A 64,039-nucleotide genomic window follows, 5' to 3' on the forward strand; every position below is an offset into this window, starting at 1 on the left:
CATGTAAACTTCAGCCTTTTTACAATAATAAGCACCTGTGTTGGCTGAAGATGAATAAACTCGAGACCTTAAAACTTGCATCAAATTTAAAAGTTATAAAATGTAGCACCATATTCAATGTATGTATACCATATTACATAATAAAAAATATCTCTGCACTCGAAGTAACCGCTAATTGGCGATATTTACAAAATACATGTAATAAATAAATATCTAGCTGAAACATATAATCATCCAAATAAACTATATAACAAGGTACCGATTTTGTGAATGAACATGTATTGTTCAATCAGCAGAGTTATATGCCCAAATAAGAAAAGAAAAAACCTGATCTGGACGGCAACCTTTTTTGTCAGAAATTGAGTGTTTTATTTTTTCTCGAAAAATCTCTACCTATAGAAGTAAGCTTTAAAACTCGCAAAGAATCCCCAAACTGGGCACAGGACTTGTGTGATTCCTGCTGAAATGCCAGTGACTGTTCGGATGCCCATACCTACACCCTATCAATAAAATCTAGCAAGTTCATTAAAAAGGATTTAAGTTGCACGTCTTAAATTTCAGTTTAATAGCCACAAAAAGAAGCCGTTTGTATACCGAATGAATTAACGTAAGCTAATTTGAAATGAATAAATAAATAATATCAAAAATTAAAAAAAATTAACGAAATGTGAATAAAGTGACAGAAAGTATATTAATCCGGACGTAAATTTGTTCAATACGTTCATATTGCATTAAATTTGCAATACTTTTATAGTATTTTCTTTGAGCCAGTGAGTTACATTTGGAAACGTTTAAATGAGGCATAGAATTTGAGGACATACGAAAATACAGTATAGAATTTGAGATTAGAATTTGAGAAATATATGAAAATACAATATACATTTCAGAGTTTGAGAAACATGTGAGAGTAACAAAACACTGCAACTCAACGCGGAGCCTTAGCTAAATATTTGACTTTCGAATGTCAAATACCCGCAGCCTTTAAAACCTTAATAGTGTTAATTCCGTCCCGAAAACATTCCATCGAATTGATATACGACTAATAAGCAAGCAAACTCTTTAGTCATAAAGATCTTTGGTAAGGAAAGAAATATTAAACATTATAAGGGACATCACTTTCAGCACTATCGTATCTGCCATTTTGAAGCTTGTTTGTCGAAGGTTTCGCATTTCCAGACCACTTGATCTAAGAGGCGGAGCGATTGGACGTTTGGCGACTGGTCAGTTTGATACTTTCCCATGTTTTTAAAGTTAAATATCAAGTGACCAGCAGAATATCCAGCTACAGGTCTTATAGATAGATAATCAAAAGGAATCAATGTCAACCAGAATCTGTTTATTTCTAAACTTTCAAAGAAAGCATGTTACTCATACAAGAAACAATTGTTATCAATACTGAGAAGCAATACGTTCACTGTGACTCCTTTAAATATAATTTACCATTTAATTTAAAAGAAACAAGCAAATTCGATGAATTGGTATCCCCCGCCGTGGAATGGCATAAAAATATATCCGGTAAAAAGTTAAGGATGTTAATAAGAAGCAAATAATTTCATTAATCAAAATCAATTTAACAGAAAACAAATGTTTAATTAAAGAGTACATAATAAATGTATGATACTTTGATCCTGACTAAAGAATTTATTTTGAATGGGATATGCTTACTGTAATAAGCTTAGCTTTTAAAATTAAATGCAGTTAACTGAAATGTGAGCTTGAAGTTTAACTGGAACGAAATATTGTCTTTGAGTGGTTTGGCACCAGGTGTTGCTGTTTAACATATACATTTGAACTTAAAAGAACAGATGTCCTTAAGAGAACACAATCAAGTAAGATATCTTGAACATGGCTGAGGGCAAGGTTTGTGCAGTCACAACTTGATTAAAATAAATTTCACGTGTTGATTATAAATATTGAAGTGGGGGTGGGGCAGAGGATGCATGATCAGTGGTGGGCATGACTGGGTGGAGGAGCGAGGTGGAGGAATGGTACAACTTGCATATTGATAACTATTCATTGAAGGTTTGAAAAAAATCTAAAATAAGGAATAAAAAAAAAATTGGGGGGGGGGGGGGTGGTGGAGGGGAATTGGGAGGGGGAGGTGGTGTGACCAAGGCAAGTGGGTAACCAGGTGTGGGTGCACAACTTCACATGTTTATAATAAATGTTCATAGAAAAGAATTAAAGAAATTTAATGAAATTCTGCAAAATGGTAAGTTTGTTATGTACAAATATGTGGATTTTTAGACAATTAAAGGGCAATAACTCTGAAGTTACATAAGAAATCTGTACGAAATTGTGTGTACACAGCCACATTATAGTGCTCTAAATTCTGTTTAAGTTTCAAAGTTCAAGGTCAAATATATCAAATGTTATGTTGCAGAAATTGCCATATCTATAGTACCCTCTTTTTTTTTGGGGGGGGGGGGGGGGGGGAAGGCGTGTGATCAAGGTAAGTGGGGGACCAGGTGTGGGTACACAACTTCACATGTTTACAATAAATGTTCATGGAAAAGAATGAAAGAAATTTAATGAAATTCTACCAAATGGTAAGTTTGTTATGTACAAATATGTAGATTTTTATACAATTTAAGGGCAATAACTCTTAATTTACAAAATAAATCCAAACGGAATTGTGTGTAAACAACCACATTACGGTGATCTAAATTCTGTTTAAGTTTCTTAGTTCTAGGTCACATATATATAAAGTTATGATGCAGAAATTGCCATATTTATAGTACCCTATATAGTAAACACTAGAAGTTTCTAATGGCTATAACTCTGGTGTTACTACAATCTGACCGAAACTTGACGGGCCGCAAAAACTCATAGTGGTGAACATGTATATGAAGTTTTATATAAATATTCCCATCTATTTCCTAGATATGGCTCTGAACGGACGGAAGGACGGACGGACAACGCCAAAACTATATCCCTCCGACTTTCGTCGGGGGGGGTAATAAAAACACATTGTTTGATATGTTACAAATATTAAAATTTCAACAGTTCTTATATTGACGTTTGCACGCCTGGTCATAAAATGCATCATTCAAATACCTTTTTTTCTACAGCGCAAAGATATGTGTACTTAATATTACTATACCGTTTCTCCTTGATCATTTATGTCCCATCGCGTTGCCCCCTGGTTTCGTTTTTAAACTTAACTTCAAGTATGGGCACATTGAATTTTTCCGTTGATAAACTAGACTTATATACTATGACTGAACGATGATTTGAATACATTTTTAGTCAAACGCGCCATAGCTTAAATCTTTTGCAATATTACTCCATCGTTTATTGTGTGTGTCAAAAAGAGCGGTACTTATTCACAATTAGTTCGTGTGACTTACATGTTTCTGTCATTACTAAACTGTTTGAAAAAATACTACTTACAATCGCAAACTTGCGTTACCTTTACATGGCCTAACCTTGTACCCAGTCGGTGGTAAATAGTTGATATCTTTATTTATATCAGTGATAAATTACAGCTTTATTTATGTTTTTCAATGAATCATTGAAATATAAGAGTGACATATATGTGGTGTTTTCTAAATGAAAAATATGAAATACATTTTAACTGGTATGATGCTTTAAAATGGGTAAATTTGGTCAAAACATGAAATAAAAAGAATATCTGTTTGTTTTACATATAAAATCAAAACATGTTTCACTCATGGACACCATATCTTACATTTTTACCCGTGGCTCTGCCATTCGTGAACATATTGCACATGGTATTCACTCATGAAAGATGTTTCAATCTTACTCTGAAACAAATAAATATTATCATGACAACTAATTACCGTGTGACTGAACTGTAACAGATTAAACGGGTCTGAAATAGATTGGTATGAGAGTCAGATTCTGAAAATATATTCTGGTCATTTAACTTTCAGACGCGGCATTTGAAACGTTGTTGAGTTAATTGAACAAATTTTGTAACATTCAGAATGACCTAAGAACATATTATAAAACAATTATTGCTTATAATGCACATGAAATAAGTTGGAACAAAAATATATGGACTGTTCATGAGGGACCCTGCATTAGTGGCAAAATTGAGATAGTAATGTGTTCATGAGGGACACGTTTTACCTTGCAAAGCTGAAAAATAAAGGGAATTATTTTCACTATTTCAAGAGTTACAAGAGTCACAGTGTTGAGATTAATTACCGGACTCATTTCGGGACGTGACTTCACGAGTGTCCTGAAAGCAGCATGGCGTCATCGTACGTAGCGTGTATAAATTCTTGTGATTCTTGAAAAATTATATATATCACTAACTTGACATTTGAATGTTTGGAGTTTCAAAATATTTTACTTTATTTTTAGTTTCAACACGGACGCTTTATCATTAAATCGCCATCTTCTCACGGTACCCGGGCGTTTTGGATTTGACTGTTATTACAATACGAATAGCATTTATGTGTAAATGTACAGTTTCAATACACTGGTTTCCAGTTCCTGCACGATCACGAAAAATAGTATTTTAAACTATTTATTATATGATAATTATTCGAGGTTACTAATACTGGTTTTCTCATGGATAAATGTTCATGATGATATCGAAATACTTAATAAATCATATAAAAGAAGGTAGCAGTTTGTCCTCTAAAATATATGAGACTTAAATGTAAAGACTTGAAAGTAGTTTCCCGTAAAATCAAAATTTGTCACATATTAGTAAACCTGTACAATATAATTGAAAATTGACTTTATTTCAAACTTAATTGTATTCGTGCAGATAGTGCCAGATTCAATGTACGCATAAAACAGTCTTACTATTAAAACATGATTGTAGTAGATCACATTACTAATGAATTACAAAACGTGCATCTTGCTCGTATGATGTTGGTAACAAAAACCCATGTATTATATTTGGTAGGAACAATAATATTACAATTTTTTGTTGTCCGTCTTGTACGTACATATTGTGTTACATAGTTTCGAATAATGATATTTTAATTAATATACATGTATTCGTTTCAAAAGCACATCTTCAGGTAGTCACTCATGCTATTTACAAAACGTAAAAGCAGTAGATAGATCACCAAGCAAAATATATCATTGTTCAATATTAGTAATCTACTTTTGTTCAACTTTCCTGACACTAAAAATGTCGATATAATAATTCACCATTCTATCTCTTAATTTGCATCCTTAAGTTTTCGGGACTATCAGGAGCTGCTCCTAATAGCCACCTTTCAGTTTTCCACATTCGATAAGCCTCTTTGGAACGCTTGCTCTTTCCCATCCACTTTCCTAGTTTGGTCAATGAGGTTGCGACAGAAACCCGTATACTACAACGTATGCTCTGTCGGGCGGTTTTAAAACATATTCCCTGCAAAAGCTTCCCCCCGGAAAAAATAAAAATAAAAAAAGGACCCAACCCTGAAAGTACAAAATGTATAGACATGTGTACATTTATGTGTTTTGTTTTCAGTCCAAGTATAATACAGGCCCTGTGAAATAGGTGCCTGAGTTTTTATCAGAGTAATACTATCATAAGTGAAATCTGATTTTTTCCGTCAAGCAAAATTCATTACGTTTCTGTAATTTTTAAAGATTTAAACAATTATTATTTAGCTGATAGTAACGATTCCTGATTCTTTTAAAAACAGTATAGATATAAATTCATGATCAATACTTATTATACTGATAAAAAATCATGATTGTCAAAAGCATGAATGAATATAGTGCAAAGAACATGCTCCAAGTGGCTGAACATAGGCAGTGTCCTTCGTATTAATGGGTCAATTGTGTTTTGATACAATTACGATCCCAATTGACCTTCCGTACAGTTAAACAAAGTATCCAAAATGAAACAAAAATTCAGAACAAATGACGCCATAAACTGGGTCACATTCCAAACCTGTCTTCTACATTGATTTCAACACCATCGTAGAATGATAATATTAACCAAAATCACTACGCATTATCTACCTCTTTTCGCCTTTCACACAAGTTAGTATTAAAAAATAATTCGGCACACGCATCATCTTCGAATGGCATCTGAGAAAGCACACACCGACCTCTTCCCCTTCTGGTTAAGAAGTCTCAAAAATGGCTGCTAGATTATCCAGAAAGTATATAATTTCACTAGCTGTCGCGTCGAATTGAAAGTCAAGTTGTTCCAGATTCCCCTACAAAAGGCTCTCATAGATCCCCAAGGCATGGGCTGTAAAAATGTGTTTAAAACTTATAATATTACGTAGGAAATAATAGATTAGAAGCAAGAATAACCTTTCCTGTGTAAGTTTGCATGAAAAGGCCGAAGGTATGGTCAGTGTTATTCAACTTGGCATATAAATCAACAAAGAAAATGAGCTACAGAGCTTTAATTATTTTTCTTCAATATTAAACAATTGTTCATATTCCCCCCCACTTTATTTTTAACCAAACAGAACTATTCCCATGTAGATCTATTGTTCAACCGTAATATTTGCAATAGAAAAGTGACAACTATTCAGTAATAAATTTGTTATGCTTAGTCTAATAGTGGTATAGGTTGGGCAAGATCAACAATGGCAAATTAATTTACTGTCAGCTTAGCTTTCATTGTTTGAGTTTCAAAATAAAAATTTTTTTGGTCCCATTCTGTTCGGCACATTCATTGCCGCTTCTCCCGTCCAACCTAGAAAAAAAATAATGTAGATTCCTGCCATCCGTAAAATATTTTGTCCGGAGGAATAGCAAAGCATTTTTGTTGTACAAATGAAATCGTGAAATAAAGATTACTCCGGATTGGGATTACTCAATAATTTTCCACTTCCAAAGCAATTCCCACCCTTACACCCCCTTTTTCAATTCCCCCCCCCCCTTTGATTAACATCACCTCAAAATGTACAGTATATTTGCAGGTAAAATCAGGATATTGTTTTCGATTCTAATTCGGAATTTCGACACCTCTATATTTCACCATTAAAGTAGTCTTTTTCAGATCGTACAATAATCATATAAGACGTGAATTTCCAGTATTTTTACCGGTGCTGGAAAAATGAATCTTATACTCCGGAGTGTAAAATGACCTCATGCTGTAAAGGACGTATTACAAAGTTCCTCTTTGTTCCCGATAGAATATTTCCCGATTTAAAAAAAAAAAAAAAACGTAATTTTATCAAAAATTCATAACCTTACGCTGCAATTGATTGACACAAAAACAGAGGAACTAAATTATTGGGGTAGTGGGGGCGGGGGAAAATGTTCATGACGTCTTTCCTGTTTACGACGTTAATTGGTTTCGCCCGCGCGCTTTAATTAAATACAACTGCCTGTAAGAAATAGTTCTAAAAAAGACAGCCGTTCCGAATTGGTTTAATTATTATAATCATTTCTTTAATATGGTTATGGCAAGGGAAAAAAGACTCTGCCACTAGGTTGTAGGTGCAGAATGGATATCCGGCACTGGTGTAACTGTTTACGTCGTAACCTCGCAGAGTCGCCGTTACCCGCTCTAAAACCATTACCCTCGAGGCCCGACCGGAAAATCCCACTTTGCCACTACAACCATTGGAATAATCCTTTATATTAAAGAACAGTATTATCTATTATTGTAACTTTCGATAAATCCTTTTCTAAATAGTCTGCACGATTTTTTCCGTTACAAACCAGTGCAACATGCTCGACTTGTCCGAATAAGGTCAATTTCTTTTCCCACCTCCGCTCGACTTAACTGAGACTAGCCCTCACAGGTAATGAAATGGTGCAACTCGTCCAAGCACGGGACAACATTCTATCACCACCACACCACGACAGTCAAATCATACTTCCTAACAAAATCAGTAAAAAGGTTCAATTGGAAACATTGAATGCATTAACAAGCAATGTTATAGCCGACATGATTTGTTAGAGTAAAGCTCATTGGAAAATTTGAACAGTGCAAGCACACTTTTCAGTTTTTGCAAATAGCCTTCCCTGCGGGGGAAGGAGAATTCTGAACAAAAAGCTTCAGTACCATTTGTATGGTCCACGACAACAACCTAAACTGACAGTGATAACACTTGATGTGCTTACTGAGCAGTTATCTTTTCCATATAACCATTGTCTATTTTGTCCAATTTTCTAAACGGTCTATACTTACATTTTCTAGATCGAACATTGGCCATATTGTATCCAGCTATCCACGTTTCTTTCCTCCTTCGAAATACCGTCTGACTGTCTATTTTGAACTTCTGTCATCTGACGCTTTATTCAGCATTTCTGTTTCCTTGGCCTGCTCAGTCGCCGCGAAGTTGCACTTTTCCCCCCCTGAGAATAAGATGACAGTTACAAATAGGACAACGTCAGAAACAAGAACGAAATAATCACTACAAATAGCAATGTTTTTAAGACTCAGACACCAAACTACAACAGTGTCTTATAGATTGTAGACTGCCATAAATATACAACAAAAATATAACGTAACAGAACAGTGTGTAATAATTCTAAGAAAAGCATATAAAAGAAACCGTTAAAACATGTACATATTCCAGACAATTAACACACAGAATATGGAACTGGATTCGACTCGTAACATCTTCATATATAGTACAGGAATATTTGCAAAGAAGTGAACATTACACAACAAAAACAAAGAAAGTTACTACTAAATAAATAACAATAGCAATCATAAACAAAATCATAAGTGTCAGGTTTAACACCATATGGCATAATAGCAATGATACCTTGTAATGTTCTCTAACGGTGTAATTCCACCCGTCCGAAAAACGCAAATACTCCCTTCATACAGTTGCTTCTCCCCACTTACCGTCGGGGAATTTTTTTTGGGTCATGATGCCTTCCATAAATTGCTTTAGCCACATTGTCTAAGCCGGTCCTTTGTCCCATGCACAGAAATAAGAATAACACATTATGCACTTCTTTTAAATGATTATACAAGGTGGGCAGGTTGATAAACATTAAAACATATGCTGGCCGTACATTGAATGAGTCGTCAATCTAAAACACAAGACATTTCCAATATGCGATCTAATCTTATCTACAAAGAAGAAACATTTAGAACATATAATGCAACCACAAAATAATAAAAGAGTGTCTACTTGATGAATCTATGAAGTTGAGTGTACAGATGTTTTAATACGTATACTTTATCTACCCAGCTAATAAATAAGTTCCTTTATAACAGAAACATGATTAACCCCTGATTGTTTCAAAAAACATTTCATCACGCATTTGTTTTAGACTGTCTTCACTTCCTCAGTCTTTTTTACGTTGCTTTTCGAGCTCCATGAATTTTTTCCTGAGCTTTCTCTTTTTTTGTCCGTTCTTCCTCGAATTATTTGTTTTGTTACAAGCTCCTTTTTGCTTCTCCCACAACCCATGGCAATTTTGCTTTCATTGACCTCCGCTGCATCCTTTCTGATTTTGTTCTGCTGCAGCACAAAGTATCATAAAAAGAGTAAACGAAGAGGGCGCTTTATTAACTAATCTGGTAATAAACATGTATGAATAGAGGTAAATCATTACTTTTGAGCTCCACTATTCGGAGAATAGGGGGGCCTATTCCTACACACTCCCGGCGTCAGGCGTCGGCAATGAGCTTCTTGGTTTAAAGTTTTTCGGCAAAACCTTTGTTTTTCTGTAATATCTTTGTGACTATTGGTTTAATCTTACTGTAACTTCACATAACATTGTCATCAGCATACAACAAAGTAATGTACAAGGATGGGCCCCATTAACCCAAAGTCCAAGTCATCCAGGTGTTATACTTAGGTTATTTTAAACGTTTAAAGTTTTTTCGCAACCTTGTATTGTATCAGGTCATATCTTGTTTACTATTGTATATATCTAAGCGTAACTCACATAAACATTGTCCACATACAAACAAAGTATGGTCAGGGGCCCATTAAAAACCCAAGGTCAAGGGTCACAAAAAGTTGTTAAACTTGGAATTATTTTTATGTTAATTTTTTGAAAGCTTTGTTTTGTAGACATATGTTTGGTTCTTTCAAAGAAAGATAATGACTTGAAAAATAAAAAAAAAAAAAAATCTTTATAATGTGTGTATACAATTCCCTATAACTCTAACTGTTATTTTTGAGAGAATTATGCCTCTTTCATACTTAAAATTTTTTGGCAATCTTTGCTTTCTTGATGTTACCTTTAAGTAACATATATGATAAAGACTTGACACTTGAAAAGTATCTTTTATCCCTCACATCTGCATGAGTGTAACAATCCCCATACTTACTCTGATTTGTATTTTTTGACCAAATTATGCCCCTTTCTTTATTGAATTTTTTACATCCTTCGTTTTCTGACATAAACATTGATACTTAAATAAGGCTTATTACATTGAAACTCATAAAATTTTAACCGATCTGTCATCAGCAAGTGTGGGTAACAATCCTAATACTCACGATGTGTTTTTTATGCCCCTGGTGTATTTTCCTTTTAAAGTAAGAGGTCTCTATTGAGACATATATTCATTTTTAACTGTCAATTCCGCACGAATAAGTGGAAGGCGCGCTGTCCTTACGACAGCTCTTGTTATATGTTCATGTCGGCGAAATGTAAAAGAAAAATATCTCTATCAATGCCTCCTACATAAAAACAAAAGAAAATATTTGATACACTTATAATAAGGACGTGAATTCTGACATTATTTTTCAGGTCAACGTTAGTTTGAATAGCGTTTATAGCTGTAATCTTACGTTAAGCTTCTTCAAACAATCATATTACCAATTTTGAGTGTTAATTGTTATTCGTGCCGTTTTAACATATATGTATTTTCCAGAAAAATATATTTGTAGATATTCCACACCACATACAGTATGTTTATGTTAGAAAAGGCAACAATGTGACAAAGTGGGGAGGAGTAATGTTTTTATGTTAGAAAAGGCAACAGTCACAGGTAATGTTTATGTTTAGAAATGCAACATGTCACAGGTAGTGTTTAGTACGAGTAAATGTTTATGGTTAGAAAAAAGCAATCATGACCCACAGGTAGTGGTTTATGTTTAAGAAATGCAACATGTCAACAGGTAGTTGTACGAGTATGTTTATGTTAGAAATGCAACGTATCACACAGAGTTAATTGTACCGGTACACTTACGTCAGAAATGCAACATGTTTCACAGAGTTAGTCATTTACGAGTACATGCATTTTAGAGGCTGCAACTTGGTTCCCACCGAACTAGCTGTGCGAAGAAACTTTTGTTAGAAAGGCAACTAATCACCACCGAGTTAGCTTGTACGAGTACATTTATGTTTAGAAATGAACTTGTATCACAGAGTTAGCTTATACGAGTATGAGTATGTTTAGAAAATACAACATGTCAAAGCTAGTAGTAAAAGTATGTTTATGTTAGAAATGCAACATGTTTCACTGAGTTAGATGTAAAAAATGCAGCATGTCTCAAACAGTTAACTGTAATAATACATGAATGTTAGAAATGCAACTTATCACATAGAGTTAGTTGAACAAGTACACGTTTGTTAGAAATGCAACATATTTATCTATTTGTTTAGATCTCATCGGCATGACATAGATATGCACAATATATTAATAACACTATGAAACTACATGATATGCAATGCGCCACTCCTAGCACAGTTATAAAAAGAGACATTATGTTATATACAAATACTAACATAAAATCCACTTATCTTAAAATCATAATGTACAAACATCTCTTGAACGAAAATTTGGTCATATTGGTCCCGTTCTCAAATTATTAAAATATGAAGAGAATGCTTGTCCAATAATGGTTAAAAACCCTGCCTCACAGAGTTAACCTTTTAAATACCTGCATGTTAGAAATGCAAAACAAGCATTGTTATGTTAGAAAATGCAACATGATGTCTCACAGATTAGCTGTTAACCAACAAAACATGATAGAAATGCAACATGTCCTCCACAGAGTTAGCTGTACGAGAACATATATGATAGAAATGCAACATGTCTCACAGAGTTAGCTGTACGAGAACATATATGATAGAAATGCAACATGTCTCACAGAGTTAGCGGTAACGCGACATATATGTTAGAAATGGCACAATGTCTCACAAGAGTAGCTGTACGAGAGCGTGGGGATATATTAGATAATGTGCTGGGGGGGGTCATGGGGTTGGCACCTCTACAGAGATAGCTATTATGAGTACAAAAGTATGTTAGAAATGCAAGATGTGCCTCAATGAGTTAGGATGGTAAGCCGACCTATCATACATTATGTAGTTAGAATACAAGATGTCACAGCTAGTTAACGAGTATGTGTTACATGAAACGCAAATGTCCACGTAGAGTTAGAAGTATAAAATGCAACATGGTCTCACAAGAGTTTTACTCTGTTTGAGTAGATTATGATCAGAACATGAACATGTTAACTGGGTATGCATACTAGTAAATGTATGTTAGACATGCAACATGTCACACAATTGAAGTTGTACAAGCATATGTATGTTAGATACAAAATGACATACACAGCTGGTAAGGCAATGCGTGGTAAAAGCAACAAAATTGTTTTGCTGATTATCGGTGACCCTAAACAACATATCACAAAAACATTTATTGTGTCATATGCAAATATATATTTCTGCTGCGTTTTAACAATGACAATTTAGTTTGACTAATTCCTTAGTATTAATGATGCGGTGGATGGTTGGCCTGTACACTTTAATGTGTACGGTTAAAAACAAACCTTTTTACAGATTATAAATTATGTAACGACATCTACCATTTAATTCCATATTTTATATTACGACCTTAAATCATTAAGGGAAATCGGCTGCTTTGAGACACTTTATTTGTAGCTATTTCCGACAGGAATAGCTTTTAAATAATTTGAAAACATAGATTGGAATTAAAACAGTTTGGGCACATAGTTTGGTTTAAGTGTCCAAGCATGTGTTTGGGCCCAAGAACTGTGCCAATGCGTGAGTTTGCTATTTTTCCTTTGGCAACAGTGTAAAAAATATGGAGTGGAGTCCATGGAGGCACCGTGTAAAATTATGGAGTGGATCCGTGGAATGGAGTGGGTGAGTGGAGTCCTGGAGTGATTTTTGGAGTCAATAATGAGTCAATTTTGGAAGTCAAATTGGAGTGGAGTTCTTTTAGAATCAAATTTGAGTCGATTTTTGGAGTGGAGTCCTTTATCGCGGAGTCGTTTGGAGGATCAGTATTTGGAGTTGATTTTGGAGTCAAATTTGGAGTGGAGCATGGTGATTTTCTTTCTTTCGGCCTGTGTCCACTAAATATATGCTACTTGCGCGGTGGGGAAACAGTCTTGATTGATAAAATTGGATCTTTAAGGACAAAATGGTCTCTAATTATTATGTGGCCCTCTCAAAGTAGGACTTTTTTTAAATGTAAGGGATTATGTGAGTCGAGTCCTCATTGATGCTTAATGTTACTGAAGTGTTTGGTCTATATTAATTAGTATTATCATTTTTGTGGGTGAATTTAGGAATGGAATTCTTGAATTTATGGTCGACGAAAAAAAACAAAACACTTGTTATAAACTGTTTTCATCACGGTTTTCCTGTTAATTTTCAAGTAGCATTTTTTTATTCCAACGAAGAAAGAATTCAAAGATATCACAGCCCTCTCTACAGATCTTGTTCGGTCTTTTAGCATGTTTCCATAAGACGTTCTGTAGAACTGAATCAAAAAACCATTAAAATTAAGCCTAGAAATTCCAAACTACTGAAAACAATGAGGTCTTGCAGGCTTAACGTGAAAGGGGAACGTAATAGGCAATAATTTCTACGAATAAACACGTTATAAACATTTGGTTCGATAATCCGCCCATCAATATTCCTTTGTTGATTTATTTTTAAAAGTTACAACAAAAGCCTGCGTATTTTTAAACCAATAAATATAGAGATTGGAACCTAATGATCGGGTCAGTTTGTATAGAAAACGGGATAGGTGATTTGCTCTGTTTTAGGGATCATATTGCTCGATCCGTATGTATGTAACTGAAAAAATATCTGTAACAAAAAATGTCACCTTTCACATGTGTGTAGGTCTAACTAAAATACTACATTTGTAGAAATTTTATTAAAAACAAAACAAAACAAAAAAAAGAAACAAGTTTAACGGGTCACTGTATTTACTTCAAATATACCCAAAATGCACCATTTGCTGTTTCTCATTTTAAAAAATTCTGGGGAGGATATCCCCGCACCCCCAACACCAACCCCTGCATACATGAACAGGTCCTGCTACGCGCCAGCAATCTTTAAACTGAACTGGAGAGTAACATAGATATTTAATAATTTCAGACACATTGATATTTCTTTTCTCCAAAAACGCCATTTCAAGTATTATATATAGGTATCGTTTTTATAATTTTGAATTTTGACCAGCGAAGACCATGGCTGATCATGGTCTGCATTGTTTGCAGAAGGCAGACCTATTACCATGTTTACTATTAACAGTCTAAACCTAAAAATTTTACAAAATGTGCAGAATCTTTAAAAACGCAGATTTTTGTCTTTATTCCATAGATATTGAGCCACATCATATGAAACCTACATAGTTTTACTGCATTGCATTCGAACTAGATCAGCCTGCCTATTCTCATTCATCCTGATGTATTTCGAACTGGTAACCCCGAGAATGGTGGTAGAGCTCTTGTATGCGAAGAAATGGTGCCTGCACGAGGCATGAAGTTGATACAGAATTCATATATTTCATTTAAACAATTTGTCTTACTCCCGGAAATATGGTTTGAAAAGCAAATTAGTATGGAATGAACAGACCGAATCAAGAATAACCAGACTAGTGCAAAGTATTTTTTCTTTTTTTGTTTAATTATAATATGTCTATTATAAACATATGCATAACACACAGTATTCTATCCACCAATAAATTTCATTCGAGTAATATCATGTCTTAATTTATGTGTCTGATTATATTATAGCCGTTGTGTAGTAATAGTTAAATATTTAATTACCTCAGTTTTTTTTTTCTTGTTTCATTTCCCGGATTTTTCATTTTAAAAAACTTAAAAACAATACTTTTCCTCATGTATTTCACATTCAAGTTAGAATGTTTATCAATTCTCCTCTGAGTAATCTTGAGGCAACATTTGACCCAACATCATAAATAACACACATGAAGGAACTAGAGGGTCAAGTCCCTGATAAGAATGAGATTATCATGCTGAGTACTGTACAGTACCTTACACCTGCAGAATTTGTAGAAATTCCTGTCATAAAGTGGAGAGTGACTCTGGTAACTAACTATCCAATTAATGGTAAAACAGAGAAAAATGGAAACTTCAACCTGGTCGCTCAACACGGCAAAATCGAAAATGTGCAGCTCTCGGTTTGATTGAGCCTGTTCATGGACGGTAAGTGGCAAATGCCATGCTACCGTTCCACGCCTCTTAGCCACGGGTTGAGCGAGAATTCAACATTTACAAACCATGCTTATGTACAAAAAGCAATTTAGAGACATCTGCAGATGTATTCAAAAACGTCGGTGAAGTTTATTCTTACAATCTGATAAGGGTCATTTTGAGAAAACATCAGTAACAGTTTATTAGTTATTTCTATCTAGAGGAGTAATGATATTGAGCCCATCAAGATTCAACCGTTTCACTAGTACAATCATGTAAGTGTGAAATACTTATGAGGATAATTATTTGGAGTGACATTATGAAACGTAGGATCATTTTAATGAATTATTAGTTTTAAATTACTATTGAAATAGTTCAATTAACGTTGTTGAGGTTTCAGTTTTTTTGAACGTCCCAAAACTGACTCCAAACATTGCCTCTAAAAAGCGACTCCAAATTGACCTCCCAAAATTTTACTCCAAAAACGAACACCAGACTCCCCACACCACCACTCCACTTCCATGACTCACACTCCATATTTTACACGTGTGTCCAGTTCATGGAGTGGAGTGGTGGAGTGGAGTCCAGGAGTCGATTTTGGAGTCGCTATTGGATCATATTTGAAATGGAGTCCTTTTATTCGAAGTCCAATTAAGAAGTCCATTTTGGAGTCTAATTTGGATCAGTTTTTTGTGTCAAAATTTAATAAAACCTAAAAATTCATTAAAAATTCTACGATTTATATGTCCACCTCCAAATAATTATCCACAAAATATTCACACTTACATGTATGTACTAGTAAACTGTTGAATCATGAATGTGCTCAAATATCATCTCCTCGTAGAAATAACATTTAACCAGTTATACGAGTTTTCTCAAATGACCCCTTATCAGATTGGTAAGAAATAAACTTGCCATTACATTGGATTACGGTAATTGCAACAAATTTACTCTCTAACTTTATGACCAAGATTCAACAAAATTCTGCTGGAGAAGTAACTGTACAGCACCCAGCATGATATCTCATTCTTATCAGGACTTGACCCCTAGTTCCTTCATGGTTTGTTATTTATGATGTTTTTGGCCAGATTTCTCACGATACTCAGAGAGAATGATAAGAACTTTCTAACCTGAAAATGTGAAATAATGAGAAAGTATTGTTAATTGATTTTTAAATGAATTCGAAAAAGAAACCAGAAAAAAACTTAAGGTAATTAAATTATTTACTATCTACTACAAAAACGGCATAATATAATAAGACACATATAAGACATGATAGTACTTGATGAAATTAATAAAGAAATAATAAGTTCAAAACGAGTTTATCGTAAATAACCCGAGTTTTGAGTTCTAAGCGTAGGAAAAATTCACGAAGACCGTAGTACTGGAGTGATATAAATGTTTCCGCAATAAGAACGAAAAACTCGGTTACTACTAAGAAAAATCACAACTTGGGAAACATATTAATTCGATTCTATCTAACCACCGACAATATAATATAAAACAAATGCAAGAAAAATGGTAACTAACTTTTTAAACGACCGTGCAACGCACTCTGATATCGGATTGACGTCATAGCACGTCGAGTGATTATTGCAGAAAACACCCAGATAGATTTTTTCTCTTCATGGTATGTAGGGTTTAATTACTGTCGTGTTAGAAATGAATGATAGAATACTCCTGTGTATGCAAAATGTTTAATAATTTTAAAAAATAATAAATACTAAAAATATAGAACCAATAGTACAACTCAACACACTAAAAAATACATTTGCACTAGTTCTGGTTCTTGTTGATTCGTCTGCTCATTCCACAAAAAAAAATTGCTTTCCAAACAAACCATATTCGAGTAAGACAATTGTTTAAAGAACTATAATGAAATCAGATCAACATTTCATGCCCTGTGCAGGCATTCTCGCATACAAGAGCTCTACCCCCATTCACGGGTACCATGTCCGAACATCAGATGAAATGAGAATAGTGCAGGCTGACCTAGTTCAATGCTATGCAGTATCTGCATGGTGGGGGGGGGGGGGGGGGGCGCGGACTATGTGATAAAGACAAACATTTTGCATTTTTTTTAAGACTTGCCAATTTAAATTTTAAGATCAGACTGTTAATAGTTTTAACAGGTAAAATAGGTCTGCCTCCTGCAAACAATGCCAGACCATGATCACAGCCATGTCTTCGGCTGTCCAAATTCAAAAATTATAAATGATACCTTATAATAAAATAACGAATGTCGTTGGAGAAAATAACAACGTCAGAATTTATAATAAATAACCACGTTACTCTTGAGTCAGCTATAAAGAAATGCAGGCCGAGTAGCCAGGCAGGGTGGTGTTTAGAGTACGGGTATCTCCCAAGAATTTTTTTTTAAAATGAAACAGTAAATTGTGCATTTCTGGTATAATTAAGAAGTAAATACAGTGAACGTAAAACCTTGTTCATTTTATTTATTGTTTTGTTTATAATAAATTTCATACAAATGTATTATTTTAGTAGACCTTACCCGCATGTGATTAAAGAGCATTTTTTATTACAGATATTTTTCAGTACATACAATAGGAATCGAGCAAGAAGCACCCTGAAACAGAGCAAGTCACACATATCCCCCCTTTTCTATACAAACTGACGCGATCATTTGTATATACGGGAGTATGAGGGGGCCCAATCTCTAAAAACATTGGTTTAAAAAATGCAGGCTTTTTGTTTGTAACTTAAAATAATACAAATGACATATGCAGTGTTTATTATTTAAATTATTGCCTATTTACGTTCCTTTGTCCCCCACGTAAAGCCTGCAATAACCCGTCGTTGTTTCAGTAGTTTGGAAAGTTTCTATGCATTATTTAAAGGTTTGATCAGATTATCTTCTACAGACGTTCTTATGAAAACAACGAGAAGCACCCGAACAAGATTTTGTAGAGAGGCTGATATCTTAGAATTCTTTCTTTCGTGAAAATAAATAACGACGTGAAATTATAAAATCCAAAAGTGTGTCTGGACTTGAAACAACGCCTTGGAAGACCATAATATAACCAATACTGACATGACCATTGTCCTTTAAAACACAGAACTCTAAACAGAAATTTATATCGCAGGAAAACGTGGGGATGAAAACAGTTATTACCGTGTTTGTTGTTTTTGTTCTCGAACCATAAAAATCCAAGGAATTCCATTCCCATTCACCACAAAAAATGAGAAATAATAATTAATTAATTATAGACCAAACACTTCAGTAACAAAAAGCATCAAAGGAGAACTCCACTCACAAAAATTCCCCTTTAACATTTTAAAAAAAAATCCTGCTTGAGAGGGCCGCATAAATAGAGGACCATTTGCCTTAAGACCATTTTATCATTAAGACTGTATTTCAGTAAGAGGACAATTACAAATATTTAGGTGACTACAAGGCACCTAGAGATATCACCCCCATGCCTCAATCTAATCCAAAATGGACTTCCAAAAAGACTCTAACGTCTTACTCCAAATTTGACTCTCAAAAAAGACTCCACTCCAAATATGACACCAAAATCGACTGTACTCCTCCCAATACCATATTCCAACATCGACAGGAAGTCCAAATTTTGACAGCCAAAAAAGACTCCACGTCCAGAATTTTGACGGATCCACAATTGACTCAATATTGACTCCAAAATCGACAACCGACTCCCACATTCCACACCACCTAACCCACTCCACCAGACTCCACTCCATATTTTTAACACGATGGCCTATATTCCATTATGTTTTTGGCTAATATTGCTGTCTGTTTTTGGTTTCAGTTTGGGGGGGCGGTGGGGGGGCGTGTGTATATGCCCATTGTCTACACATTCATATGCATACAATGTTGAAAGAAATTTGTTTTCAGGCAAGCTACATTCTTTTAAATTTAATTGGCTACATGGCATATTAAAATATAAGGTTTTTATGGTAAAAACCATTAATCATAACAAATACAGGAGCAACATAATAATAGCTAAAACAAAACGTACCTTATTCACCAGGGCCGTTTATTTATATCTTCAGTGGAATCATCGTTTTCCACAGTATATTTGATGAACGTGACAAACGTATGTCCTTTCCATAAGAACCAAGTGTCATCAAATTGCTGAGTTCTAGCGAATTGCAGATTAACCTCACCTAGCAGAAACACAACAAGTATATGTATTATTAATGACACAATCTGACAGTTCTCTATGAAATGGGCAAACATTTTCCAACGAAAGAGAATTTCTTTAAACTTAGTGTAATGACTGAGAATCAAGTGTTTAAACGGAAATATATATTAAAAATCATATAGGTGCCGGTGCTTGGTCTTGAATTATCTGCCCTTGAAAAAAGAATTGTTTACAGTATTTTCCAGACCTTCAGGGCAGACAATTCATGACCAAGTTCTGGTGTTAACCTATGATTTGCTTTAGTTTCATCTTTCCTTCCGTTTCCCCATTTTTAATTTCTCTGTCAGTAAAACACAGTTAAAGAAGAAATTCTGTCCGTAAGAAAATTTTTGTCCAATGTCAATATAAACACAAACCGGCAAATGTCTTGACTATGAACATGACAAAAAGTGATACCTGCAAAGTCTGGTCTTTTCCCATTGACCGGATATTCTTTAAACTTTATAACTGAAAGCAAATGATGACAAAAAACAGAAATATAATTAAAATAATTGCAACAGTTCCTTGCCTTATAATTTGATTATCTGCCATGAAAAATGGATTTTTTTTTTAATTTTTCTGAATTTTCAAGGCAGATAATTAAAAATCAAGCCATCGGTACCTATAATTTTTAATACATATTTCATTCTCAGTCCAGTACAACACACTTTAAAAGGAAAAATTTGTCAGTCGGAAAATGTTTCCCTGGATACTTATAGGAACCTGTCAGATGTGTCCTTAATCAAAAAAGATCTTTTAGAAGCCTAGAAAACTCAACAAACGGAAAATGACACAGACACGTATAAAATGTGTTCTGAACCCAGGAGAGGTATTGAATGTCTTTAGCACCAGACATTGACAACTATGTTATTCCTGAAATATTTAATGACTTCATTGACACTAAAACTAACCATGACATGTTAAAACAACTAATTTCAAAGTGCGGAGGTGAATTTTGTATTGATTATATAAACAGAAGTCAACTTTTTTGCACATTTAGCACTGATGAACGAGCAACAAACACGAAAATTATATAAATATACCTTTTATGTAAAATGCTTGTACAACCAATCCTTACATTGATAATTCAGTTGAAATTACTGGTGGTTTATATCTTCAGGAACCATAAAACCGATACCACTGACAATTGATTTCAAAAGAGATTTTATGACAAGTAAAATAAACAAGAGCTGTCACAGGAGACAGAGCGACTTCGACATACTTTCGATGGCTGGATAGTGGGAAACTGGCCACATCTAGAGGAAGCTGGAGCTGTCACTGGACTTTTTTAATGACCTCCAATGGTGGATGAAGATATATAACCATGGACAAATAGTTAGAGTGTGTGGTCCAAAAAAATTACGTACTAAGAGAGATAAAGATAAAGAGTATCAAAACACAACATAAGTATTATTCGAAGCAAAAAAAGGGGGGAAAAATTCAAAAAATATTTTTGGTGCAAGAGCAAACACTTTGTGTCATATAATGAGAGTGATGACGTGGGGGGGGGGGGGACAAACAACTACATCATTTTTAATTACTCAAATTTAGTAAAACTGAGATATAGCAAAATGGTGCATCAAAATTAACCTTAAATTCTATGTAAAAGGGGCATAATTCTTGTAAAATTGGTGTCAGAGTTATGCACCTTGTGTCTTACTATTGTGGGTGATAAGAGAACAACTATTATATGTTTGAAATCCAATCCATACAGTTAATTATGAAGATAGAGTTTTAAAGTGCATCAAAACTCAAACCTGAAATTCTAAGAAAAAAGGCGATAATTCATGAAATAATGTACAAGAGTGTATGGCCCTTTGTGTCATATGATGTGGTAGATGACGTAGAACAAGTACTTTCAGTTTGAATCAAATTCATTTAGTAACAAGAGAACACGAGATCATAGAGTGATCTTGGTGCCCACCATTGAGCCATTTTTGAATGTTCCAAGTTTCAAGACTAGCTTAAAATCAAGGTCAAGTTCATTTCGGTACACAAAATGAGCATGTGGTCCATGCATGAGGTCCAAATTTAAAAGCTGTAGCTTGAAAAATGAGAAAGTAGTTTAATAGATCAGTTTAACGATCAAAGTTCAGTTCGTCAACAAAACTGTGCATGTGCTTTCAGATTTAGAAGCTGTAGCATGAGATTGTGAAAGTATATACTAGTAAAAAACAAGGTCAATTTTTTCATTCAGAACACAAAACTATGCCATTTGTCCAATTTTGAAGCCTGTAGCTTGAGAAATGTGAACGTAGGTCACTAAGTCAATCTCAAGGTCAAAATTCATTTCGGTAAACAAAACTATGTATGTGCTTCAAATTTGAATGCTGAAGCTTGCGAATTGTGAAAGTAGTAACCTAGGGAAAAAAACAAGAGGTCAAATTTCAATTCAGAAAACACAAAACTATGCACGTGTCCAAAAATGACAGCCTGTATGCTTGATAATTTTGAAAGTAGGTTTACTAAGGTCAATCTCAAGTTTAAAATTGATTTGTACACAAAACTATGCATGTGGCCCAAATTTGAAGCCTGTAGCTTGAGAAATATGAAAGTAGGTAACTAGATCAATGTCAAGGTCAAGGTCATTTTCGGTACCAAACACTCTGCATGTGGTCCAAATTTGAAGGCTGCAGCTTGGGAAATGTGAAAGTAGATAACTAAGGTCAAAATCAAGGTCAATTTCTTTTCATAAAACACACAAAACAATGCATGTGGTCCAAATGATGTCCTGTATCATTCGAAAATAAAAGTAGTCACTTATGACACTGTCAAGGTCAAAGTTTATTTACGTTCCACAAACCTATGCAAGCGTCCAAACTTAAGGCTGTAGCTACAGAAATGTAAACTTAGGTCACTAGGTCAATCTCAAGGTCAAAATTCATTTCTGTACACAAAACTATGCATGTGGTCAAAATTTATATGCAGTAGTTTGAGAAATGCGAAAGGAGGCCACTTGGTCAAAATCAAGGTCAAATTTCATTTCGGAACACAAAACTATGCATTGGGTCTAAATTCGAAGCCTGTAGCTTGAGAAATTTGAAAGTCGGTCAGTAGGTCAATGTCGGAACACAAAACTATGCATGTGGTTCAAATTTGAAGCCTGTACATTCGAAAATGTGAAAGTTAGGTCACCGAGGTCAATGGGTCAAGGTCAAGTTTTTTTTTTCGTACATAAACCTATGCATGGAGTTCAAAACTTGAAGGCCTGGTACCTTTCAAACAAGTGAAAGTAGGTTCACTAGGTTTTCATGTCAAGGTCAAAGTCAGTTTCGGGTACAGACAACCTATGCATGTTGTCCCAAATTTGACGCCTGCAGCTTGAGAAATGTGAACAGTAGGGCAATCTCCAATGTCAAAATTTCAGTTGGTACACAAAACTAAGCATGAGGTCCAAATTTGAATGCTGTAGCTTGAGAAATGTTTAAGTAGGCCACTAGGTGATAATCAAGGTCAAAGTTCATCGAACAGAAAACTGCGCATGTGGTCCAAATATGAAGCCTATACCTTCAAATGTGAAGTAGCTGACCTAGGTTCAATGAATGTCAAGGTCAACGTATATTCGGTAACAAACCTATAGCATTGGTCCAAATTTGAAGTCTGTAGCTTGAGAAATGAAAAAAAGTTAGTCAAATAGGTCCAGTTTCAAGGTCAAAGTACATTTCGTAAACAAAATTATGATGTGACCCAAATTTTGAAGCATGTAGCTGAGAAATGTGAAAAGTAAGGTCACTAGGTCAATCAAAAGCTCAAAGTCCCATTTCGGAACACACAAACACGCAATGTGGTCCAAATTTGAGAAGGGCTGTAGCATGAAAATGTGAAAGTAGATCACATAGGCCAAAATTAAAGGTCAATCTCAATTCGTTCGGAAACACAAAAATAGCATGTGGTTCAAATTTGAAGCGGTAGCTCGAAATGTGAACTAAGGGTCCTCTAATGTCAATTCAAAGGTCAAAGTTATTACGTTACACAACAAACACTATTCAATATTGTCCAAATTTGAAGGCTGTAGCTACAGAAATGTGAAAGTTCAGGTCACTAGTCAATCTCAAGTTAAGAGTTCATTTCTGTACACAAGACTATGCAGGTGGTCCAAATTTGAAGGCTGTAGCTTGAGAAATGTTAATGAAGCCACAAGGTCACTCTCAAGGGTCAAGGTTTATTCGGACACACAGCCAATGCGAAGTGTCCTAAAAATTACAAAGCCTGTAGCTTGCTAAATGTGAAAGTAGGTCATACGTCAATCGCAAGGTCAAAGTTCATTTTGGTACACAAAACTATAACACGTGGGTTCACATTTGAAGCATGTAGCTTGAGAAATTGAAAGTAAAACACTAGGTCAAAATCAAGGTCAAATTGTCATTTCGGAACACAAAACTATGGAAGCATGATGAATCCAAATTTTGAAGCCTGTACCTTCGAAACGTGAAAGTAGGTCACTAGGTCAATGTCAAAATTCAAGTTTTATTTTCGGTAAACAAACCTGGCGCATGTGGTTAATTTGAAAGACTGTAGCTTAGATTGAGAAAGTAGGTCAACTAGTCCAATCTCAGGTCAAATTTCATTCGGAATCTTATTAGGAACAACTAAGGCATAGATACATGCCTAGAACCCTTGAACATATCAGACAAGACGATTTTATTTCCTATATATAAGAGACTTTTAATTAAACCTGGGACCCTGGGGTGGGCCTCTTTCAACTAAGGGCTACTTGACAATAATCAAAGCAATGCAACAATAACAAATATCAAATGTCTGGGCCTTCCAGTTTCAGACAAGAATATTTTGAAAGTTTTTCCAATACAAGTCTATATAAACGATGTGACCCTTGCCTGGGCGGGGCCATATTTGACCTTAGGGGTATATTTAGAACAATATTGGTAGAGGACCACTAGATGATGCTACATACAAAATATCAAAGCCCTAGGCCCCGTGATTTAAGACATGAAGCTTTTCAAAGTTTTTCCCTATATATGTCTATATTAATCACGGAACCTCAGGGCGGGGCCATATTTGACACTGGGGGATAATTTGAACAAACTTTGTAGAGGACTATTAAATGATGCTACATACCAAATATCGGACTGAAGGACGACGGACCATGGACGCTGAGTGATTTGAATAACCCACCATCATCAGATGGTGGGCTAATATTAAACTGAGATAGAGTGAAAGCGCATCAAATCCTAAGTGAAAAGGGAGATAATTCATGAAAAATATTGTGTGAGAAGGTTTTGGCGCCCTTGTGCCATATGAAGTGGTGATCATGAGAAATAACTATTTTAAGTTGAAACCAAATCCATCAAGTAATTACAGCGACGAAGGAGAAAGTGCATCAAAACTTTGACCAAGGTGCGTACGCGAAGGACCGGGGCCGAACGAGCCGGATCCCGTCGATATAACAAGCTTTTCCAACTTTCCGTAATAGTCTATCAAAAAATCCCCGATGTACATGAAAAGCGGACGAAAGTAATGACGAATGGTGCGGATAAACTAGACTTCCCTTTAATAAATCGCGGGAATTGAAACAGTGGTCTGAAAAATAATTATAGATATATGCACACAGTGCTGTGTTTGCGACTTTATGGTGGTATTTCAGAGCAAGATATGCCACTCCTAACAAAAAGGTCGCCACTTGTATCTGAGAATTGACATTGCTATCAAATGGATTGGGCAACTCTTCTGTATCCATCAGCTCCGATGAGCTCTGCAAAGTATATAAATATATATACAGCTCCGAGTATTTAAGAAATGAATAAATAAAAAGACGCTCTCATAGAAGGTATGATATTATCTGGGACAAAACAATCACTTGTGTAGTAGTGCCCCCACCGACCCATCAAATGTGCCGACGCCAAATTATGTAAAAGGCCTCCCCCCAAGGTGGCATTGTTTTTTTTTTTTTTTTTTTTTTTTTTTTTTGTACTTTTAGTTTCCTATCTGTTGCAAAATGCAATTACAGCTAAAGTAAAATTGCTTATATTCAGATAGATGTATTTATTAATTTTTTGTTTATAAATTAACCAGAAACCAAAAAACGCCTCATGAACCATGACAAACTAAACTCTATCAGCACCAACCTATTCACCGTGTAGTCTAAAGTGCAGACCTTCACGAAGAAACAAACTTTGTACTAGTGCCTACAAAAGTGAAAATAAATTTTTCAGCTACACTTATTTCAAATACAAACTAACCTTTATGCCAACTTCTTTCCCCTCCGCTGTGACTTCCATTTTCTACTGCAGTGGTGTATCTAAAACGAATGAATGTTTAAATAACGAGCGAGATGTTTTCGTAATATTCTCCCGTGAATGAGGAAATGAGGATGTTAAAATAACAACAAATTACGTAAAGTCACGGAATTGCTATTGCTATAGTAATAGCTTGCTAGAATCAGTTTGAAAACAATTCCCAGTATTTAACCGGTAAAGCGAGGTTTATCTGCGGCTGCCTATGTTGTTGTTGCTGTTGTTGTTGTTGTTTTTTGTTTTGTTTTGTTTTTCCTTTTTGTAACTTGTAGCATGTCCCCACTACCGTCCATGAACAGCCTGCAACATTTTCATTTGTAAGTTGTGTTGAGCAATCTGTGGATTTTCAATTTTTTATTTTAAATCAAATCGAGGTAGATGATTTTTTTTCTTCTATGAAGCGATAATGTCAAACTTTAGCAAAATAGTTTTGATGTAAGACATTCACAACTCTGTCTTATAAAGTACCCTACTTCCACGAAAAGCCCGTGCCTTTGGTGCCCGGTGTTAATGATATTGAGTTTTGAAGACTTTTAAATATCTTAGTAAGCGCTAACAAATAATTTTAAAGACATCGAAAAATCGTTTTGCTAGCTCAATTCAATTTTTAAAAAGTATCAAAAATCACCAAAAAAATCTGGTATTAACGAACAAAATAGTTTACGTTATAAAGCATCAAATCAAATCAATGGAACAAATCTTAAGCAAAAAACGAATTATTTTTTTCCTGTCCATACCTTAAATAAACTAAATTTAAAAAAACTTTGCTAGATTTTTTTATCATAAATCATTAATTATACTTGTAATCATCATAAAAACGTTTACAAGTACGTTTATCAAAAACAAAGTGCAGGTTGTAGAAATTTCATAAACATTTGTAATATTAAAAGTTATTTCAAAATGTCGAGGGGCCGTAAAAAAATGTTGTTGAGTGTGTACAAAATAATATACATATTTATACTTTTGATACAATAAGATTTGTTTTCAAATATACATACCGGTACCTCAGTAAAACGGTTCTTATTTCATTCAGCGTCTGGAAAAATGTGTGAGAGAAAAATCGAAAACTTAGTGAACACTCCTTCTATGAATCATTTTACTAGGTCATAGTTTTCTGAAAAAAAAAATGATTTCGAAACTGAAACTTACTGTTGAGGGGACTTCCCAGCAAACAATTTTGGTTTCAGTGCACGTACATTTTTTCCCATGTGTAGGCGATAAGATATTGCTCAGGTAATTGAAATTCTGATCGTATTTTCCGTTATTCGTTCAAATTCAGAGAGGGACTACATAATGTAAGTACATTAATTACATATTAGATCATCATGTAAATTCAGTTGAAAAGTTTCAAGAATATATCACTCATGTGTCAATGCAAAGTATCACAGATGCTGCATTGTTTTTTTTTTATCATTTTTCCACATGGCAAGAAACAATGAGTAATGAATGCAAGTGGGTTATGTATTTTGTTGTCGTTTTATTAACAAATGTACTGCATTTTACATTTTCTACCTTGGTTTGAACAGAATCCACCCAACAATGAGACAACTAAAGTGCCTTTGATTTTTATTGATCGCGATCAAAATGAATAGGACAAGTATATGCGCGCCTGGGGGAAAATAATTACAAGATGAACCTGTGAATTCTTTACGCTTGTGGGTAAAATAGGTCCTCCATAAGCCGTAAATAATTACGACCTAGCTTCCTACTGAATTATAAAACATACCGTAACGATTAGAAGTGAATTAACTGATATGTTGTACTTGTTGTAGTTCAAAAAAAACCGCCACCCCTTGTTTAGAGCAACATTAAAAAAACAACGTTTATTTTTTCTCATTATTCTCACAAGTAATAGTAAGTAAACTCGCCCAGTTAATCAATCTATACCGCATAACTAACTAAAGTACTAGAGTGCCTACTACTTTAAAAACCAACAAACCGAATTAATTTGGAACATTTTCACGCGTTTCGGCTTTATTATGTTTAACATGGGATTTTTGGCCCCGAAAAGTACAATTAATTTCTCTCCAATATTCCTCAATGAGCTTAGGGGGGAAAGCTGATTGCATTTTTACAAAAGTGAAAGCGGTCCAGCCTACTTTGTACAAATCCGCAGACAGTCATTTGCACAAGAAACCAAGATTTTTCCAGATTTGTTTAAATAAAAAAAAACCCCTTTCTCCTTCATTTACATTAGAGATCATAAAATTGGCTACTTTTCAAAGCTCAGAATTCTATTTACAATCAATCCAACATGAAATGAGGAGCCGTCTATTTCTCTCGGATACACATCCTTTAGTTGGGTAACGAATAAGGGCAGGTAACTGTACCTGTTCCCTATTTTTGAAACCGTCCAAGATGTTGGAATGTTTGTCTCATTGTTGGTTTTTGTTTTTTTATTTTTACTAAAAATGTTATGCTTTTCATTGTCTACCACTTTTTTTCCCACCCTTGCCTGAAAAAAACAGTAAGATTAGTACAGCTGCAGACATTTGTGCTTTGTTGAAATTTTAAAACCAAACCCAAGTGTACCGCCTGCATACACATAAAGCCCATGATAATTGTCACCATGCGCGTTTCCAGAGGGGGGAGGGGCAGGCTACATACGACCCCGCACCTAATCCATATTATTTATCTAAAAGAAAACCTAAGAATTTTACTTTCACACGAAAGCCTTGAATTTTATCATTTTCCTTTTTTCCCCCTTACTCCAATTTTTAAAAACAGGTTTAGTCCATAAAACAGTCCCCCAGAATGGCAAAAATGAAGTGCTAAATTTCAAAATTTCTTGTTTCCGAAGGGTGGGGGGAGCGGGGAGGGGTGCGCAGGGATCGGACCCCCTCCTGAGAAAATTTGCTGTTGTCGAGCAATGGTCACTAAAAATACCAGTCCAGTACTGAACATTATGGTAAACGCTTCTTTCCTTGCACAAATGAACAATTTCGGCAACTTCTGTCCCGGTTTGTATACAAATTTCTGGCCGCGATAAACCATTTGACCTTGCTAATTATTCTCCGTTTTGGTCAAAATGAATTTTTTTTTTTTTTCCTAACCGTTTCAAATAAACAAGAAGCCCATTGGTGGCATTTTTATTGATATAAATTAATCTTCAAAACTATATAAGAGCGAATCACAACACAAATATTATTATTACCTTTAGTCAGTTTTTTTTTTTTATTTTTTTTTTTTTTTGGCAGAAGCACTCGTAGTATAAGTCACTGGCACCAGAACAGGCATTTTCTTTCTGATCTGGCGCCAGTGGTATAAGTCACCAAATATTATAAATATTCAAACGGAAACTGCGGAATGTTACTTGTTGGAAATGAGCCATACCGCATCAGTTATTTTATGACTGATATAATCTCTGTATCTTGTGAAATCGAAAGAAATATTACAGAAAATAAGAGACGTGTTGGAGTGGTCAATCCAGATGCCCGATGATCAAATAGGACTTGTGTTACGCTGAGGGATGTCGGTCACACGAAGACATAATTTTGAATGGATTTCTTAGCAAAGTGTTATGGATTTCAGGACAATTTCTGGATTATTTAGCCTATCGTTGTCGAAAACGAAAATAGATTGGCATTTCTCAGAACTTATATGTCTGCCCAACATATAATGTATATTTTATTATATAATGTTAGTTTGCCAAAAATGATTCTTAAAAAAAGGAATTCCAAATTACCTATATTTCTAAGATGCTGTAAACAGAAATCTGTGACATAGAAAGATGGGTCGTCTTGAAAACCGTGCTGTTTTTTGCAAAGAAATACTTTAAATTCGTCCTGAAATCCGTTTCTTCGTGTGACCGGCATCCCCAAGCAAGAGTATTGTCGGTAAATCGTGCTTGATACCCCAGTCACACTTACGGCGCGGATAGCTACGTCTAGCCACGGATAGAAACGTAGAAATCCGTATCGATCCGTACCTGAGCCGTACGGATTGTACGGATTGAAACGGATTACTACTTTAAAGCGGCATGCCTCCAGATCGTCCGACAACAAAAAAAAATATTTTTTAGATATCTTGAAATAAATGCTATATTTCTTAAGAAGGCTTTAAAACTTAATTACTGGCAAACTTTATTTTACGGAAACACATGAGAATTTGCTGTTTTTACTACTTTTTACGACGAAAATCGAAAAGCGTTTGTCACGCTTTTACTCCAGGTAAACTGTCTCGATTATAAATATCTATATTGTAAAGTCGTTATTCACTATTTCAGCTATAGCGCTATTGGTTACGACGACGGGAAAATGTCTTTATTGCCACGGCGGTCCGGGGTTCGATTCCCGACGCGGTCATCTTTTTTTCTTGATATGGAATTTTTAAAATATTTTAGAAACAAAAACTTATATTCTAATGTTCATAATATGACCAAAACTTCCATTTGAAAGAAAGATTATTTTTTAGCCAAATCTGGAGGTATGATGCTTTAAGGTACGTCTCAGGTACGGATCGATACGGATAACTCCGTTTCTGTCCGGGCCTAGACGTAGCTATCCGCGCCATATGTGTGACTGGGGTATAACGCACAGAATGTTTACTCGAACACGAACAAAACAGTATAACGTAAAATGAATTGGACAGTAATCAGTTTTTAAACAGAAGGTGACTTTTTTTCAAACAGAAAGTAATCCATTTGCAAACAGAAAGTGATCCATTTTCAAACAGGAAGTAGATCTAATCCGAAAACATTTTTTTCTCAAATAGAAAGTAATCCGTTTTCAAACAGAGAGTGACTTCTTTTCAAACAGAAAGTAATTAATTTCGAACTGAAAGTAACCCATTTTCAAAACCGAAAGTAATCTTTAACGAGTACGTAATAATTTACAATCAAATACAATATTTCATTTTATGGTGACGTACAGTTCTCTGAAATAGCCGATACTCTTACAAAAATGGAATAAAGAAGGGTGTATAACTACGGTGTTCCGTTTGGACAATCGTGACTTTTTATTTAAAACTAAACCGCAATGCATGATGGTACGATGACGAAAACGCGATGGCGCGATGGCACGATAATGAAACAACGATGGTACGATGGTGAAAACGCGAAATATCGATGTAATATCGCGTTTTCATCATCGTACCATCACGTTTTCACCATCGCACCATCGTGCAATCGCGTTTTCATCATCGTACCATCGTGCCATCGCGTTTTCATCATCGTACCATCGCGTTTTCACCATCGTGCCATCGCGTTATCACCATCGTACCATCGCGTTTTCACCATCGTGCCATCGCGTTATCACCATCGTACCATCGCGTTTTCACCATCGTGCCATCGTGTTATCACCATCGTACCTTCGCGGTTTCACCATCGTACCATCGCGTTTTCACCATCGTACCATCGTGCCATCGCGTTTTCATCATCGTACCATCGCGGTTTTCACCATCGTGCCACCGCGGTATCACCATCGTACCATCGCGTTTCACCATCGTGCCGTCGCGTTATCCCCATCGTACCATCGCGTTTTCACCATCGTACCATCGCGGTTTCACCATCGTACCATCGCGTTTTCTCCATCGTACCATCGCCTTCCGGTTAGAAAGGCGTAGTTCCGTGCACTTGAATTTTTGTCAACAATAGATGAATGTATCTCAATGTATTTTGTGAGAAGAAATTTACAATTTAGATTCTGCTGTTTTGCAAAATGTTTTTCAAAATGTTCAGTGCTCAACTCATTAAAACTGTGTAAAATCTTCAAGGCCATGTCCTTTGTATTTATGTATGCATGAAAGTAAATAAAAAGCTGGATGTAATAGTTATTCTTGTTAGGATATACAAGGTACATAGTGCAATGTGAAAATGAGATTTATTACTGACACATATACTGTACCACTGCGCATGACCACCGGAAGGCGATGATACGATGGTGATAATGCAATGGTACGATGGAGATAACGCTATGGTACAATGGTGAAAACGCGATGATACGATGGTGATAACGCGATGGCACGATGGTGAAAACGCGATGGTACGATGGTGATAATGCGATGGTACGATGATGAAAACGCGATGGCACGATGATACGATGGTGAAAACGCGATGGTACGATGATGAAAACGCGATATTACATCAACATTTCACCATCGTACCATCGCATCATCGCGATTTCAGCATCGTGCCATCGCGTTTTCACCATCGTACCATCGTTGTTTCATCATCGTGCCATCGCACCATCGCGTTTTCGTCATCGTACCATCGTACATCGCGGTTTAGGATTCAATAAAAAGTCACGATTGTCCAAACGGAACACCGTATATAACCATACCCCAATGCAGTATTTCTTACTAAGTTACTAGTATTTGTTTTTCACTAAAAATATCAAAATCGCCTGTCCACTGCTGAAATAGAGAGAGCTGATTTGAAGTTATGAGAAACTTTCTTACATATTTTTGATAAATTAACAATTTTGTCTAGATAAATTGATTTCCGTTACAAATTATTTCATCGCATTTACATCAGTCTGAAGACTGCTCAGTCCTGACGCAAGCAAAACGTCCGCAATAACTCACGTTAGTTCTTTCACGCAAAATTATTAACGGTGTATCCGCAAAGAAATTGAATAGCAAAAGATAATTTAAAAAACGATTTATGCTTTAAAAAGTTTCCTTAAATGATTGTTACGCGGCTACATTTTATTATGGACACATAAATATTTTGTTTTTTATTTCTTACAAGGGCCATTATGAAATACACGTTCATTATTTGAAACTTACATATATTTCTCCTTTACAGATATCAAGAAGAATGGCACTTGTAAGTATGATTGAATTATTTTACATTATACATAAATTATTTACAGCATCGTTTGATGTTGTATGCTTCATTTAAATATAATGTATCATTTTTCTATAAATTGACATGATTGAACTAAATCATTTAACCGAAGTAAATCATTCTACTGATGTAAATAAATGCATTAGCTGCTGAAGTCCCATGTTTGTTTGTATTTGTCCCTTCGAGTTATTGTTTTATCTAGGTTTTAAGTAGATATTTTGTATTGAAAGAAGAAGGGAAATCTCGAAATTTAACTCTTTTTGGCTTATTTCGGGGGAGACAATCAAAATCCCCTTGATCAAAATCTCCTTCACTGAAAAATGATAGGGTGTTACAAAATCCCCTTCATACTTTTGCAGGGGGTATCATAATCCCCTCTGTGATTTTTACTTATTTCATCAAGTTCAAATACAACTATATACAACTTAAAAGTCTATTGCATAAAGCACGTAAATACAATGCCTTTAGCAAACATAATATAATTTGGAGCACTAATATCTATATATCTATAATGTTAATCACAGAGGGGATTATGATACCCCCTGCAAATGTGTGAAGGGGATTTTGTAACACACAGTCATTTTTCAGTGGAGGGGATTTTGATCAAGGGGATTTTGATATACACTCTTATTTCGGTCTTCGGTTTTGGTGCTGTCCGTAGAAGATTGCTTCTGTCATTTAGAAGCAATTATAGACAATAAATAGTTTTTCGTGTGTGTGTGTGTGTGTGTGTGTGTGTGTGTGTGTGTGTTTTGTTTTGTTTTTCATTTCTGTATTTCTTAAATGAAAGAACCCAACACCCATGAATGCATAAATGATAACTACGAAAATAAAAAAAAATGTAAGAGTACAGAATGATAAAAATAACCTTTTATCGTACCATAGAAACTTAGGAACGAACATGATTAAACGTCTTATTATCTTTCTGATGTAATAGGTATAAAACAAAATATCATGTATAAAATGAACAAATACCTATGATGTCAAGAGAATAATCAGGCTTGAATATACATTATGACAAAGAGAACTCCATTCCCCATAAAATATATGCCATGCGAATACTCTCCCTTCGACTGAAAAGACAACGCCGCCCTGGCTGTACAAGAAACTGAAGAGGTTTCATGCTGGCACACAACATGAGCGTTGTTAACGGGCAACTGGAGAATATAAGTCACAAGATGGGGCCTAGGTAGGCTTTCTGTTACTTTGTGTAATTATGTGATTTAGTAGATACTGTTTACCTGGAAACCAAGCAAAGGATAATCTTCAGGACAAATTTGCAAAGAGCATTTTGGATATCAACTTTACACAAAAATGATCCCTGCCCGGCTGACTTTATCAAATGAACATCATCATCAATATTTTGATATCTGACTAAGCATAACTCTGCTGGAATGCCATTATTCACGGACCTACCTTTAGGAAACGACAAATGGTTAATGACCCGAAAGTCGCCCTTCGACTGTTTAGGTACCAGCCCCTGGTGTGAAACCATACAATCAGGAAATGGTGGTTTTACAAAAGGACCGGCAACTCTACTGGCCTCAAGCTCAATCTGAATTGTGTGCTCCAAAATGCTTGAGTTCTCAATTGCAGATTTGAGATTCTTGCTTATGTAACAACAGCGCACCATTTGAAAAGGAATTTTAAAACCGTATGTGAAACCTGTAAGGAATTACTCTTTTAAGTCAACGTCATACTGTTGAAGCCAGACCTCTAAATTGCTAACATGTATAGAGGTTACTGTTGATAAAAGTGGACTATCATTTAACCGTACCAACCCTGAACAGGTGACTTTTAAATTATGATTTTGATTTTGAGGCAAGGGCGCTCTTAGTGCGTTGTGTACAACCAAATCTTGGATGGGAGCCGGCACAATTTTGACATTTGTGCTGGTAGGAGCACTGCTTTCTGTTACAGGCTCCATTGTTGAAGTCATAACACGCTTTTGTGTGTTTGTTTCGCTGTCCAAGAAAAGGATGCTTAGTTCTAGCTTTAGGCAGTCCCATAGCTAAGGTCTGTGCATATAGTTGGGAGTCAATGGTGCCATATGACATGGCATCCGATTGTAATTCCTTAAGCATTCGAAAGTTCCTATCATGTACAATGACGGTAAAGTGTCCAGACTGTTTTGCCAGGCTATGCAGGGTATCACAATGTTTCATTAAGAGAGGTGCAGCTGCTGGGTGTCTTTCTGAATAAATGGATGAAAAATGTGGAAACTTTAAACCACTGGCCCAGAGTTTGGATTTTGGATATAGGCTTTTCAGTCTTTTTGAAACAGAGGTTTCCACTGCCATAGACCACTATTTGGAACTTGGTTTCACCTTTGTCTATCAGACATTCCACAGACTTATCAGAAACTTTTTTTTTCTTTGACTTTTTCATCGATGCCAAGGAAGAGCCGTCTCACATTGCTATTGCGGTTGTGCCACCATTCCTACCCGGCATGGATGTATCAGTACTTAAAATATTGGGTTGCAAAGTATATGATTTATAAGCATTAACACTATGTGATTCTGTCACTGTATCACTAACACTACCAGTTACAGTTTTGATATTTCCTATATCATTGGGCTGTACAATGTCAGTATTTGCAGTCTGACCAGACTGCGGTGTCACAGTGGATCTACCAGGACTATTTTCTGCAGGACCGGTTTCATGGGGTATAACTTTCATCTCCTTCAGGATTTCTAGAACGCCCTGTGTGACCGCTGGCACTACCTTTGCAACTATTTGGTCCAGCTGGTTTTGCGTAAGATGTTCTCATCGTTTGTTTTCTGTGAACTGGTAGAGGTCTTATTGACATTGGAAAAAGTTTCTCCCAAATTTGTCTTTGATTGTTTTCTAGAAGAGCTGTATAATTTTCCCTTCTCAGTTTTTTGCCGTTTCCGTGGTGGCATTACTGAAATAAAGGATGATTGAGCATAACAGTGTGAAAACAGAAATCAAATAAAAAGTGAAACGATAGATCTAACTTTTATACCCCAGACAGAGGTCTGAGAAAAACATGTAAAAGACAACAGGTTTGGAGGATGTAGTTCAGACAATCGATCTGGGGCATTGCACCTAATAGACAATATGTCTTAAGTTTGTACACCAGAAAATAGATCTAGAAATACAGAACAGACAATAGGTCTGAGAATGCATGACCATAATTTGAAGGTTTTATACCAGACAATACGTCTGGAAAATGTTACCAACAGCGAATAGGTCTGAAAATGTATGATAATTAGCAAGTTGATCCCAGTCAAAAGGACTGAAAAATTAATGTAAAAAGACAGACAAAAGGTCGGAAACTGATACACAGACAATAGGTCTGAAACTGACACACAGACAATAGGTCTGAAACTGATCCACAGAAATAGGTCTGAAACTGATACACAGACAATAAGTCTGAAACTGATCCACAGAAATAGGTCTGAAACTGATACACAGACAATAGGTCTGAAACTGATACACAGACAATAGGTCTGAAGATGATACACAGACAATAAATCTGAAAATTATACACAGAGGATAGGTCTGAAAATGATCCACAGACAATAGGTCTGTAATCCAAACATCAGATTCTATGACCTTTTGCAAAGATGACTGAAAAAAAAGTTTAAAGCTGTCAGGAGAAATTTTGAGTTTGAATTTCCCTGGGAGGTGTGGCCAACAGACAATACTCACTTAGCCACGTGAATGGGATTATAAATATAGCAATGCGCTAACAAGACCACTACGTTATTGAACAGTACTTAGCTATGTAGAATACAGTATTTATGCATTCTTATTCAATTAAAATATAATATGCAGGTTTAACTTAGCACTATCTAACAGTTATAATAAAGCAATACATGTAGTAACATTTATGAAAATAATTAATGATAAAACAAGACAAAGTAATAACCTCTGTCTCTGTCGTTTACGGCGTTCCGTTAGGACAGCGCCTGCTCCCTGTGAACGCGAAGCGAGAAGGTTCGACGGTACGATGGCGAAGCCCGACAGTACGATGGTGACAGCACGACAGTGCGATGGCGAAACACGACAGTACATGGTCGCGCTTTGCCATCACACTGTCGCGCTTCACCATCATAGTGTTACCACATCGTACTGTTGCGTTTCGCCATCGTACTGTCGTCAAAAAATATGGCCGCTGAAGTGTGAAGTACCGTCGCGCTTCACCACTGTATTGTCGCGCTTCGCCATCGCACTGTGGTGCTTCACCATCGTAGTGTCACCATCGTACTGTCTCGCTTCGCCATCGTGCTGTCACGCTTCACCATCGTAGTGTCACGCTTCGCCATCACACAGCCGCGCTTCACCACCATAATGTTACAATCCTATCTCGTGCTTTGCCATCGCACTGTTGCATTTCGCCACCATACTGTTGCGCTTCACCATCGTACTGCCGTGCTTCGCCATTGCACTTTCGTGCTTCACCATCGTAGTGTCACCATTATATTGTCGTGCTTTGCCATCGTACTGTCGCGCTTCGCAAACGTACTGTCGCGCTTCACCAACTTTTCTCTGTTTACTTAAGTGCCGACTTTAATGTATAGAATTGTACTGTCAGACGGAGGGAAGTTCTTTTGATTTACTTACTAATAATCTTGTTTAACATAAATCTACATTTTTTTATCCAATACGTTTCTTCAATTAAAACTTTAGGATCAGTGGTAAAAAGACAGGGTCGTTCGGGTAAGCGGAAACAAACAACTGAATTCTAGGCCTAATTAGCACTTTTGCATAACATTTAACCAAAAGCTTTATAAGCAAAATTTATAAAACTGTATTTTTATTATTTTTAGCTGACAATATATACTTTTAACGTTTCATGGCTTGAAATATATGAGCTGATTAAACAACATTTTCTCACAAAACAATTAATTACATGTAAATACATTATCATTTATTTTTCCAGTGGGAGGTTAATTTTGAATAGAATGTAATTTTGCTCATAAATAACACTCGGTTGGGTGATATTCATTTTTATTATCCCTCAAGTAAACAATGTAAAATGGCCATAGACCAACGGATATATTTCAACCAATATTATGGTATGATATTTTTTAATATCATCATGCCAAATGATAATCATTAGAGTAACACTCTGCCGGAGAATTTTCATTTGAATAACATCAGGTCTGATGATATTCATTTCAATAATACCCGTGCCGAAAAGCGTTCCAATTATTTGATAATTGGACAGAGTCGACAATACTATACAATACAGAGTTTAATTAAAGTCGGCCCTTAAGTAAACAGAGAAAAGATATTGAAACACTTCAGTACGATGGCAAATCGCGACAGTACGATGGTGACACTACTATGGTGAAGCGACACAGTGCGATGGCGAAGCGCGACAGTACGATAGCGAAGAGCGACAGTACGATGGTGAAGCGCGACAGTACGGTGGTGAAGCGCGAAAGTACGATGGTGAAGCGCGACAGTGCAATGGCGGAGCGCAACACTACGATGGCGAAGCGCGACAGTACAACGGAATGTCACTATCGTACTGTCGCGCTTCGCCATCGCACTGTCATGTTGTCACCATCGTACTTTCGCGCTTCGCCATCGTACTGTCGCCCTTCGCCATTGTACCGTCGTTCCTTCGCGCTTCGCGTTCACAGGGAGCAAGCGCTGACCCTAACGGAACCTAGTTTAAACAAATATCAAAGCTTTAAATAATAACAGCAGCATTCTTTATCTGACTTTACATTGGTTGCAATTAATGGTCTTGTGGTCCATTTTGACATACAGTTTAAAAGCTAAAAATGTGTTCCTTAAATAGGTCAGTGTCAAAGACATTGAATTTCACGTTTCATTTGTAACATTAGTTATGCCTCCGATCACCTCATAGAAGCGTGGGTAAATTGCTTTGTACATGTCCGTCATGTTTGTCGATAGGACGAACGGTTTCTGTCCAATAACTTGATAACCACTTTTAGATTACTTAGAACATTCAAACGTTGTCGCATGATTGGGCTTATGAAGTAGATAAACCCTATTGTTTTGGGGTCAATAGGTCAAACGTAAAGGTCACAGGGAATCTGAGAACCACTTGATTAAGGAAATTGAAACTTGGTAGCATGATTGGGCTTATGAATTAGATTGCCCCTACTGTTTTTAATGTCAGTAAGTAAAAGATCAAGGTCACTGGAGCCTGAACCTTGAAAACAGTTTTTGCCTACTTACTTGAGAACCATTTCACCCAGAACCTGCAACATGGTAGCATGTAGCATGATTTTGCCCAATATCATTTAAACTTGGTGGCATGATCAGATTTATAAAGTAGATGATCTGTATTGTTTTGGGGAGTCAATAGCTCAGAGGTGAAGGTCGCATGGACCTGAACCTTTAAAACAGTTTCCACTTAATAACTTGAGAACCACCTGACCCAGAATCTTCAAACTTAATGGCATGATTGGGCGTATGAAGTGGTTAACCACTTAGGCTATTGTTTTTGTGGTTAGTAGGTCAACGTTCAAGGTCATAGTGATAAGGGACTGAAAAGTGGACAGTCCATCTTTTGGGACATACGCGTTTTACAAATGTTCACGGTTTTCGCTCAAATACTTCAAAACCACTTGATCCAAAACCTTCAAACAAATCAGTGTAATAAGGTTTATATGAGTTATATGACTTCTACTGATTTTGGGGTCAGTAATTCAAAGGTCAAGGTTTCAGGGACTTGAACCGCGAAAACGGTTGCCACCAAATAATTTTAGAACCACTTGACCCAGAATATTCAAACTTGATACTAGTAGCTTGATTAGATTTATGAAGGAGATGATCCCTATTCTTTTGGAGGTCAATAGATCAAACGGCAAGGTCACAGTGATCTAAACCTTGAAAACGGTTTCCGCCAAATAACTGGAAAACTACATGACCGAGAACATTCAATTTTCACGGTATGATTGTGTTTATAAAGTAGTGAACCCCTGTTGTTTTGGGTTCAGTAGGTCAGAAATCAATGTCACAGGGGTCTGAACCTTTAAAACGGCTTCCACCCAGTAACTTGAGTACCAAATGACCCAGAACCTTCACACTGGATAGCACTGTTGGGATTATGAAGTAGATTATCCCTATTGTTTTGGGGTCAGTAGGTCAAAGGTAAAGGTCACTCTGTCGTTATTACTGACTTATTAAGTGCTTATGTTGGTGTATATTAACTTTACATTTTACAAATTCGGCAATTTCGGCATTCGCCCATGATTTTGCAGGCACCGCTGAGTGGCCTGTTGGTAGACAATACAGTACATACAAATATTGATGGATGGTCTAATTACAGAAAATAATCATCGTATTTGTCTTCAAAGGAGTCAGATGGTTAAGCAATTTTATGTAGGGAAAAATTCAATATGAATAGGATAAGGCACTCAACTGATGTAGATGTTCACCGCTGGCACGTTGTTCTAAATGAATTCAGTCCTCACTGACTGTTGGATTTTACGATTTTACGGTTAAACTGTATTATTAACCTCACATTTTACCGTTTCAGCAAATTCGAAATTTGCCCGTCACATTGCAAAATCTTATAACTGGATTAAGGGAAGACAACGTAATGTGTGCAATTATTGATGGTCTCATTACGGAAAGCCAAGAAGTAGTGGCATCGTACGTCTCCGCAATGGAGACAGAGGGGGGAAATATTCTTAGTGAAAAATCAAACTTGATTAGGATAAGGCACCCGAGTGCTGTAGACGTTAATCGATTACAATGTGCTTTAAATGAATTCAAAATAGCAGTGTCCGGAGCTTTAAAACAAATGAAAGTTCTAGAACATAAAGTACATGCTGGAATAGGTAAATGTCAGCAAAAACAGAGAGATAACGAACGTGATATAAGTGCAAAGGAAATAAAGATAGAAGAACTTAATACTGAAATAACAAATTTGAAACAGAAAATAAAAGATTGCGAAAGGCAGGCAACAAACAATGAAAACGAAGCTAGAGAACTGAGCAACAAAGCCAGCAAAATGGAGAAAGAAAAGGAGGATGCTGAGGTGGCTAGTACTATTGGTGGTTCAGTGGGTGTTACTGCGTCAATCCTGTTAGCACCGTTTTCAGGTAAGTAGTACGGTTGCTTACCATCATAGCAGAAACAGTTGTAAGTAGCACAACTTTGTTTGTCACAAGTAGTTCAAATATAAATAGTGATAAACTTTCTTCCTTTCCTCGTGCCTTCCCAATAGCAACGTGTTTTCTGTTACTCTACCGCGTTTCAGTATGTATGTGTAGCATTCTATCGAAATCGGCATATTCCTATCGCATGCTAGATAAAATTGGCGGCGTAAGAATTTTGTGTCTCGAAAAGTGACATTGAAAGAAGCGAAAAGGAGTAAATTCAGCTGGTTGTATTTAACGAACTGTAGTTTTCTTATATAAAAGTTAACACCCCTTTTTCGTTTTGTTTTTCCATAGTAGCGATACAGTTCTTTCTGAGAAAATAAGTCTCTCAAAATCTGATATGCTAAAAAAATATCTAAAAACCGCTATATATAAGTGGATTTTATATGAAATAAAGAACAGCCAGATTTAGTAGTGTTCAGCCTCCAAAATGGAAATTTGAAAATCATAGATGTAAACAAGTTAAAGCCCTGCTCCGCGGCTATTCAAATTTTTTTTGTGTGTATGCAACCCATGATTACAATAGGTAACAGGTTACAAAGGTATTTCATATAGAATTTTATGTAAAATAGACTCTATTTTGACAGGCGTCACTGCTCATAGTCAGGATTTTCATGCTTTTTCAGTGACAATTCAAGGTTAAAAGATAGGACGGGAGCAGGGCTTTAAATGCATGCACGTTTTTATCGCATAGACTTTTGTAACATCTATACAGGATTATCCGAGCTCTGTTGCCTTAAACATTGGTATCGTACAAAAGTAATCACAAAATATTATGGTGATATAATTGAAAGTAATTGTGTAATGTCGGCAAAATTTATTAATCACTGGAACAGAGAATATGTTTAGTAAAAAAGGTTAAGTCTTCTATATTTTCTATATTATATTTAACTTCCACCTTGTGGTTTTATTCTTTGTACTTATCTTACTTATTTGAAAAGAAAATAAAGTTAATTACCGTTGTATCAATTTTGTTTTGAAGACGCGGCTGGTAGGTTTGTATGTGTTTTTCTTTTGTGGGGGGTATTTTTTTTTTAATTTTTTTTTTGGTAAATGTCATTGTTTTCAGATGAAATGCTTTATTTTAGATCATATCTAGAGGTTTATATCAAGTACATATTTTAAAAAACTAAATAAATAGTTTTTGTCACATTTTGAGGTCTAAAACCTCATGATTTATGTTTCTCTTTTTTGCGAGGGGCGGGGAGGTGGGGGGGATGGAATTTTATCCCAAAAAATAACTTGAAGTCATAATTATTTTACATATTTTTAAAAAAACAAAAAAAAATGTTTATAACGAACTTTAAACTATTAGTTTTTGTATGTAAGTTGGTCATTTTTCAAAAGGAATTTAATCATTTTAGCTTATTGTTTTAATCTCTTAATGTTCCTAATTCTTGAGAAATCAACTTTAATACTGAGATAAGGTCTGATAGCAACATATAAAAGATAAATACTATGTTTTAAAACTAATTTTACGTCAGGTGGGGCGAGTCTTCTTATGGCAGGTGCAGCTGCTTCTTGGGTTGGTGGAACCTTGCTGATTGCTGACGAATATCGATCAAAGGCCAGGACACTCGAGCGATGTGCAAGTGACGAACGTTCAAATGCAAGAAAAGCACGACAAAGAAAAGATAAATTGGTGAATGAAAAGTCTTCGATCCGTGACCAAATATCCGATTTAAGGAAGAAGAAACGTAAGTAATGTAAATCATGTTGCCAGTTATTCAATGGTCGAAACGGATGATACTTTGTCCAAATCCTTTATCTTACTTGCACAATTTACAATCCATTTTTCAAAATACGAAGCGGACATAATCATCGTACAAGTAGAGGTATATCCTGTAAGTATATTTATAGGGTTTTAACCATTTTATTTGGTAGTGTGAGGACATGTAATTGAAATTAGTGTTGTACGAATTATAAACGCCGGGTGAAAAATTAGCGACCGCGTAAAAGCAAATATTTTGTCATGTTAACCATACTGCTGCAAACCACAATTGCACATTCGTTTTTGTCATTTTAAAGAACGATATAACTTCACAGCGAAAAGCAGTTGCAAATCTTTTTTTTTTTTTTTCATTGATTTTAGTACCTTACATTTAAAAACAGTTACACAAGAAAAAGTAAAAAAAAAATCTTACTAAGTCATTGATTTGGTAATAATGTACTAATTCTGAAGTCCAGATTCAGATATAGCATTATGCTAACGACGTATCTATTATATAATCATTAGTTAATGAAAACAATTTAATCGTTCCGTCACGAATAACATCATATGTTACACACTTATTTAATGGCTTACCGGTCAGTAGTCAATTTGAAAACAAACGGTTTACCTATTGTCCTGTAAATCATTCAGTAAGTGTTTTATTACATGACATCAAAAACAAACCATGAGCTTTTTCTCTTCAAGCTTTTACATTTGAAGTGCAGGATTTAGTGTTATACACTGGTCATATAGCACAATCTATAAACTGGCTATTATACGAGTCGTGTAATAAATGTGTGCGTGTGCGTGTGTGTGCGTGTGCGTTCTTGGGGATTTCTGTCGCTTGTCCGTCTAGTCAGATCACTCTGTATCGGTAAAAGTGGAGGATGAATGTGGCGCCCTGAGCGGCCTTTGAACCAAAGCTGTCTACTTGCAAAATCCGATTTATCATGAAAAGAGCGCTATATAAATCTGGTATAATATATTATTTATATGACCCAATTAATCGGACATTATTGAACAAGTTTTCTTACCATTTACGTAGTATACTGTTTTGATTCACGAACTATTACGTCATTTCTATGTAGGTAAACTGGAAAATACTTGCAGAATTCTTGAGCAAGTCAATGAATGTCTTTTGACATACATAGAACTGATGAACAGCGTCGAAACACATGTACAGGTAAGTAATGTAGGGCTAACAACACATGCAAACATTTCAGGCATGCAGTGAACTTTCATATTAGTGTTTTTAAGGTAACTGCAACCGTACGGTGGTGTGTTTAGGATATACACTTGATTTCGTTAAAACTGAAATATCTCAAAAGCTGAATATGAGATGTCGTACACTCAAAATAAGGTGTGGACTGAAATAAGATTGACTGCTTGAGATAAGATGCCGCGCGCTCGAGATAAGATGTCGAGTGAAAGAGATAAGATGTCGTGGAATTGAAATATGATTTCCTGCACTCGAGATCATATGTAGAGCGCTAGAGATAATTTCATCTTTGATTTAAAAAGTTATGATGGTCCTAGATCGATCGCTGAGTTTCACAGTTTAAAGTATATATAAAGCACGTCTTGCCTACTAACGGCCATGTTTTGTACAAAACTGTGAGTAGTCCTCGAAGATTTGTTCACATGTTTATTCAATACATTTGAAGAAAGTAACTGATGTTCAGTTAACAATTTCGGTTAATAATTCTGAAATCGAACAAGCTGTTTAGACAAGACGTTCAAAGTATCCACCACATTCATAAAGATATGCATGGTCATGTCGACTTAGATAACTTTGGTTTCAAGTTTTAGAAAATCCAAGGCATAAACATTATACAATGTTCATCACCACAAACTTAAATGGCTGTAACTATTAGTATATAAGAAAAGTACATGAAAGTACTATAAAAGTTGTGTCTTAAAGACATAAATCAACCGATTGATTCATTTAAAAATCAAATCAAAGTAAATCTTTAAAATCCAGATATTAGCATTTGAAAGCATTCACCTATAGTAGATTTCCAGACATTTTCAAATTTCATAATATCTTTATGAATAATATGCTATATAGTTATGACTTATGTTGCCCTATTACTTAGAAGATGCTGTATTGGCATGCAGTATGTTTTGTTACAAATTCTTGTTTATCTAGAAAAAACTGCAAATTGTTTTTTCTTATATGAAAATAATATGGGTCGTCGGCAAACAATAACAGAAATATTTCATCTCTTTCAGAAAAAAAATTCCAACGTTGTCGTCGTACAAATAAACATACGTATCGTTTATAAGAAGTAAATAACAGAGGAGACACTGGTTGTCCCTTTAATACCAGTATTACTTTCAAAATACTCAGCTAAACAATATTTCACTCTTACACATGATTTATCATTTTCATGCATACCATTTAGCATTTTAACAATAGCTCCATATTTTATCAGTTTTAACCATGTGTCTTTTCTGTACACAACATCAAAAGTTTCACGAAAATCTGTGAAATCACAGTATTAAATATATTTTGATAGAAAGTCATCAAAGAAACATTCTTCCAGATCACTTTGTTTGAAAACAGCTTGTTCGATTTTAGAATAATTACAACCAATAATTGTTCTTTGTATGTTGTTTTTGACATTCTGATATGTTAAAAAGCATGATCATCAGGGCCGTGTCTTACTTTGTCTATACGTATTGTCAGGAAAATGGAACATAAATAATTTTTCATGGAACCTTTTTACTGTTCACCCTATTGATAAGTGGAAAGGCATGGCCGCCAGTGTATTTATATGTCTGAGCTATAAAACTCGGATGATTGATCTAAAATAATCATGACCCTCATGTGTTAAAGAAAAGAATAATCTAGAACGCACGACATCTTATCTCAAGCGATTGACATCTTATTTCGGGAGTGCGACATCGTATCTAGAGCGCACAACATCTTATCTCGAGCTCACGCACACGGTACCTTACATCTCGAAGCACGGCATTATATCTTAAACGTATGATGTATTATGTTGAAGGATCGAGATCATTTAATCTATAAATCATTGTAATGATTTTTCCATTTACTTTTATTTTATACCATTGCCCCTAATTAAAAAAGAAAAAGAAACTATTATTTCTATGGTTTTCCTTCAGTTATCAAGATTTTGAGCAACCGAATTTATATGCTTTCTGAAAAGCTTACTTGACAGTTATTGTTCAGAGGAATATATTGAATATTGATTAATTTGTTTACCCATAAGATATTACCTGTGTAGATATTGTGTTGCTTTCAATGCTGATATTAATTTAGGTTATTCATTTAATATATACTTTGGTAAATACTCATATGTACATTGGCATAAGTACCCAAAGTATACCATATTTGCATGTTAATCATTAGCTCCTTAATTTTAGACCTCATGGCTTTTAAATCATGATGAATATCTAGAAAGTTCCTCTTGAGATATTATTTAAACATGATTTAGTTCTCATTGTTATTTCATTCGTCATATAATTAGCAAATAATCAAGGCTTTCGAGTTGTTTATCGTCTGATTTACCACGGTTCAGAGTTTAGATGCGTATGAATTGAACCACGAGGGCGTTAGCCCGAGTGGTTAAATACCGAAGCATCTGAACGATGAACCGTGGTAAATTAGACGATAAATAACAAGAAAGCCTTGATTGTTTTCATTCTGACATGCTCATTGATATATTTTAATAGATATTATACTGGACTTCCTTTACGCGAGGAGTAATGTATCGAACGTCATGCGGCAATATGACGTAAATTATGACGTCATAATGCTCTCTTACCGGTCCGCGCGTCAACCGTTGTTTATCGCAGAATATATCGAGCTTGATTTTCTTCTTTGTTTAACTGGAAATCAAATCGAGCCATGTTAGAATGCCAAGTATTTTTCGTTGTAAATAGTTGATAACTTCAAAAATGTTCTAAAGAGTAAAGTGTTTGTTCTGTTGGTTTAACGTCGCACCGATGCAATTCAGGTCATATGGCGACTTTCCATCTTTGATGGTGGAGGAAGAACCAAGGTGCCCCTCCGTGCATATTTTCATCACGGGCGGGCACCTGGGTAGAACCACCAGCCTTCCGTAAGCCAGCTGGATGGCTTCCTCACAAGAAGAATTCAACGCCCCAAATGAGTCTTGAATCCACATCGGTGAGGGGCAAGCGGTTTGAAGTCAGTGACTTTAACCACTCGGCCACGGAGGCCCCCGAGAGTAAATTGAGTTAAATTTGTTTTGTTTTAAAATATTAAAATGTGAATAATATGAAGTTACGTATTTCTTAATCGATAATATCAAATTTATACCCGTAGCTTACATATCCATACACGAAGTTCAGATAAAACAAAGTTCATTCAACCTTCAGTTAAGAATTTATGAATATAATAAATGTAATTATAGCATCTACTCCCAAAGGCAGCATACATGTGGTGATTCCGAATATATTTGTTATCTTAAGCCGTTTTTCATTTACAGGATCTCGATGCGTCAGTTCATGGTGCCACCGTGCATGGTGAAACATTTGATATAATAAAGAATGCCCTTAATGAATGTCCAGATTGCTTAGAGGAAGAAGCAATGACTTGTATGATGGAGTTAAGGGTAATGTATTCATTCCACTGTTCTCGACCTATAAGATGCTAGATAAAATAGGTTAACTGTTGCATCTTCCTTATTGTAATATATTCGGTTAAATTCGTCGGTATACTTGTAATGAATTAGAAGACATGATAAATGGTTAGTTCTTTTAGAATATTAAGAACTTTACATAAATTTACACTTTACAAGTTGTTTATTTTCAATCTCAAAATAAACAAACTTTTAACTGACCTGATTTGTGAAAAAAATATTTAGATTAAAGGAAAGAAAAATAGTAAAAAAATATCGATAGACATAGTGCTACAGAAATGTCATGTTATTGGCATTATTTTGTTAAAATCCAAACTTCAGGTTTTTTTCAATGATCTCCATTTTGTATTGTCTAAAGCAAACTTCCTTGTAATTTCTGCATGCGTGGTACCAAGTGCTTGATATTTGCATTCTTTAAAAGTTTGTTTTTATGTAACGTGACATTTCAGCTCATCTGAGCACGATGTGCTCGGGGTGAGATATTGTGATAGCTCGCCGTTCGTCAATCTATCGTCCGTCCGTTCGTCCATACTTTTCTTCAGATGACATCTCCTCTGGGGCTACTGGTCAAAATTGCACCAAACTTGGTAAGTAGCATCCTGACATGGTCCTCTATCAAGATAGTACAAATATATCAGCATGATCACTTTTAGGGGCTGCTAGAGATAAACAAAAACCTCTATAAATGACTTCTTCTTAATGAGTCGCTTGCTGGATCTTCATCAAACTTGGCCTGTATCATTATTATAAGGTTTTCTCTGAAGTTTGTTCTAATGGGTGTTTGGCTTCTTTTAAAGAAAAGAATTTAAACGACTTCTTCTAATGAGCCGCTTGGTAGATCTTTATAAAATTGGTCTGTGGCGTCATTATAGGGTCTTCTTCCTATTTTGTTCATAGCTTTGCCCCTTTTAAGGGCATCTAGAGCTACAAATAGACATACCTTTGAACTTGTTCTCTTCAGCTGCTCGATAGATATCCATGCAACTTGGTCTACATCATCATTGTAAGGTTTTCTCCGACATATGTTTAAACTGGGTCACTTGGTCTATTTATGGGCCAGTAGAACTAAAAATGGAAATATTTTTAAAAGACAGCTTTTCATGAATGGCTTCATGGATATGCGTAGCATCAGTGTAAGGTCCTCTCTAAACGCTGTTCGAATGATGTGGTGGGGGTGTACCTTTGACCTAAAGGAGAGAAACCTTGAACTGTCTGTCATCTGTCGCACTAGTTTATGTAATCAGCTTCTACTGCATACCTCAAGAACTTTCGGCCGGTCCTCTTCCAAAGTTGCACACTGTCTAACATGTTTAAGCTTTAAAACTCCGGAGAGTGATCTAGGACAGTCATTGCCCTCTTGTTGTTATTTAGATTACTTCCTGTGATTATACATTACTTTATAAAATCAAGCAAGTGTCCAAAATTCATATTGAAGTGTATTGAGTGAAAAAAAAACTCAAATATTATCACCAAAGATATGGTGTTCAACTCGTTTTGTGAGATATAGCAGCTAACCCGAATCAAAGTTATATTTGCATACATTGCAGGTAAGTTTAAATGACTTTTAAGTTTGGTTATCACCTTGTCCAAAGGACTAATACCCATATAATTTTTGAATAATCAAAACCAAAGTTATAGACAATGTTAACAATGTTCATACCAATTTTGAATAGTTTGCAGTAACTGCTATTCTATTTTCAGGAGAAGTGGCAAATTGTCGAAAACGAAATACTCAAAACATTCAGGAGAGTTTAACTTGAATGCTGATGTAAGAGCTGGAAATATAGTTATAGTTCGACTGTGTACAAAGAAAAGTTGACGGAAACACGTGTATACACCATGCTTTATAAATATTGTTTGAGAGTGGAAGTTGATATTCTCAATCTGTAGAACGCATTTTTTTTTGTTCGCATTCACTTTCGAAGTATTCATCTTGTAACATAATACCTTTCCGAGTATCGTTGCCTAAATTCAATATAATATTTCAAAATAATTGATAGAAAAGAAATCGCATAATGAAATATCATTTTTAAAATGATGTTATTCACTTTTTTGAATATACAGTAAAATTATAAATAGGAAGTTATTATTATCAATCTGTTGAACGCATTTTCTTTGTTCGCATTCATTTTCGAAAGATTTACCTCGTAACATAATACCTTTCCGAGTATTGTTGCCAAAATTAAATATAATATTTCAAAATAATTGATAGAAAAGAAATACCATGATAAAATATTATCATTTTTAAAATGATGTTATTTACCTTTTTGAATATACAGTAAAATGATAGATGTTGTTGTTAAGATCTTTTTAGAGAACGTTTAAAGGTTCAAATATAGCTACTTTAAACACGTTCAAACGCCAGGGTTTATTACGATGTTCCATAAGGGCTTCTGTATGCCGTATTTATCTACAGGGAAAAGGTGCGAAACAACGATGACTATATCCTAGCTTATCAAACACTGACAGGATGGGCAGGTTTGTTTTACAAATATCTCACTGCAGTCTTCGAAATCATGGAAAAACAAGTGTGTATTTTCGTAAAATGAGTTTTGTTTAAGGGCTCAAATTGACTTTGTTTACAGAAAAAGACTTATACTTTATTGACCTATACTTTATTGACTTGTATATAATACATCTTCATACATTCATACAAATACAAAACAAAAAATACAATGTAATCACGTAATTATATAGGTACAATGACATGCTGTTATATTTACAACAGACAGGTTCCCGAGGATGGTTGTGTTCAAGTTATATGTGAAATTGACATTCTTACAGACACTGCGTGCTTTATTTATCTACATATATTGATAATATCCTCTCTATTAAATGATTGGAAAAATTGTACAAATTAAAGCATATTTGGCGGGCGTGTGTGTGTTTGGTTGTGGGGGGGGGGGGGGCGGGGGGGGGGGGGGGGCCGACTTGAAATCACTTGCCCCTCGTCGATGTTGGCTTGAATATAAAATACATTATTGTTTTCTTGACTCTTACGTTCGACAACTGTTTTGTATTTATTTGTTGAAGGTTTGAATGTTTGGTTCAATTAGTAGGAAGTATACTTGAATCTATCGTATAAGATCGTGCGCAATATTGAAAAAGGTATTTTTCTAAACCTTTCACTATGCATATTCAATATTTGTACAGCTGCTTTATCTGTTTTTAACATAAAATTAAAAACGCTACAGGGCTTTAAAGTGTTTTCCTTTAGAAAATTGTGTATCATTTTATAATTTTATAGAATTATGTTGGACATTCGCATTTTGTGTGTTCACAAAAAGAATTCAAATTACCACGTAGTACATTTTGATCTGCTGTTCGATTCAAAACATCCAATAATTGTATAATATATGCTGTAGTGATTCCTATTTTTGTGGTGTCTCTGAAAATGAAAAACATGAACAAACAGTGATGACTTTAAAGCAATTTTCTTTTTATATACTGAATTCTCTACGTGTTTCAAGGGCTATTATTAACAATACTGAAATTACACTTTCAGCAACGAATCAAGTCTGGCTTAGCTCAATTGAGAGTGCACAGAATTTTGATCGTGTTACGTACTCTGCGTTATTTTGATAGAAGACATGTCTGATATATGATTCTTTCTCCAGTTCTGAGAGATATGGTTCATATGGAGAAGTTGCCACACTGCTAAGTTTAACAGCTCCCCGATACATAGCCTCATGTTGTCGAAAAACGACAAACAACAATGTGACAATGTACTATCAATGTCACACAGCATCTAATACAGTTGTGTAAAGCATGGCCGTGGACTACTTCTTATTCAGTTAATTTAAAAGCTGTTTTTGTTGTGTAACCATAACAAATATGATTGGATTTCAATACAATCGCGTAGAATTGCCGTGAATAAAATTTCATCCTGGTGCGTGCACAAGTAATGTTTTTTTGAGGCACATCTGTGCGAAAGTCATTTTTCTGTCTAAAATTTGAATTAATCGAACTTCCTTTAAAAGAAATCAAATTGCTAAAATATCAACAATTACTTGTGTATGTCAATACAGCGAAAGGTTGGGTGTCAGGGGTTCAATGGCCGAATGGTTCAGAGCACTGGATTTAAATCACTTGTCCCTCTCCGATGTGGATCCAAACCTTGCTCGATGTGTAGAAGTCTTTATATGAGAGAGGTGGTGGTTCCCTCGTGTGCTCGCCTGTACCTAAGACAATGCCTGGAGAGTCACCTTGGGCCATGAAAAGCTTTGGTCCCCATATGACCATGGTTTAAAATACTACAAATTGTAAAAAATGAATATGTAGGTTACAAAGTGTGAATAAGTATTGCTGCAATAAAACTGGAAGTGTATTGTATCCTTTCCAAAAATATTATCTTGTATGATCAAACTGACAATTTCTTTAATTATCTTTTAATGCCAGTTATTCAATCTGTCAAAACTGTTTTCTCCAGATAGCTTTGATGACGTAATAACATTGCTCAGAGGTTGATAGACAGATAACATCCTGAATAACCATTTACTTTAAAATATTCACTAAGTTAAATTATATTATATTATTTTAAGAAAAGTATTAAAAGTCATTACTTGGACAGATTCCACCTGACAATTTTATGTTAACCTAAAATATTGGTATCTGAAATCGCAAAACTATGTGGCAAGTTGTACAATAATGATCAGACCACCATTATGTAAACATGTTATTGTGCTGTTGGTCATTTCTAAAGAAAAACTGTAGATTTTATGTTATAGCATTTATGAATAATACACTGTAATCGTGTAATGTTTCGTCTACTCATCAACCTAAATTTACCTTTGAGAATTTGAATCAATTTAAACGTACATAATTGCAGAATTTGCTGTAAAGAAAAAACGTAACATATTTCAATAAAGTCCATACACATAAATCTTAATGAATCTCTTAAGCACAAGAACTATCTAAGAGATCAATTTCAGTAAGCCGCCTGAATTTATGATTTTTTGTTTAGTGTATCTAAAAAGTCAATTCAATTCACGTTATATTTTTATAGAACTGTTGTACACTATAATTATTAATAAATCCCGATGATTAAATCTTACAAATCTTAAATGATTTCTAAGAACAAAATTTGAGCCGCGCCATGAGAAAACCAAAATAGTACATTTGCGACCAGCATGGATTCTCTTTGAAAGCCTACTGCAATTAGAGAAACCGTTAGCGAACAGCATGGATCCTGACCAAACTGCGCGGATGAGCAGGCTGGTCTGGATCCATGCTGGTGGCAAATGCACTATGTTGGTTTTCTCATGGCGCTGCTCATTTTATATCTAACTGGAATAGCCACGTTCCGCCAGACCGAACCATTGCAGCAGTCTCTGTATAGAAAGAGATGCAGTGGGCACCTCCTTGTACCGGTCAGTTGCAAAACGCAACATGAGAGGTTAAACAGGCCTTTTTGTGCACAAACTCTCAGGCTTCATCTCCATATATTTCAAAGCAAGAGGACGGTATAAATAAGTTATCCCTGCCAGGTGATTCCCCTATACACGTAACGGAAACAACTGGCATGATGTGTTAACCACCATAAAATGCTCGAGTAAGTATAGATATAAGAAATAAAGGGTAAGGGTAGACTTTCCAGAAGCACAGAACACCCCAAACACAGCCACAGAGCCATGCGTCGCAAAGTAGGCCTGCAACAAAAGGAAACTAACGGAAAAATATGGCAGACGGGTTGCTTCGAAAATCCAACAACATGTACATTATAATTGTGCGTGTTTGGGAGGGGATGGGAGTGTAAAGAGTTGACAAAAGGGTGGGGGTGTTTTGGGGGAAAGGATGAATATTTAACAGGGAAAAACCTCATGGGCCGAACATTCATGTGCTCAATACCTTTGGCAAAGACAGAGCGACAATACAGTTAAGGAACCAGTTCGAATGCTAAACGCCCTGGCATTGCAGCTCTTATAATAAAGGTAATGAAATGCTGAACGATTTCCAATTTGGCTTCAGAAAAGAAAAAAAAATGATTACATATTTGTTTTGAATTCCATTATTAGTAAAATATTAAAACATGAAAAGAAAAAGGTGTATTCAAGCTTTATATATTTCATAAAGTCCTTCGATTTGTTATATAGAAATGGAATATGGCTTAAATTGATAGAGTCAGGCGTGACTTCAAATGTAGTTAGAATGTTAGAGCAAATGGCCCCCTGTCAGACTGTTTCGACAGTTTTATGGGCTTAAAACAAGGGGAACTCCTCTTACCTTTATTATTTTCCCGTAAATGTTATGTACAAAAACTTGCAGAAAAGTTATAGTTTATTTAAAAATGAACTGACTAAAGAAAGACATCAAGTTTACGTTATATATGTGAAATATCGCATATCATTACGGTCTCCTGTACGATATTGTACAGGTGTAAAAGACCTGTATTTTTGTTCAAAATTACAGTCCTAATTATTCAAATTTACACCTGTAGATTTATATGACAACATTAATTCTACAGTTGTAGATTTCACATTACAGCTGTAAAACGACTGTAAAACAGTTCGAATAATGCAACTTGATACAGCTGTAAAAAGCTTACAGCCGTTAAAACGAGACAAAAATACAGCTGTAATTCTTTAAATGTTTTAAAGTTACAGCTGTAGAAATGTTACAGGTATAAAAAAGGGCGCATTATTTTAGGGGAGGACAGCAGAGGTACAAACAGTTTTAGGATGACTTGTAATTCTCTAGAATAAATAACCTGTTAAGTGAAATCAATATGGAATGTGCGTACAGCATAACAGTTGCAAAGTTAATGAGTTACAAAGTAATTTAAACTGCATCAGGTCTTGTTGATAAAAATCTCTTTGTCATGAAAACATATTACTTGCTTGTAATTATTTCTTTTATAGTAACTGGCTTATGTCTGTGCGTATACGTTACAGTTACAGTTCCAATATTTGAGAAAATGTGGTGTCTGAAATTCCCTTTTATCCCGCCAAAATGCATAAACGATGAATGACAACACTCATGTTTCCCTAAAAATATATTTACAGCTGTAATTTTGGGACATGCCAGTTTTACAGATGTATACCTTCCAACTGTAAAAATTGTACAGTTGTACTTTTGATACTTGAATGTTTTACATCTGTAAATTGCAATTGTCTTTCTGGTAAGTTTACACTCGTAGATCTTTTACAACTGTACATTTAAAATACAGGTCTTTTACAGACGTTTTACAGCTGTAAAACAGGTCCTATTTTCGTACATATTAGAGTTTCCTCACACAAATTAGCTATTGCAGAGGGTGGATTTAGAAATTTTGGAAGAAGCCAACGCTTGTTTACAAAATGTAATATGAATAAAGTAAAAACAGAATATCACAAATCAATAATGAACAGTCCGTGGCAAAACCACCACTGGGAAGCTTAACCCGGTTTATAGTGCACCTAACCTCACTCTTACCCCCACCATGTTCCAAAGACACGGGACAGTGTAAATAAAAGTCATCCCCACCAGGTGAAACCCTAACATACGCAATGGCAACAGAAGGCATGACATAAAAAACACAAAAATACTCTTGTGTATTTATATAAAAAGCAGTCCTAATGAATCTAAAACTCGTGTATTCAATGCCTTTGCAGAAGACACAGCAACAACGGAAAAATCCTTAAGGGCCCGACGAAACAGGCCAGAAGACGGAAATCAAAATAACACAGTCCCGGTCGGATTTAAGAACTACCTGTACCTGTTCCGTAAGGAAAGCGTAGAGGGCAGAACTCCAAATATGCGGTGTGTCTCAAAACAGTTGGGTCATAACATCTTTGGAAAATTTGCATGACCCAAAACATTAGGAAGTTTGTAAACCATATCCCCATAAAAATTGGTTTTGATATACCTTCTCTCAGAAGTGTCTTTAAATTATTATTATATTTTAAAAACCAAGTCTGAATTACGATAGTAAAATTTAGTAAAGTACTTACGTAATTCATAATAATGGTAGCCTTGTTGAAGAATCTTATTAGTCACCTACTGGTTGAAAACCAGTTTCGGGGACTATAGGAATGCGCTTTCCGTCAGTTCGTCCGTCCGCCATTTCGTGTCCGGTCCATAACTCTGCAATCCATGAAGGGATTTTAATATTACTTGACACTCATAATAAGACGACGTGTCATGCGCAAGAACCAGGTCCCTAGATCTAAGGTCAAGGTCATACTTGGAGGTCAAAGGTTAAATTTAAAAATGACTTTGTCTGGAGCATTTCTTCTTCGTGCATGGAGGGATTTTGATGTAACTTGGCACAAATGTTCACCACCATGAAACGGATTGTCAAGCGCAAGAACCAGGTCCCTAGATCTAAGGTCAAGGTCATACTTGGAGGTCAAAGGTTAAATTTAAGAATGACTTTGTCTGGAGCATTTCTTCTTCGTGCATGGAGGGATTTTGATGTAACTTGGCACAAATGTTCACCACCATGAGACACCCTTGTTTTTAGAATTACGTCCCTTCGTTTTTACTATAAATAGATTATAATTATTGTTACTTTTTTATTACTGGCTACTCTTGCCGTAGGGAAACCACCTTTTTCTGTGGTACAACATGTATGTTACATCGCATTTTAGGTGTATTTTGACCTATCTCTACCTGGTAAAGACTTTTGTGTGGACTTATAATAGATTTTTTTTATTAATTTCCCTTTGTTGTTACTATAAATAACTTATATGATAACTTTTTTATAACTGGCCTAAAACATTCCATATTAAAACAACTCAAAGTTTTTATAAATGCAAATTTCAATCCAAGTGTTTTGTTACAATATAGTGTATATGTAGTACAATATTGTACAGATATCAGCTCATTATGTTATACTGCAGTAGAGAAAATTAGGTGCCTTCCAGTAGGGGACTTTGTATTACATGGCAGTACTTCATTCACTTGTTTGTAATATATTGATTACGTTCATTGATATCCTTAACATGACCACACGCTCTTACAAACCGAATTAATGAGAAATATACTCAGCGTCACTGAAACGTTACCACCCTATTGGCCCTTATATTTTAAAAATCGCATTGAACTGTGTTAAAAGCATAACACGACTATGTTTTTGACCTAACAGAGAAGTCACTGGTGTCAATATTTGTCAAATTCGATGAACTCCATTTAAGTCACGGGCTGCACGTGCTAAATGACTTTTTCGAGCAAAGTCGACATTCACGCAACTTCTATCGCAAATCATTCATCTCACTTGAAAGTTAGTGGACAGACTAAGAGGAAAACGTTCAAAATCAGAATATCTTTGCAAAGAATGCCACGTTTAAGGGACGATCAACGTCATCAGGCCATTGGCATGGTTGATGCCGGACTTTCATTTCGTGATATTGCACGTCGTATGAGCTGTTCTCATCTGACAGTCATGAAACGGGTTAGGAGACATGATCAGACAGGGTCTGTGAGTGATAGACCGCGCACAGGCCATGAAAAAGTGGCGTCGATATTGTATAAAAAAATAAATAGTATATATATGTGGTAACTTTTCAATGACGCCCAGTATATATATATCCCGTAAGATGTTGCCTGCGACTTTATTGATCCATAACCTGCCATGAGCCCAGACTAGAACCCAATACAGCACGTCTGGGCGGACCTGTCGCTTAAACTCCGTGACAACAATCTCCGTAATGTAGCGGAATTAAGGAATTTTCTCCAACATGAATGGACTGCTTTACATTCACAATGCATATAATAAAATGCACTAATGTTTCTTTAATCAAAGATTACATTTAAACAGGTATTAATACTTCTTTCATGATGATCAATCAACTATTATAACAAATAGATCAAAGCCTCTTCAATGTTGAACTCAGAAAAGTTTGACAAGAATCATTATCACTCATATTTCATTACAATTATTCAGTTTGATGAATCTAGTGTAAATTATTTATCAACAGTCTATACATTACAATAAATTAATCAGCACCGAACATTTATTTGGTGCTCTTCAGTAAAACAATGAGGTCGACGATGATGACGCATTGGTCGAGAGTGCTAAGAGGCTTTCCTACGGAGGTGAAGGCCCCGGGTTCGATTCCTGGCTACTCCCATGGCGGTGTGTCCTTAGGCAAGACACTTTCACGACTGGCTCTGTCGACTCAGCTGTAATTGCAGGGGGTAAGGTATAATTGCTTTTAACTATTCTTAAAATAGGGTCGCAGCTCTATAGAGCTTATGTTCATTGTTTCACAAAGCGACGGTAAATAAAATTTACTATCTTGCAGACTTTAAATAAATCTTATCTTACCTTTACCTCTTACCTTTGGTAACTGTGATCCACTACATTCAGTTTTAGGTGAATATTGATTTCAACAAAATTAATATGTAAATTACATAGAATATCTGGAAAAAGAGGTCTGTACCCTTAGACATCGCTCTAATAGCCTGGATTAATGTAATCCAAGAATGTTTGCAGATGATACCATAATTTAATATACTTTACCATCAACTCCATTTTAGATAGTATATCTCTGCAACAAGATCTCATTAGCTTAGAAACCTTGGAGAAGACATGGTCCATGGAGTTCAACCCTGACGAATGTAAAATCCTTAGAATCTTTAGAAAGAAAAATCCTGAGGTCTACCCCACAAACTTCATAACATAGAGGTAAAAAAACATGTGAGGCAGCTAAATACCTAGGCATAGCCATCTCCAAAGATTTAAACTGGTCTAAACACATTGACAATACTAGTATTCGTGACTTCAAAAGCGACTTCCACTCTTCGCTTCATACAATGTCAAAACTGACAATAAAAAGGTTCAAATTGCTGCCTACAACACCTATGTTCGCCCATAATTGGAGTACTGTTCAAGCATTATCCATTATCTGTGTATTACTTGATCATCAGCTTCACCATTATTGTTGTTGTCTTGTAGTTCCCGCCGTTCTTCTTCGGCGCACTTCTCTTTCCGAGAATGAATAAATTTTTCATACATATAATTTCACAGATTCTATGTCTCTTACTAATAACTTATGTTAACATTATTATATACACTCGTGTCGGCCATCAATTTTGAAACTAGGTCAGAAACAAAATGCCCATTAATTAAGTATCAACTGCTGGATGTAAGCCTGGGACCAGCGCTCTATGTCACATACCTGTGATATCCAGACTGTGTTAAAAAAGGACAGGTGTATTCCCCGGAAAACCCGGAAATTTTACGGCTAATTTCCGGAAATCATGTACATGGCCAGAAGTTTCTAATTTGTGGTTTAAATCTAAAAATTTTGATATATGGTCTTTTTTTGAGCATCTAGGATTTGGGTACAAGTAATTTTTTTAGAGATATTGCTATATTTAAAGTATAACCGACTGTCAAAATTAACCCCTTTTTTTTTGGCCGTGAAATTGTCATATTTGGAAAACCCGGAAATCATTTACATAGCTATAAGTTTCTAATTTGTTGTTTAAATCTAAATATTTTGATATATAATCATTTTTTAGCATCTAGGCTTTGGGTACAAGTAAAAAAAAAAAAGAGATATTGCTATATTTAAAGTATAACCGACTGTCAAAATTAACCCTTTTTTAGCCGTGAAATTGTTATATTTGGAAAACCCGGAAATCATTTACATGGCTATAAGTTTCTAATTTGTTGTTAAATCTAAATATTTTGATATATCTATAATCATTTCTGAGCATATAAGCATTTGGAAGAAGTAATTTTTTTAGAGATATTGCTATATTTAAAGTATAACCGACAGTCAAAATTAACCCTTTCTTGGCCGTGAAATTGTCATATTTGGAAAATCCCGGAAATCATTTACATGGCTGTAAGTTTCTAATTTGTTGTTTAAATCTAAATATTTTGATATATAATCATTTTTGAATATCTAGGATTTGGGTACAAGTAATTTTTTTAGAGATATTGCTATATTTAAAGTATAACCGACTGTCAAAATTAACCTTTTTTGGCCGTGAAATTGTCATATCTGGAAAACCCGGAAATCATTTACATGGCTATAAGTTTCTAATTTGTTGTTTAAATCTTTTCTGAACATTTGTGCATGGGGTAAGTAGAAAAAGTAGAAAAATAACGCTATATATTTAAAGTATAAACGTCTGTCAAAATTAACCGTTTTTGGTCGTCAAAATCGTCGTATTAAAAAAAAGCGGAAATCAAGTACTTGGTTATAAGTTTCTTACTTTTTGTTTGAATCTATTTATTTTAACATCATATCATTTTCAAGTATCCAAGCTTGAAATGGGAAGAAAATCTTGAATCATTTTTTAAATGTATGACTTTTAAACGACCGCCAAACTTAAGCATTTTTTAGCCGTGCTTTATAAATTCAATATGTGTGATAACTGTGTCAATGTGATGTATATATTTACACGAATAAATCTATCTATTTAACCTGCTTCGTCTGCAATTAAAAATGATCTGTCAGTAAATATAAACAATGCCGGATCCCGGGTAGCAGGTTTTAGTTTTCGACTATTCGAAATAATGCTAGTGTATTCTAACGAAACACCGCCTGTCAATTTGAGATCTTGAGTACGAATATTTGTTTGTATTATACAATACTATACTTATATGGTATGATCTGTAACCTGCATGCTTTGACCGAATGTCTTATGTCAAAATTAAACAAAAAACTGTCTATCATGTGCTGATAGCTGCATAGCAACAGCAAAAAGTGGTCTTGAAATTTGAAAACAAGATGCCACTTCCATGAAAAATAGTGTAGTAGTGATAAATAGCCAAAATTTAGGAATCGTATATATAAATGAAAAAGAATAATATGAAATTAGGTGCTGCCTAAAAGGCAGAGCTCCCTTGAAAAATCACCAGTGCCCCATAAAAATTATCCCCACCACTTATTACCGGTGGTTACCTATTACCGGTGCAATCCGAAAATCTCGAATATTTACTTCCTGAAGAGCACTTCCGGAATCCTTTGTTTACAAAATTACACGACTATTCGTCAAGTGTATCTTCCGTGAAATATGTCCTTCCTAAGGGTAAGTTACTTATTTATTCTATATGAATTGATAGAAAATATGTTTTTCCAGTGTACTTTACTGATAAACTTCAAAAACACTCGATGAATTATGAATAATTCCCCAGAAAATAAGTGACAGAAGGAGTTTCCTCTTGCAAATAACGTCATCAAGCACTGCCTCTCACATGCGCTTTTTGGTGCCCTTTTTGATGAACAATACTACTGGACTAAACTTCCGACTTTTCATTGTTAAGAACTGAGAAATCAGATTTCATTCAATATTGTGTGCATGTTATGCATGTGGTAAGGTTTTTTGTTTATTTCATTACAGTTACAAGCTAAAGTGTGATAAGTGTGGTCATTGGACACACCTGAAATACTGCTGTGCTGTGAAGTTTTTAAGGAGTCATGATGAGTTCTTTAAATCACCACTGAATGTGATAATTCTGGTTTACCTGTGATTTTGACAAAAATGTGACAAAGTGCTGTTTTTGATATTATTCATTTATTTTATTCATGTTATATGTTATAATATACTGTTCTTCTCCACAGCAGATTAAATAATCCAGTAGCCAGAACTTTAAGCTGTGTTTACTTGTTATTTTTGTGTTTCTGATGGAAGTTTAATGCAGTAGCATTATTTCCCACAATTCCACCGGTAATAGGTAACTGTAAACATCCAAGATGGCAACCATGGTAGGTCAAAACATGACCTATTATTGACGATAATTCTGTTCCCAGGTGAATAAAATTAACTTTTAATGAAAAGAAAATACTTTTTTCTTGAAAATGAGTTTAATTTTAGTAAGCATATGAATCAAATGGCATTTATTGTGGAATATCAATCATTAATACACCGGTAATTGGTACATCCAGGATAAAGGAGTGGTGCTGGAATTATGGATTCGTTTAGGAAGTTTATGTTCTATTAGATCTTTTAAAATTATAAGTATTAATGATAATTCATGATTTCTGAATGCGTGTTTTAGACTGCATCAAGATTAATTCTTGACATGTGAAAACTCAAAAGATATTCTATATATAATCAAAAGAAAGTTCGATATAGATTAACATCTGCACCAAGATAAAGAAAAAAAAACGTATTTGAATAATTTCTGTTATTCTTATTAAAACATACTGCATCAACAATTTTACATAAATTATTATCATACTGGAAACCAGTCACAAATGATAACTCCTTCAAATTGAAAAGCTTGAACCTTGAAAATTTCAAACCTAACAGAATCTCATTAGGCCAATAGCCAAAGGAATTCTGTGTCTTTGCGTGTGAATGTTTGGCAATGAGGACTTAATGTAAAAAGTTAATGTTCCAATTCCAAAGTTAATAGAAATTAGAATTTACATAATCCTGGAAATGACTGTTGTAATTCTTTTAAATGTCATTAGGCCATACCAAATTGATTTGTCGTTCGTCGGAACTACCGCATCAACGATTTCATTCCTGAGAAAAAGAAAAAAAAATTCATCCGCCCTTACGTACATAAAAATCTCCGAAAAAAAATTTTTTTTTCTGCTTTCGCGGTCCGAAATGATAACGGCAAAACAGGTTTTATCGCTGTTTTAATGCGTCAAAGTGATATTGATCGGAATTCATGCGTTCGTAATATTATATGTAGCTGATGACTCAAACTCAAAAAGTCGGGAATTATGATGTTTTTCATCATTTGTTTTAAATCTGGAGTGTCTGTGCTAGTGCCACACATGGCCGTCGATGTGCCGGTAAGTGATGAAGTAGGCACGTTCTACGATTGTTCAATACAGTGAAAAGAACAAGCCCGACTTGTAAGACGTGCACGGGGATTCAATTAAAAATATTTGGATTAAGCATAGAAATATAATGTTCAGATAAAGTTTTCAAACCATTTGTTATCAGTTGTTTAGTTCATTATTTTAGATCTCGAACCAAAGCCAGTGCTTTCTTAAAAAAAAAGAAGTTTGTTCACAGATCCTGACTGATCCATCACATTAATTGTCTGGGGCCCAGATCGTTTTGAACGAAACTTCTTTAGTACTGCAGTCAGATATTCTATCAAAATGCATATATTCAATTTAAAAAAATGTTTAGCTTTTCAAATAAGTAGTGTAGATATAAAAAATAATTTCTGTCGTATTGTAACCCCAATTTTCCCTGTTAGTATATTAATTTGCTGTGAATTGATTGAAAGAAAGAATCTGAAAAAACAGACCTTCCCAACTCAAAATTTCTTGGTCAGTCAAAGCACAACAAATAACACTTTTAAGAGTGGCCATATTGGGATCATTTTTTTGTCCGTCTGTTATCATTTTTGACTGAAATGAACCTCTACCACAAAAACTTAAGCTAGCCTGATCTGTTAATTAAGAAATTATTCCAGTGGGATTCGAGCAACGTCGAAGCATTTAATTGTGTGACCAACTCATTGGTCAAGTGACTTATTACTTGCCCCTCACCTCTACCATTTGGAGTTTCTCTAGGGGCACAAAGTTGCTCATGTGTCGAAGCCATCTAACTGGGTTTCAGAAGATGTGTTAATTATTCCACTTGGGTGCCCATTTTGTGTTAAATATTCCTCATCCTCTGCAGTTAAATGGGCACGCCTTCTGATTAATGTAGAACAATCAAAATTAAAAAATAAGACACTCATCCCTTAGTAATTATAAATACAAAATAAAAACAAAGTGATTCAGTGAGTTTTAGCAAGAATTTATTTGCAAAACCATTCATGTAGTCTTTAAAACATATAGAAAAGCTATCTACTGTGTTAGTCGCACTGTAAATGTTAAAGTTCTCTGTTATTCTTAAAGAAATGTTAACTTCATGTATAATCATAACTGCAAAAAAAAAAAAAAATACCCGCTCACTCCATGTAAAAGCTACCCGCCTCTGAAAAAATCAAAATTGAGAAAAAAAAAAAAAATTTCGCTCGCTCGCTCCCATTTTTTTTGAAAATTTTCCGAAGAACTATGAATCAATTTGGTATGGCCTTATTGTCAAATTTTGGTTCTTTTTGGAAGGAAGAATGTGTCCAACTTTCAGTCAAAAATACTGCTATAACAGACGCCTGGTATGGGACAATCATTTACATGACTGTAAAAAGCTTGTTTTAAACCCAAAAGACTACCAATTTTAAAAGTTAATGATTAGAATTTTACCTAGAGAAAAACAGTGTTTGCCGAAATTCTCGAAAACCCCTGTTTATTTACTGAACTTCTAAGTAAACAATCTATGGCTTTTTAATGGTTAATCTTTTAGCACTATAGAATAGGGATGGTAGTAAGAACCTTTTTGATGTTTATTGATCATTCATCGCCAATAGTTTTTTTTTTTTGATAAACTCTGGTCAGTGATTTTAAAGCTAACGGATGAAATATATGTGAACGGGGAGAAGAGCATTATTTGCTTTTCACAGTTCAATGCCTGTATATTTTGATCCTAAAGCTTTTCTTTTTTTAAAAAGTTATGTCTACTGACTACTGCACAGGCACTACATTGGAACCTGACATCAAAACTAAACACTTGTTAAATTTCACATGAATGACTTTAGTTATACAATATTTTCAAAACTCATAATAGATCTAATACAAAAAAAAAGCTGAAATAAAAAAAAGGAATTTAAAAAAAATCTGGTGCAGGTGAGGTTCGAACTCACGACCTCTGGATTTCAACGTGAACTCCCTAACCACTACACCATTGTGGAGTTATAACGTCATCAGGACAAACATAAGTATATATAATAAAGTTCAGTAATGGCAGCGTGACGAAGGTCGTTTCAAAATGAAAATATTGTATTTTATTTCTTTTTTCTTCGTAGAAAATGTATTTAGCACTATTTTCTTATTATCAAACGCTCATTTGCATTTTTATTCAATATTCAATTCAGTAAACGAGACGCTTTTGTCAACCGTAAACAGTAAGCGTCTACTGACGTCTTTACTGATTAATTACTATATGCATAGTGCACATGAAAAAATCCGAACAACACCGATTCCAAAAAGTACCACGAATTTTCAACTCAATATACACAGTTAGATCTCTCTATTCATTTTCTTTTTCATATGTCTAACTGTAATGTGACGCTGTCGGCGCCGCAAAGCGGCGCCGGTAGCTCTGCTAATATGAAATATCGCAAAGCCTCGAAGCAAGCTCA

The 64,039-nt window shown here is 35.2% G+C and overlaps 1 protein-coding gene across 3 annotated transcripts; it reads left to right on the plus strand.

Annotated features, from left to right (window-relative positions):
• Window positions 1-26,807: 26,807 nt before the first annotated feature.
• LOC123546433 (uncharacterized) lies at window positions 26,808-49,818 on the plus strand. Of its 3 annotated transcripts, none has more exons than XM_045332687.2 (7): window positions 26,808-26,931; window positions 32,444-32,464; window positions 39,975-40,542; window positions 42,087-42,299; window positions 43,402-43,496; window positions 46,792-46,917; window positions 48,646-49,818. In XM_045332687.2, exons 2-7 carry the CDS (start codon window positions 32,456-32,458, stop codon window positions 48,697-48,699), a joined length of 1,065 nt encoding a protein of 354 aa, XP_045188622.2. In that variant the 5' UTR covers window positions 26,808-26,931; window positions 32,444-32,455; the 3' UTR covers window positions 48,700-49,818. The 3 variants fall into 3 exon arrangements, with proteins under 3 accessions (XP_045188622.2, XP_045188621.2, XP_045188623.2); XM_045332686.2 differs by having other exon boundaries at window positions 26,850-26,993; XM_045332688.2 differs by lacking the exon at window positions 26,808-26,931 and adding an exon at window positions 30,291-30,309.
• Window positions 49,819-64,039: the final 14,221 nt, after the last annotated feature.

The sequence above is a fragment of the Mercenaria mercenaria genome, chromosome 9, assembly GCF_021730395.1.
Source record: "Mercenaria mercenaria strain notata chromosome 9, MADL_Memer_1, whole genome shotgun sequence".
Taxonomy (NCBI): Eukaryota; Metazoa; Mollusca; class Bivalvia; order Venerida; family Veneridae; genus Mercenaria; species Mercenaria mercenaria.

Bases quoted from the DNA above. Each gene is read 5' to 3' on its own strand.
- LOC123546433 (XM_045332687.2), top strand. The intron at 40,543-42,086 runs GTAAGTAGTACG...ATTTTACGTCAG, and splicing joins CCTGTTAGCACCGTTTTCAG to GTGGGGCGAGTCTTCTTATG. The intron at 46,918-48,645 runs GTAATGTATTCA...TTCTATTTTCAG, and splicing joins CTTGTATGATGGAGTTAAGG to GAGAAGTGGCAAATTGTCGA.